This window comes from Populus alba, chromosome 1 (assembly GCF_005239225.2).
Source record: "Populus alba chromosome 1, ASM523922v2, whole genome shotgun sequence".
In the NCBI taxonomy this organism is placed as follows: domain Eukaryota; kingdom Viridiplantae; phylum Streptophyta; class Magnoliopsida; order Malpighiales; family Salicaceae; genus Populus; species Populus alba.
In genome coordinates, this window is record NC_133284.1 from 7,866,907 (window position 1) to 7,938,995 (window position 72,089).

General features: G+C 31.0%; 4 protein-coding genes across 4 annotated transcripts; 1 reads left to right on the forward strand and 3 right to left on the reverse strand.

The window, feature by feature from the left end:
- Positions 1 to 6,944: 6,944 nt before the first annotated feature.
- Positions 6,945 to 8,787, reverse strand: LOC118033956 (transcription factor MYC2). The gene has a single exon (XM_035039100.2). The coding sequence runs from the start codon at positions 8,667 to 8,669 to the stop codon at positions 7,596 to 7,598; it is 1,074 nt and encodes a 357-aa protein (XP_034894991.1). The 5' UTR covers positions 8,670 to 8,787; the 3' UTR covers positions 6,945 to 7,595.
- Positions 8,788 to 32,735: 23,948 nt separating this feature from the next.
- LOC118033955 (aldehyde oxidase GLOX1) lies at positions 32,736 to 34,600 on the reverse strand. The gene has a single exon (XM_035039099.2). It carries the CDS (start codon positions 34,479 to 34,481, stop codon positions 32,841 to 32,843), a length of 1,641 nt encoding a protein of 546 aa, XP_034894990.1. The 5' UTR covers positions 34,482 to 34,600; the 3' UTR covers positions 32,736 to 32,840.
- A 24,475-nt stretch (positions 34,601 to 59,075) lies between these two features.
- Positions 59,076 to 60,312, forward strand: LOC118033954 (homeobox-leucine zipper protein HOX24). The gene is made up of 2 exons (XM_035039098.2): positions 59,076 to 59,604; positions 59,721 to 60,312. Exons 1-2 carry the CDS (start codon positions 59,293 to 59,295, stop codon positions 59,997 to 59,999), a joined length of 591 nt encoding a protein of 196 aa, XP_034894989.1. The 5' UTR covers positions 59,076 to 59,292; the 3' UTR covers positions 60,000 to 60,312.
- Positions 60,313 to 61,296: 984 nt separating this feature from the next.
- LOC118033953 (mediator of RNA polymerase II transcription subunit 10b) lies at positions 61,297 to 63,287 on the reverse strand. The gene is made up of 6 exons (XM_035039097.2): positions 63,172 to 63,287; positions 62,456 to 62,696; positions 62,279 to 62,359; positions 62,082 to 62,184; positions 61,884 to 61,973; positions 61,297 to 61,507 (listed from the first exon to the last, which is right to left on the reverse strand). The coding sequence occupies exons 2-6, from the start codon at positions 62,680 to 62,682 to the stop codon at positions 61,436 to 61,438; spliced, it is 573 nt and encodes a 190-aa protein (XP_034894988.1). The 5' UTR covers positions 62,683 to 62,696; positions 63,172 to 63,287; the 3' UTR covers positions 61,297 to 61,435.
- Between the last annotated feature and the right edge of the window lie 8,802 nt (positions 63,288 to 72,089).

Below are 72,089 nucleotides of genomic sequence, written 5' to 3' on the forward strand. Positions count from 1 at the left end.
TCTCTTACCAATCAACTGCAAGGCTGCAAGTATTAGTCTTTCCATCAATAACACAAAAAAGCACGACAACTAGAATTCATGCAATCAAAAGTAATTATTCTTCATTCTTCTCTAGATAAATTTACATAAATAAAATTTATAAATATCCCGAGTAATCAAATAAACGATTCATTAACAACATGGAGCATAGAACTCCATTTAGAGCAACATAAGAAACTACACAAAGCCAAATTGCTCTCATCCTCCTCTCACTCCCCTTTGTATACATTTTATCCTACTCCTCACTTCATTCTCCTACTCGACATACTTGTCTCTCCTACATTTATGTTATGTGTGGCCCCGCACCATGTGATGGTGGGACCATCACATTAATTAAAAAGAGAGGCAGTTGGCTGCCTCTCTTAATTAAAAATATGGAGCTGTCACTGTAGATGTAAAAGATAGAAATAAAAGAGAGGAGAAGAGAAAAGGGGAGAAAGAAAGGAAGAAGAGGCAGCAGAGTAGCCTGTCTCATTTCTTCGATTCCTAGCTCGTTCATCGTTGGATCATGCTGAGATTTTGATAGCAGTTTCTAGACACGTTACTCTTCATTCTGGACGGTTGAATCGAAGATTAGTTGTGTGAAAGCTGGCCGTTTTGATAGAAAACATGGCTGTCAGTGTTGTGAGTTTTTCTCAAACACTTCTCTCTTTAATCTTGTTGTATTCCAAGAATATATTGTTCTTGATGATATGTATGTTGTAGCCCTTAGTTAAATCTAAGAAAGAACAGTTGTGAACCCATTATTTATTAATAGTGGAAGTTTTTAGGTGGACTACGGTCCCGTGGTTTTTCCCGCATCGGGTTTTCCATGTAAAAATCTTGGTGTTGATTTGTGTGATTGTTTGCATTATCTTATTCATTATTTGATTCTGATTTTGATTGCACAAAGAGGAAAAAGAATTGGAACTTGTGTTCCGCTGAATTGATCTGGGTAGATTGGTATCTGGTTATTTATTCCTAATTTTCTCAACAAAGTGGTATCAGAGCACTAGTTGTGTAAATTGAATTTCTTGTGCGGTTAAAATGGAAAAGAAAGATTTGGATTTTAAGCTACTAGCATGCATCACAACACAAAATGATCTTCTTTCAAGAAGAATCCTCTAGTGTAAATCTTTAGGATTTTAAGCTGTTAACATGAATCACAACACAAAGTGATGGATTTTTTGAAAGTTAATAGAACGGTACACTCTTCGTAACTTATGCATAAATTATCAACATTGTGTTCATTTTTCTTAATCAATGACTATTTCCCGTCAGCGTATCTTCTTAAAAGACATCTACCTCTTTTACCAATCACCTGCAAGTACTAGTCTTGCCATCAATAACACAACAAAGCACGACAACTAGAATTCATGCGATAAAAAGTAATTATTCTTCATTCTTCTCTAGATAAATTTACATAAATAAAATTTATAAATATCCCGAGTAAATGATTTATTAACAACTCGAAGCATAGAACTCCATTCAGAGTAGCAGAAGAAACTACAAAAAGCCAAATTGCTCTCATCCTCCTCTCGTTCCCCTCTGTATACATTTTATCCTACTCCTCGTTAGAGTATAGTGCACAAGATGATAATCAGTGCAAACTTGATTATTAAGTCTGTTAGTTAGTTAGTTAGTTAGCAAAGTTAGTTACATGCAGTTAAGTTGTTACAGCTGCATGTATATATAATTAACTAACTAAAGCTAAATAATCAACTTTTAAAGTACATAAAACAAAAGGAGAGATTAACAAGATTTTTCATTTTCTCTCGTCTATCACTCAATCTCTCTGCATATACAATAATAGATACATGTTAACATGGTATTAGAGCTCTTAGCTTACACTTAAAGATCCTCTCTGATTGCTTCCGCATACTCTCTACTTCTTCTTCTTCACATTCTACTCTCTCTAGTTGATAATCTGATAACCTTTCAATGGTGACTGCCGTACAACTTCAACTTCTGCAATCTCCAACACAGCTCTCATTTCTTATATTCCTACATTGGTTAATGTCAAGTTGGATGATTCAAACTACCTCAATTGGAATTCTCAAATGTAACTTTTGCTTGAAAGCAATGGCATTATGGGATATGTTGATGGATCAACTCACTGTCCACCTCAACTTAGCTCAACTTCATGCGAATCTGGCATTACTTCTTCTCAAAATGATGAATTCACAGTCTAGAAAATGCATGACCGAGCCATCATGCAATTGATCATTGCTACATTATCACCTATTGCTATGTCTTGCGCAATTGGTAGCACTAGCTCCAAGGATTTGTGGAATCGACTGAAGGAATAGTTTTCAACTGTATCCAGAACTAGCATTTTTTATATGAAATCTAATCTACAAACAATCAAGAAAAGAGTAGATTCGGTTTCACAATATCTTCATCGTATTAAGGAAGCTAGGGACTATCTCTCTGCTGCCGGTGTATACTTGGATGATAAAGATATAGTCATTCTGGTTTTAAATGGATTGCCTATTGAGTATAACACATTCAGATGTGTTATAAGGGGACGTGAGAGTGTGATCTCCCTACATAAGTTTCATTCATAATTACTTGTAGAGGAAGTAATTGTAAAAGCATCAGCTCATGCTCCTCTACTGACAGCAATGGCTGTAACTACAGGTTTTCCTGTGAATCATAGCTCATCTTCGACTGTTAACAGAGGATTTAAGCCTTATAGTGGGAACAAAAACATGGTAGAGGTCAGTTTATTCAAGGAACTAAACACTTTCACTCTAGACCAGTGTTTTCTTCTATGGCACATGAACGCCCACACTCTAATATTGGACTTCTTGGCTCTTCTCCTAATCAGCAGTTTAGCAGTCCTTATGCATCCATAATGCAAATCTGCCAATTATACAATATTGCGGGCCATACTGCCCCGTTTTGCGATGCTTCTCTTTATCAAAAACCCAAATGTCATATATGTGGCTGCCTTAATCACACTACTTGGTTTTGCTTCTGTAATGATAAAGGACCAAACTATATTGGCATGCATTCTACTGCTGCTTATCCTTCTCAATAGTCTTATCCCACACAATCACCAACTATGCAACATTCTTCATATCAAGCTTCTCGAACTCAACCCTCATTCTCATCTGCTCAGTTTCCAGACTCACGGCCTATTATGCAAGCCATGCACATTATGCTCCACTCTGCACCTACAACATCCAATTCTTCAGGATCATCTCAAGTATGGCTCACTAATTCTGGTGCAACCAATCATATGACAGTTGATTTAAATAATCTGACATTGGCCACACCATATTCAATAGCTGACACAATTCATACTGCCAATGGTGAAGGTTTGACAGTATCTCATATTGGTCAGTCTATCATCAATTCTTCTATGTCTTCACTCAAGCTAGATTTTGTGCTACTTGTTCCTCAATTAACTCAAAATATATTGTCAGTCCATCGTCTCTGCCTTGATAATAACTGCTAGCTTATTTTTTATGCATTTTGTTTTTGGATTTAGGACAAAGCCACAAGGAGGATTCTTTACAGAGGCTTGTGCAGTAATGACATGTATCCTATTCATGCCTCTTCATCCTCATCTTCCACTCAGCCTTTACCAGCTCAGGCATTTCTTGGCCAGCTTGTTCAATCTAATCTATGGCACTATAGGTTAGGACATCCCACAAATTCTGTCATCTCCCTCATGCTGAATAAAGCTCATATTCATGTTTCTAAAACTTCTTCCCCTATGATGTTCCATCCCTGTCTTACAGGGAAAGTTAGCAAACTACCATTTCCTCAGCATCCTCACAAATTCACTTCTCCCTTTGCTATTATCTATACTGACTTGTGGGGACCTGCACCATGTATCTCAGTGGATGATTATAGATATTATACTATCTTTGTTGATGACTGTACACGTTTTTGCTGGTTGTTTCTCCTAGTCAATAAGTTTGATTTGTTCTCTACATTTGTTGCATTCTATTCCTTTCTTGTTAAACAATATTCTTGTTACACTAACTAAATAAAGCTAAATAATCAACTTTTGAAGTACAAAAAATAAAAAGAGAAATTAACAAGATTTTTCATTTTCTCTCATCTCTCACTCAATCTCTCAGCATATACAACAATAGATACATGTTAACACTCCTCGCATCATTCTCCTACCCGGCATACTTCTGCCTCCTACATTTATTATCTTAACATGTGAGGGTCCATATTATTATAGAGAGTTTTTTTTTTAGCAGGTGAGTGTAGAAGTTACTGTGTCAATCCATTAACTAGTGGTCAAGACCAATTGCTCTCCTAGTCCAAGATGCAGTCATTAAAAACTCAACCTAGTTTGAAATTTTCACTGACAGTCTGATGGGAAGTTGGCTGTACACGATATGGATTCATGATTAAGGTTTTTTATATACGGCTTCGAATGAATTTTGAGCGCATGCAGTTCTTTTATTTGGATGCATGTTTAATGTTTTTTTATATATGTCCCCAAAACCAAAGTAAGAACAAAAAAAAAAACCCATCAATTACCTGCATGAAATTGTCATAAATTAATGTAATTAATTCAAGTTACTTTTGGAGTTTGGATTTAAAGAAATTAAAATAATTAAATTATAATTGGAAGTACAATAGAAAAATCAAATAATTAATAACACGATTATCTTGATAATGTACCATAATTCTGGCACGTCCCGAAATAAAAACGTAAACGAACTCTTTAAATGGATCGATTACTCTTTAAACAGTGCCTTTTCGATTCCCACGAGCTTGGCTCCGAGGGGAAAATGTTTATGCCGAAAATCGATAAATAGTGTTCCATCCTTGGTCTCTGCACCGTCCAAGGGACAAAAGGCGAGCTAGCTATAGAAGCAAAGAGACGGCGGAGAATTATTTCATGTGAAAACAGCTATATACCTTCTTGACCATCTTACCGCTTGTTTTCCATGTGTGAAACGAATCAATTAAGACATGGTAAAATAAATGGACGGAAGCCAATTAAGAAAAAAAGGTTGTTTTTCTCTATATTTTCCATGTATAGATTTTTTTCTATTTTGAGTTCTTGGGAATTAGTACCGTTCCGCTATAGAAGAAAGTTCATTTTCCACAACTTTCCACCCTAACCTCTGCTTTCTCCAAATGCCAAGCCGTCGAAAATATTACAAGAGTTTTGGCACGAAATATTGAGATCAAAATTCTGGTGGAATCCCATTTCCCGCATGACTCTTCAGTACTGCTTTCAAGAAAATCTAATTAGAACTAAGAAACTGGTACGGTAATTAAGTTGACACTTGAAATATCTGTAGTTTTCAACAGGACAAAAAAAAGTTTGGCTTATGACTTAAGTTTTATTACAAGTTAATTTCGGTGCATGCATGATTGTGTAAGGTTTTACCTGGTCCAAATTCAAATGCTCGTTGCTGTTTAGAGTGTGCAGGTGATCATTACGCAATTAGATTAGCAGAAATATTATAATATACTCCCTCGTACAAATTAACACCTCAAGAGTGAAGCAATTAATTGTTAATTTGTACTGCAATATATATACATATATATCACCTTTTTTTTATAGAGAAGTTCTTTTGTCATCCTTATTCTATATATGGTCTTCTGTGAATGCTATAAATTTCTTGTGAAATGAAAAAAAATATTTCCTTTGACTTGTATGGATTTTTCTTAAATGTATCCTGAAAGTATACATCCATAAGATAAACAACTTGTTTTAAATTATAATAGTGATTATGTTTTTAAATATTTTTTGTTTGAAAATATATTTAAATAATTTTTTTAAAATTTATTTTTGAAATTAATAAATATAAAAACAATTAAAATTTTTTTAAAAAAAATTAAACAAAAACTTTTCTAAAATTTATGAACACGTAATTACGAGCCGCGTTAACGTTCCAAACAAGCTTGAACTTGCGTGGCTTGTTGCATTTGTATTTTTTTTCAATTCTCGTGCATTTGCTTTTCAACTCCATTTTTGTTTTTGAGCATTGAAGATTCCATTTCCGAGTTTTTTTTCTCCTTTCGGAAGATATGTTTGAAAAATTAGCATTTGCTCAAAGTTGAACATTGACGAAATTGAAGATTCTAAATGACCGTACTGTTAATGTATTCATATTCATATTTAATTGAAAGCACGGATATAATTTCATCTGTTTTTCCTCTCTTGTTGTAGAGAATAATGAAAACATAAGTTTTATTGATTTGGTCCAAAATTCATGAATTGAGATTTTATTTGGGAAAGAAAAGCACAATAAATTCAAAATAACCAAATCGAATTAACCAAAATTCATATATTATTAATTTTGTAATGAGTTTCAACCGAAGTAATGTGGAGTCCTTAATTTAGTGGTACATATTAAGCTATCCCCATTTTCTTTTCTACAAAACTTTTCATCTAAGTTATTCAATTAGAACTTCCTATTCCTCCTTTTTACTCCTCTTCAGAGGGCAATTTTTCTTCTTAATTTCTTGTTACAGCTTGCTGGGATTTTCTTTTTCTTTTTTGAGACTAAGACAAAGGATATATTTAGGTGGGAATAAAATATTTGATTGCCGTTTTTGATATGTTAATTAGGTTAAAAATAAAACTTAATTTCCTTCCAAACATTTTTGCTAGAAAAAGCTCAAGAGAATATTCATCTACAAAGAAATTAGGAAAGAAATACTACAGGGTGATTTCTAGATTAGCGGTCACCTATGATGAATCAAAACTTCAATCAACATCCGTCAAGAGAACTCATGTTAACTGACCTAGTCCTTAATTTGACGTTCAACAATACAAAAACACATGATCATCACTCTGAAACATTTAACCACCACATATACTCTGATAGCTCTAGTTTCTTACAGACCTTAATTTGAAACTGAAAGAGAAAAATACCAAGCACATGAACAAAACTTAATTCAGTATCCATGCACTATTAAGGCTGGAGAATTGCAGATACATAACATTCATAAGATCAGTACTTACTTGATTTCAAAGCATTACAAGAGAGGAAATTAACAAGGGCTAGAGGAGTTGAGCAAGCAAGCAATTTCAAGTGCTTGCTTTTCAATAAACTCACAGCAGAACATTAACTTATTTTACAAGTGGGATAATGAAAAACGAGCCACATAATTCAAGTGCATATGCTAATATCATTTTATGTTGCTTACGACAGGAACTTCACCTTGGAGTTTGCTTGTCTCAACGATGAAATTAATTCGCATTTCTTACTTCTAATGCACCAACTTATTATTGTTTAGTTGACTTAGTTCTGCATTCTTTGAAAAATAGCAGCCCTCATAACTTCTTCAGTTACCAATCCATCAGGAATTATAATCACAACATCTTGAAGCACCAGCTCCTTGACCTTGGACACGCTCGCGTGATGAACTGAAAACTCCAGCTCTCTAAGTGCATCCATCAATCTTGCAGCTGGATAATTAACATCCGGGGATTGTACTCGGATCAGAGCTTCCGACCCCAAAATCTTCACATCCACTTCCATTGCATTATTGGACATATAATTTGGAGTGGGCCTTATGTGATTCGTCATGGTGCTGGTGCTGGTGCTTTGGTTGTCATAAATGTTTGCATTACCAGAGATTTTTTATTTCTTGGACACTGCTCGCAGCTTGCCTTCCAATTCATTAACTTTGCTCTTGAGCTCTTTAATATAAGTGGCTGCATCTGCGAGCAAAGATGCTTTGTCCATCTTTGACACATTCGGGACCACGGATCGAAGTGCATAGAATCGATGATTTAGCCTCTCTCTTCGCTGCCTTTCTGCTTCCACATGGTTTAGAGGCAATTCTTTTCCAACTGGCTTTCTTCCTCTCTTCTTGAACCCGATATTATTCTCTGTGAATCCAGCATCTGAATCAGAACGCCCGGAGTCCGAAGACGATCGGCCCTGGCCTGGGGTTTCTTTCCGTGTGTCGCTTTCTTTTTGATTCTGTAGAGAAGTTGTTCTCTCCTTTTGAGGACTTGAAAACATTCCAAAATCAAGGAAATTAGAAACAGTGCGGTTTGGAATTTGAGGTTGAGATTCCTGGGTGGCCTGCTTTGGAACTGAACCTGCATTGATGTCTGCACCAAAAATTGATTTGGCTAATTGCACTAGGCCCCAATCTTCACTGATCAAATCCGGGGAACCCAATTCAAGAACCCCGGATGGAGTTGAAACACAGACGAAAGTCTGAATTCCATGCATCCGAGCTTCTTTGACTCTCTCGCAGTCATAAATTTGCAGTTCATGATCACCTGTCAACCAAATGAAAGCGCCAGAGCTAAATGCCCTCCCAAGAATTCCATCTCCAACGGCAAATGCTCGCGTTACCGATACTGTGTAGTACCATTCAGCAACATCACCTTCAACCAATCTGTCCATGTCCATATCCTCATTGAAAAGAGACTTTCTTTCAAGATTGAAGCCGAATTTGGAATGGTTTTGCTTGTTGCTTTCCTTGCTTGCATACTTTTTATTCCCACGGAAATGGCCATCGCCCAATGATAAAACAAGGCGGCCGCTGGCATCTTTTGATGCCTGCCAGAAGATGGAGTAAACCCACCATTCTGGCCGGCTATGAAGGAAGAATTGGAGGCGTTGTTGAAGTGTTGAAGAGGTTTCTTGGGCAAATGACATGAGTGAAGATGAAGAAGAGGAGGACAGTATCTCTTCCATTGATTAATTTTGTTTTCTTTTTTGTTCTTTTTTGCCTAGCTTTTCAGCTCTACGACACTGTGTTTGATAGAGTGGGAGAGTGGGGGAGATTGTATAAGAGCCAAAACGTAATTGTAAATGAAAGAGAAGTGGGAGGTCATGTACAAGCGATTTCCGCTTATAAAAAGACTTCCTGAAGCATTGTGTTTGGTCATGTACTGTAGTTTCCACTGTTTGCCACCATTATCACGTGAAGTTATTACAAGATTATGATCCCTACACTTGGTAAAAATTATGTTCTGGTTTCATTGAATCTTGTCACATCAAGTGTAATAAGATTTTGAATGAGATGTTTTCTGACGTTTTAGGTACCATTGTTTCTGTTTATGATAAACACCTTTCAAAGGTAAGTTGTATTTGCGCTGCTTGATAAATTATCACCAAGAATTTTACTTCGATATGAGGGAAGATCCATGACCTGACCTTTTTGTAACAGAAATATAGATTCAAAATTAAATTTTCTCAAACTAATGGGGCTTAGCTCCAGTGCTAGCAAAACTCTTTCTATGAGAAGAGGTTCGTAGTTTCATTATGTAAATCATAGATTGTATGGGTAGCATTTCATCCTCTGCATCTAGCATACTTCTAAATCAGTTGTCCAAACTTTTTCATTTCATTTAGAATTGTCAATAATCATAGTTCTTGTTTTGTTTTTTTCATGTGATTCAATAACCACAATCTCCTCTCTATTTACAGTGATACTAGGATAAAAAAAAAAAAAAAAAATTAAAGCAACAAAATGACAAAAGATATCATGTCATGGTTTAACAGTGAAAGCGGCGATAAAATAAAAAAAATTCATGTCTTCATTTTTTACAATGTCAAATCCCCGGGATAATTTCATCGATAAATTTAAAAGGAAGTAAAACTAGATAGTCCCTCCATCTCATCTTCTTTTTTCAAAAGATGTTTAAGGATATAAAAGCGATTGTTTTTCAGAGTGTATTTTATTTAAAAATATATTAAAAAAAATTATTTTTAATATCAATATATCAAAATGATATGAAAACACCAAAAAATATTAATTTTTTTAAAAATAAAAATAAATTTTAATTTTTTTCAAAAACACTTTTGAAACGCAAAAACAAACAAGTCTTTAATTCATTGCAATAGCCCACTCTCTCCACATTTCTAAATTTGGAAAACCCTCCTTTAAAAATTTAGCCACCACAACCTACTAGCACTGAAGCACCATCTCTCCAAAAACCTAAGCTTTTCTCTCTTGATTTTATTTTTTATCAAGCTTCACTCGACCAAGTAAGTAAACATATTCATTTGTGTTTTTACACATTTACATCTTAAGATAATTTATTGAAATTTATTTTTAATATTTGTAATTTGCTTATATATTTAAGTGTTTTACTTGTTTTATAATTATAATTCTGTATGAATGTGATCTGTATAGTCTTAATGTATGATTTATATTTTAGGATTTAGGATTTGTTTAGGAAATGGATTTAATTTGTTACTTGATAAAATTGAGTGTGTTTTTGTAACTTAGGTGTTTTAAAATTGAAAAAATAATGGGTGATTCAATGGGTGCAAATTTTTTATGTCAATTTTATGGTTAAGTTTAAAAATTTTAAAAACATTGATTATGTGGTATTGATAATTATTACAGGTATTAATTTAAATTGAATAAATATGAGTCGAAGAAATGATGAATAGTTAATGGGGTCCCAAATAATTTTAGCTTAATTATAGGTTTTGTTGAAAATTTAGGGAAAATAAAATTATTGTATCATTGATAACAACTAAGGTATGAATTGATTTTACTTATTCTTGAATTGAACAAATAATGGGTAGTTAGTTGGGTAACAATAATTTTTTGTCAATTTTAAGATTTAGTTAAAAGTTTGGAAAAACAATGAATTTGTGTGGAACTAATAACAATTAGGGGCTAAATATGTTTCAACTTATAAAGTATTTGATAGTTATTGGAGTATGAATTATATTTTTCTAATTAGGGGAATTAAGTTACTTTGGAATTAAAAAAAAATGATGAGTTATTAGTTGGTTTGTGTAGGTTAATTGTGATTTGTTTTTAATAAATAATTGAATTTGTGTTTGATAAAATGTTTCAATTTTTGAATTGTGTTAATTGTTTCTTTTTATAATGCATTCAAGAAGATATTAATGTACCAAATTTAAATTTATTAATCTTATATTATTGTAAATTTGTATTATTTTATTATTTTATTTTCTTGCCTATTTATGTATAATAAAATTATGTACCAAATTGCGTGATTTTCGGTACAATGCTCATAAACAAGCAATTAAAAAGGTCGGGTTGAATGATATAAAGAGATGTAAAACTATAGAACGAAGTATGCCACGGACCATAATTAGGTGATGTATCTTGAATTGATGGTTTTAAAAGTTTTTCAAAGCACCCAAGATCCGGTACACAAAATAAAAATAAAGAAACTCAAGGTTCGATGAGCAAGAACACCGAAGAAACAATTATATTTATCCACCATGAAAAACACCTAGCAAGAGCTCATTGTTATATATATTTTATTATTTTTCTTAAAGTTTCAATTACGTGTTTATTAGTGAGACTTTTAATAAACTATTGATTTGCAGAAAAAATAGCTTGGACGAGAACCAACTCCAATAGAGTTATATAAGAAAAGTCACATAAAAAAGGGGGGTAAAGGAAAAAAGAGAAAAAGTTTGTCAAGAATAGAGCAAAAGTATTCATTGTAAGTATTTTGATAGTTATTATTGATCTAAGATGTTAAGATTGTTTATCTGCATCAATAAAATAAAATGTAATTAGATTTTGAGATTTAAACTTTTATTTTATTTTATGGAAGAGATATAACGCCAGCATGGTTGATAAATTAGTAAAGACACTTTCACTCATCCTCCTTACAATCTTTAAGTATGGTTGGAGGCTACTATATGTGATGAACTTAACAGAAATTAAGTTTATGGTTTTCCTATAGCATCAGCCCAAGAACTAAAGCTGGGCTACACAATTTTAACTTTAGACACACTACATTCCAGCTTAAGCTATTCATCACAAGAATTTAATGAGATTGTGTAAAAAATAGTTGAGGAACAAATGGTTGTTGAAATTTAGAAGATGAGTGCACAACTCCTAAAATAATATAAGATGTATTAGGCCCAACTAAATACATTTATTTAATTGGAACTTTAATGGTTTCTTACTAGTATCTCTTATTGCATTTCTATTTTTTTTTAATGTTTGTATATGGAACTTTGTCTATCTTATTGTTGTGCATTATTTATATAAATTTGCTATTTAAATCTTTCAACTATGAAAACTCATAGGTCTATATAATCCATTTAGCATTATTCATTATAAAATTTGTCTAAGTCAATTTTTGAAAATGCTTTTATTTTTTTTATTATGGTTATGGGTTTATTGTGAGTAAGAAATTATTGGTTCGGAGATCATAACAAATAAAATCTCTAATGAAAAAGAAATTTTGTCAGGGTTTCCACAACAAATTTCACATCCATTCTAAAACTTTTGGTAAAACTTATAGAATATATAGCAACTTATCTACGGAATTAGACAACAAAATATTATGTTAGAAATTAAATGGCGATGGAATTTCTGACAAAAAATGATAGGTAAAAGTGGAGTTTGAAACTTGATATTTGATCAATAATTTTATCGTTATTTAAAATTATTGACACGATAGAAAACCAACAAAATGTTTTTTGATGATGACATTTCATTGTTGTTATATTTCTTTTTTGTTTTTAATACTAACAAAATCTTTTTTATATGTTAATAGAATTTTCCGTAAACATTTTCTTAATTTTTTTGTTTATGAAAAAATGGGTCGCATCATAAGATTCAATTAATAGAAGAAACAAGGATTTAACAAGTGACTAATATGACAACTTTACAACCTAAAATCCACTTAAAACTGTAAATTTGTGCTCCAATCCGATCATTAGACAAAACAAAAACAGATAATCTCATAATTACTTGGACTATTAAAATCATTAGATCTAACAACTAGAAATGAAATTATTAAAAAGAAAAAAAAAAAACAAAACAAAACAGAAGGAATAGGAGAGAGGGGGACGAGGTTTAGATTGTTACTTAATTAGTCCAATTCACCGACTAGCAAATTTGAATGAAATACTATGAACCTTTATTTGATTTTGGTCTTAGCAAAAAAAATACCAGTTTTTTCCGTAATCAATTAACATGACCTGTAGGTTTCGCTAATGACCCACATAACGTTGCTATGTGTAGAACTTTGATTTGTTAACCTTCAACGTGATATATGTTTCTCAAATTCGAACATCTATATTGCTGGAGCAGATTGTACAAAATTAACAGGTGTAATTAAGAAATTAATGCCCATTGACTACTACTTGTTAAAAGGGTAGATATATCGCCGACATATCTTAATATATAGTTTAGGACTGATCTCTAGCTTAATCTAATGGATGTACTTTTTAGAAAATCAGAATAATTATGTTGCTCCGATTATAAGAAATTACCCTACATGCATCAAGTACTGAATAGAATTAAAAACATCCCATGCCTAGCTAAAATATTAATTCTTGTTGTTTACAGTACTATCACACAAGAAACTATAGTTGTCAAATACAATTCGATAATTGACTTCAAAAAGAATTTGGGTTATCAGATTATTGGACCTGTCTGCGGATCACCATGTTAACTCTATAGATCAATAACATATATTACATTAAAATAATTTTGCATGCTGAATTTAAACTTGCTTTAATTTTAACATAACTTCTAATCTTAATTTCAATAAATTATGGCATATACAAGCCCATGGAAATTGAGTCCAAGAGCTTAAAAAGATTGACGGTTTTCTTGCTTCTTTTTCAATAGTAAAATTGTAGATCGAAAATGTAAATTAATCCAGCATATTTCTTTCATCTCCATCTTCTACTAAAAAAACCTCTGGTTATCTTAAAAAAAAAAAAAAAAACATTCATCATCTCTCCAAACCTGTCCTCATCACCAGAAAAAAAATAATAATAAAAAAAAAATCGAGTCTTTCTTTCCTCTGTAAAAATTCTCAGCTTCAAATTCCACTTCCATTTCAAAGAACAAACAACCAACATCAAAGCCCTGCCATTATCAGATTTAATAGTTTTATTAACAGAAATTTCTATTAGTGTTTACACTAACATTTTGCATGTGTCTACTTTACTAAAAAAATCACAGACGGAAAACATCCATCAAAAAAACGATTGTCGGTAATTTTTGGTCTGTTGCTAAGTCTATCATTAATAAATTTATCAATTAGTTTACAGACAAACCAAGCACACCAAAAAAATTACTTGCTTCAACCCGTCGGTAATTTTATCGATACTATTTAGTGCCATAAAAATAACCAGCTTCATTCCATCAGGAATTCCCTCGGTAATATTTAAAATATCACCGGTAGATTAATCGTAGGTAATTCTGTTAGTGCATTGCAGTGGCATTTGAAGTAATTTTTTTCCAACTCTCTAGAATATATCGACGAAATAATTTCATTGGTGATTTAATAGTTGCAAGGGAATTTGCTATAAATCTTTTTCAACTCTCTGGAACATACCGACATAATTATTCTGTTGCTAACGTTGTCAGTAATAATTTAATTTTAAAAAAAATCTATTAAACAGAAATAGAAAATAATTAAAAAAAATTTAAGTTGATATAAAATTCAAGTATTTAAAAACCAATTATCTTAATATAAAAATAAAATATTTATTACAAATTTATACGTTCAAATACCATGAAATTATAATAAAGGTGGCATTAGAGGAGGAGGAGGAGGAGGTTGGTCGTACCCGAGACCATGGGGATAATAAGAGGGTGCATATGTACAACCTATCTATAATCCCATATCCATGACCATTCGATAGAATTCTTCATAATCTGCAGAGAATCGTTTATATTTTTTTATTGAAATGGGTCGTACGTTCTTGCATTACTTGATCTAACAAGGCTACGAATTCCAAAGAATGAGTGCTCAAGATCAATTGCGAGCACCCACTGGTAGAAACAATACGGGTAGTCCGTAAGTTCTTGATCGTAGTGTTAGAGAGTCCGTACACCCGATTTCTATTGAGTCCACCAGATGATCATGCCTCCAACCACAAATCCAAATCAAAATCCAGGTGGGCTAAAGGATCGTCCCTGTATCTCTCCTTCAACCAACTGTTATATGTCTCTTAGAAAAAAAATCATCAAATTCAAGTAAATAATAACTTAAGAAAAAATATGGTTGAAAACCAACGTACCACAAAGTATTAAACTCGACTGTCGATAAATTATTCCATCCCTTTTTGGTAGTCATCACTCTGCACACGCGTCTCCATAAAAATCTTCATTGGGCTTGGATCACGTCCAAGAGCCGTAGCTTGCAAGATAAAAATATTGTTAGTTAAATATATTTATAAATAATAACAAATTAAAGAAATAAATGTAATTCAAATACATTTTACCATCCGCTTCGCATGTGAAATGAAAGGAACAAAGCTGCCATTGTGGGTGGTAATGAAACCGTGAATTTACCGACTCTGGTTCCATGCACCAAACTATAACCGTTGTGTGAAATGTATTTTGTGTTGAATGTATTCCACCAATATAGTCTCCAGGATATATAGCGGCCTGAAATCCTTTCAAATTGTCAAGTTATTCCAGCCTGATAGAGCATTTTCTTTGGCACATTTTTTAGATATTTTGTGTGTTTCGTACCAAAAATCACACAATCTATATAGTACAAACAAATTATCTATGAGTAAATGAACAAAAAAAAAAAGTTATCCTGATTTTGATGTTACCTAATTACAATGTGATTCTCTCAAACCCTCCTTACAACATTATCATTTGCTCTATCCCACTTAAATTTAGCCTTACAGTATAAATTTATAAAAAGAAAAATTTCAGTAATTTTAATAAAGTAAATGAATTAACATAATAAATCGTAAAATTTTAAGTTAATACTAACTTTAAATATTGAAAACCATGCATCGACCTATAGTTTCCATTCAGGATGTTTGGAAACCTGACTTTATTGAAATAGTAGAATTTCCATTAATGATTTAAATGTTAATGTTATTATCCAAGCAACTTTAATGCTTGTGAACTTGAAATTGGATAAATTTAATGAAATATCATAATGTTTATAAATTGTTAAACATAAATCAACTCAAAGCAAAACAAATTTATATTGAAATATCGTCCTTTCGCTATGCATTCTTATCTAAGGCGAAGCTTGCTTTGGGCTTTATAACCCATGACCTAACATAAATCAATTTTATATTTTTACGATGAGAAAACAAAGTTATATCCAATCTTGCCTTAATGTTGTCCCTTGTCTTCCCCTTCACGTCCATAATCGTATTAAAAAATTTTCTAAAAAACATTCTTTTCTATGTGCATGACATCAAGGTTATGGCAGAAAATATTGGTCTTCCAATAAGAAAGCTCCTAGAAAATACTTCGCTTTACCCAATTATGTGTCAAACCAAAACCAGAAAACTTCTGCTTATCGAATTGAAAACCAAACACAATATCACTGTACTCTAACACCATGGTGTACAATTGTTCACCTGAAAGATGTGGTAGTGCAACATCCTTTTCAACTCTACCAACAAATAAGTCATTTATGTTCTTTCTATACTTGTGATCTGTTGACAGAATCGCTAGTGACTCTAAAAAAAAGATGTTTTACCGTTGTTTATTATTGTGAATGCCTTGTTTTTTTCCTTACAGTATGGATATGCTAGTTTTTCATGCGCGCTCCAACCAAAAATCATTTTATAAGCTAGAAAATCATTAATAATCCATGTCAAAACTGTTTTCATTTGAAAATGTTGTTTCATCAATACATCATAAATCAAAGCCCCGGATGAACACAACTGCATCAACTCATTAATCAATGGTTAAAGACAAACATCTATATTCAGACTAAGACTATTAATATCAGGTATGACCGTAGATAGAAACATAAACTTCAACCTCATACACATCCCCTGTGACAAGTTATAAATCGTGAGTATAATTGGTCAACATGAATAAGGAGTAGCAAATGAACCGAATGGATTGAATTCTTTTATACATAACCCAACACACACGCTCTTTGATTCTACTAAAAACTGAGGATGCACATTGTTATAGTGTTTCCATGCTTCACCATCAAAAAGGTGCACCATCACTCTATCCATTGCATCATGTGATTGATGCCTTGTCATGTGCTTATTAGTCTTTGATGAAATGAATAACCTCTACCTCTACAGTCTGTTTTACTTGTTTTCAGGTAAAATGCTTCTTGTTCATTTAATAATTATATCATAATCGGCTTCACTTAACCTATAATCCGACTTGATCATGAACACTTGTGTAACAACCAATAATTTAGTATGATTTGTGCAACCATCTCATAATGGTTCATCCGAATCTTTCAAAATATCAAAAAGCTTGGTCGTATCTATATTAAGTTCTTCATCTACGATTGAATATTGACTAGTATGACTCTAATTCATTCTCATCGCATACATAACCATAGTCCTATAAAAATTACTAGCACTAGAAGTTGACCCAACCATCCTTTCTATCATGGTCTCGTGAGGAACATATGGTTCTCTATCCACATACCAATACAGGTCTTGCTCTATGAACCCTTTTTATAGAAGATGTATCTTTACAACGTCTGTATCAAGAAATTTTTTATTCTTATACCTCTTGCATGGACATCTAATACCGCATTCAATAATATTTATTGGATTAGATATTACGAAATTAATAACACCCTGAACTTCATTACAATAATTCATCATCCGCAATCCTCAGGGTGAATCTCGATAGATCCATGAACAGTCATTAATCGCTTCTATCGAACCTATATACAATAATGATGACAACATATATTAATTAATTATGTTAACTAAAAAATTTTGTAAAAGTATTGGTTTAGCTCAAGATTATTCATTCTATTTTAATACTTCTCTTAATTCAATATCAATTATCTACATAAATGCAAATTTATACACATTTACCAGAAATTATAACTTGACAATAAAATTGACAAAACATAAAACAAACTCATTAAATAAGCAATTACTAATTTCATCACAAAAAAACCTAGTTTATAATTTGACATAAGTTTGAACAATTTTTTTAAAAAATATAATTTTATAAAATCTAAAACAAACCATAACATGTACAAATCATAAATCTATACAACAAGTTTGTTTGAGAAAAAACTATAAAACAAGTAAACAGCCAAAGAAAATACATATATTACAAAAATATGCAAAAAAATAACATTTTAAAATTATGTTCAAATTAAAAAAAAGGGGGGTAGATTTGCTTACTTAAGATGGAGAACCCTCAATAGAATTTGAATCAGAACACGGATGCTGACAAACTGAGTATTATGGTGGCTGGAAAAGTTGTGGGATGTTAAGTTGTGTTGAGATTAAGAGGGGTGGTTGTTTTATTGTAGAGAAAAATTTTACAAGGAAGAAGTAGACATGAGAAAGGGGGAAAAGAGGGTCGAGCACCCAATCATATTTTAAATATTATCGTCGGATTGACCGATGAAATTATTCTGATGATAACCCTGTTAGCAATTTTATCGATCTCAATTCCATGTCACTGTAAGATTTGTTGTTTTGAATCCCATTGTAATACCATTTGTAATGTTATCGATATATACCGATAGAATGTTTTTGTCGGTGTGTTCACAGACGAATTGTACCGACAGTGTCATTCCATCGGTAATTATGTTTGTAAAAACTTACACGTCATCGCATTGTTTAGCTTTTTTTTATTTCTTCTATTTTGACCACGTTTCTTTTGGCATATACCAATGACATATTTTAAAATTTGGTTGGTAACTATCACTGCAATATACTGACAGAAAAATTAGTTGGTGTTTCCATGTGTATATACCAGTTTTCTAGTAGTGCAGACACCATTCTTAGTTGAAACCAATTAGTGACCAATCTTTATACTAAAAACCATCTTAGTATCTCTAGTTTCATTCTTTTATATATATATATATATATATATATATATATATATATATATATATAAAGGGATATCCAATCTTGTTTGGCTAGGTCATCCTAATTATTAAAAACTCGATCGAATCAAACTAGTTTTGCCAATCTTGTTTGGCTATCCAATCTTGTTTGGCTAGGTCATCCTAATTATTAAAAACTCGATCGAATCAAACTAGTTTTGCCAAGTTAAATTCTTGGTTAACTTAACTTGCAACTGAAACCAAGTCAAGTTCTAGGTTTTAAATTTTCTAGGTCAACATATTGGACTAGACCAGGTTTTAAGTGTATTTGAGATTATGGTAGGAGTTGTTTTTGAATAAATTTTTTACTTATAAATATATTAAAATAATAATTTTTTATTTTTTAAAACTCATTGTAACACGAGCACATTAAAACACATAAAAATAATTTAAAAACATTAAAAAAAATAACTAAGTTTTAGCTAAAAAATTCAAAAAATCTTAAAAAACACTGTCAATTGCAAATTAAAAAACCTACATTTATAATCACTTATATAACATGGTCTGTAATTAGGGAAAAAATATCCGTGTTGATGACTACTAATATGTTTGTCAATGTAGTAGTGGTTGCTTTTTAACTAACTTTTTATACTGAAATGCATGCCAATGATATTTTTTTTTATTTTTTTAAAATTATTTTTGATATCAGTATTTTAAAACAATTCAAAACATACAAATCATATTAAATTTTAATAAATAAAAAATAAAATTTTTTTGAATTTTATAAAAACCAAGTTACCAAACGCTACCTCCAAATTTTCTAATGCATGCATTTGCTTTCTTTCTCTCTGTCTCACGCAGTCTGACACATGACAATGTACCTTGGTGATGAAGGAGCCTGCCAATGTCTCTTTCTTTACACTTCAGAAGTTTCGTTGAGAAACCTTTAATTTTTGGACACTAGTGACAAGAGGTATCGTACTATATTTAATGATTACAAAAAAACACTAAAAGCTGTTCTAAAATAACATTTCACTTTAAAATGCTTTTACTCTTGACGAAAATTGTTTTTGAAGAAACTTACAATTTGGAGTGAAATCACTTTTTCCAGTAGTTTCTTTAATTATAGCAAAATTAATTTGGGACAAACAGGTCAAGATACCATTTTTATCATAGTAAAATAATTATTATTCTTAAAAACAAAAAGAAAAATGTTAAGCTTATGGTTAGGAGCTCTTTTATCTTTTCAAGAAAAATGGCACAATAACGTTACAACATATCCTTAGAAAAAAAAAAAGTGAATATGCACATAAGGGTTTCGTTATCTTTTTTATTTTTTTAATAAGTTAAATGATATAATTATCTTTGAAATTTAAAAAAATAAGGACGTTTAAGGGCGTTTTAGTTTTTTAATTCTAGTTTTTTGTTTTTTTTTTTAGTTAGGGGTAGTTTGCTCATTTTAATTAACTTAATATTATTAAAATAATTGATGATACGTGCAATGTACGTGTTAGGGTGTGACACCCCCTGCATCTTTTAGGCAGCATACATATGAGGCCTTATAGTTACAAAAATCCTTTATTTATAACGGCATAGAGAGCGGTGAGTCATCCTCTTTCCAGCAGTGTGGTGTATGATAACAATAGAGATTCGGTTGGGCTGCAGTTGAGTTTTTTTTGTATCCCCTCTCTTTTTTTTCTTGTGCCCTGGAAATTTACGCTAGCTATTTCAAAAAACAATTGTGTCATCTCATTTGTAATTTTATCAATTTTGATCCTTGTTTTTTATTACTATTTATTTTGTTTTTGATGCATTTTGAAGTTTTTTTTTTTTTTTCAATTTCATCAAAGAATACTTTATTCTATTTTATTTTTGTATCCAACTTGGTCCTCCTATATTTGATTGCTTTTTTTGGGTTTTTATTTTTTTTCAATTTCATCCCTTATCATTTTATTATATTTTTTTAATTTAATTTTGGTGCTCATTCTTTTGATTGCTATTTTTTATTATTATTCTTTTCTTGATTTATATATTTTTTTTATCCCTCAAAATTTTATTTTATTTAGTTTTTTTAATCCAATTTTGGTCCTTATTCTTTCAATTTTTTTTTTTATCCTTTTCTTAATTTATTTTGTGTTCCAATTTAGCCCCTAATTATTTTCTTTTATTTTGTTTTTATACCATATTTGGTCCATATTAATTGGGTTTTAAATTGTTTTCCGGTTGGAAATTCTACCTTGTTATTTTTTCACAATTCCCTTCCTACACAGGGTAATACATAGCTCATGAACCATGCTAGATTTAAGTTCGGCCTTTTTTGAGATTTTTTTTTATTCAAAAATAGTTTTTTCTTTCAAATTCATCATTTGATATTTAGTTATTAGGCTTTTAGCTTTATTCTCTGGTCCACTTTTCTTTTGTTGAGTAATTCCAATCTCATATCTCGAGTAAACAGGTTAGTCGGGTTAACTTAAGTTGACTCGAATTTTTTTTTTCTCAATGTTTTTTTTATAATTTTTTTTTATTTTATCATTTGACATTAAATTATTAGCTCTTGAGTTTTATGATTTTTTAGCTTTTCTTTCTATTAGGTTTATTTTGAGTGCAAGTTAGTTAAGTTAGTCTGGGTTAGCTCGAGTTTTATTTTTTAATTTTTTTTTTGTTTAACTTTGGTTTTTTTGCTAGGTCCTTCTTTTGAAAGTCTATTTTTTTTTTTTTTATCTTGATCTCATGTCACGAGTGGCAGGTTAGTCAAGTGAATCTGAGTTTATTTGAGTTTTTTTTCCTTGACTTTTTTTTTATGAAATTAATATTTTTTATCATTTGACATCAAATTATTGGCCCTTGAATTTTGTCAATTTTTTGCTTTTCTTTCTGTTAAGTTATCCTGAGAGGATGTTAATAAAAAACATGAATTTTGTCATGTTTTTTACATTTTTTTTTATTGAACTTTGATCCTTTTTTTTTATTAGGTATTTCTTTTGAAATTCTAGTTTTCTTCTTCGACGTTATATTTTTTGAAATTATTTTTTTTATTTCATTATTTAACATTAGGTTATTAGACATTAAGCTTTGTAATTTGTTTTTTTTTTTTCTATGAGTTATTTCAATTTCATATTCTAGGTCACGTGTTAATATAGTTAACCCGAGCCTACTTTAATTATCTTCGCTTTGATATCTTTTTTTATATTAAAAAAATTAATGCAATTTGCGGTGGAGCACGAGCTTTCTATATAGTGAATACTAAATAATAATAATAATGATAATAAATATTTATGTTCATACTTATATCGAATCCAAAATTACTATGTATACACAATATATTATTTGAGGAGTATGAATATTGGATATCTAAAATCGATCTGAATAGATTTTTAATATTTATTTAATCATCCACTACCCGAACGTGCATTTAAATAGTTGATAAGAAGAATGTGGTTAAACTTTATTCTTTCAAATTTCACCCAAACCCAACTCAAGCAATAAGTAATAGTAAAATATTCAACTAATTCACATTGATTAGGATGGATATCTCTAGGTGCAGACGAATCGTCATCCCCATACTGAATAATTAGCCCACCAGATCCTGAAAAGGCAGATGGAAAACGGCGAAAAAGAACGATAAATCAGCATGTTGTTCGTTGTTATTTTGACTTTTGAATCATTAAGTACTGTGTCTCCTGTCGTGAACATCATGGTTGTCTTGTCTTCACGACTATTGGGACACGGTATTCCCTCATCAACCTTTGTAAAGTCCATGATGTGCTCAAAAATATGATTGCAATTTTTTCTCTCTCAGTTCCTTTCCCCTTCTTTTCGCTTATGGGAGGCCGTATAGTCAACAAGCCACTGCTAGTGTTAATTGCCATTCAAACATCCAACCATCTCGTAATCCGATCGAGAGGTTTGCTCTCATGATTATAAAGTGGCTACTTGTGTAACTTATTTGGCGACCAGGACACAAATTTTATTCCGATTGATCACTAATTCAGAAAATCAAGAGTAAAATTCTTATTATTCCTTTAATCTTAACATAAATAACAGGCTTTTAACGAGATTGAAGAATTGAACTTAAGAATCTTCAACTACTATATGGTTGCTACTTGAATCAGGTCAAATGATTTGTCCACTAATTTTTCACTTTTTTTTTTTTTTTTTTTCTCCTCCTGGTTGGAAGCCATACGTGCTCGTTGTGGCTAATGCTAATTGACACGAAACCTACATCACAATTTGCAATCCGATAGAGTGATCACATGGTTGAAGAGGCAAGTTTCTTGATTAGGCTTTGGGAGCACAGTTATATATCGATCTTGATATATAATTAATACCCCTAACTATTTAAACAATTTATATGATATATTGATAATGATCAATCTTTAAAGGCCGTAAATAATGCCACAAGTTGGAATTGACAGCGAGAAAACTTCTCAGAAATGTCTTGGATATGATAGGGAGATGGCACATGATTTAATGGGTGCTTGAGGCTGTTGTTATGATTTTTTTTTAAATGATTTTTACTAGGGTATATATTAAATTAATATTATTTTTTTTAAAAATATAAAAATAAACAAATTCTTAATAACAGCATCGAACGAAGTGAGGGGGGGTCTTCCAAGATGGGCCGGTAACAGTGGCTGCGATGGACCACAGTAATTGTACGGTTGTCGTTTAAGAAATGGCACGATAAAATCAGGTCTCTGTTTGCCATAGTAATAAAACCATGGTGTCTCTCCTCCAATCTGACCCCAACGTTACCATTTTCGAAAGGGGATCGATGTGAGACCCATTGAATCTGGCATTGGCCACAGCAGAAACAGCCTCATTAAACATGTTTGAAAGTGTGATTGTTGTTGTTTTTCAAAGTATTTTTTACTTAAAAAAACATGCCAATAATATTTTTTTTATTTTTTTAAAAATTATTTTTGAAATCAGCATATCAAAATGATTTAAAAATATTAAAAATATATTAATTTAAAGTAAAAACAAAAAAATTTAAATTTTTTAAAAATTATTTTTCCACTACAATACCAAACACTTTCTAAATACAATTATAGCCCTCCTCACAAACGCCTTGCTAAGCATGCCAACTTAGACTATGTTCTTCGTGTTCTTCTTCCTTGATTTCAATGATACTCGCTGCATGCATGGAGCTTCGAGATGTTAATTATGGCCGGTGGGCTCTTAATTGTTTTTAGGAGTCAAATTCAGTACTAGAGATGAAAAAATTATTGTTACGAATCTCGTCTTTCAACAAAGTTATAAACCAAATCAATAGGAGAAAGACAAGTGGATAAGTTTATCCTTTCTTTATAAAAGAACAAAGAAAAGAAGTTCAAACTATTCAACTTCATTGAAAGGTTGTCAAAATCATCTCGTGAAAATCGCATCCATTAAATCAAAGTGTCATTGTGGCTTTCAGAAAATTAATAATTAAGATTTTCACAGTCGTGATTTTATAAGATATTTTAACATCCATCCTTGTTTTTCTCAAATATTTTTTATATTAAAATATATTAAATAATATATTTTTTTTATTTTTAAAAAATTATTTGTAAGATCAACACATCAAAACGATTCAAAATATGTATTAAAAAATTATTTTTTTAAAAAATACAGGTATAACCGTGTTTCCAAACATTTTTTTTTTTAATTTGAATTTTTTTTAAATTAATATTTTTTAGTGTTTAAGATTATTTTGATGCGTTGGTTTCAAAAATAATTTTTAAAAAATAAAAAATATATCATTTTGATATATTTCTAAAAAAAAAAACACTTTAAAAAATAATTATATTTCTAAATAAATTAATAAAAAAAATCTCAATTTCGAGCTTCTTCTGTGAAACAAAAGCAAATCCAACAAAAACTTGCAAGTTTTTTGGGAAATGATAGCAAATCGCTCTGTTGAGAAAAAAGAAAAAAAAGTATTAAATTTTTGGATTCATGTCCTTAACACCCCCTGTTTTGAACCTTGAAGCTAGATAGTACGGTGATTTACTATATTTTCTTTGATAGTTGAAAGATGTGTTTTCGGCCTTGGGTGTTTGTCGGAATGAAATTTACTTGGTTTGTTTAAAAACTAGTAATTCATATGGAATTTGGGATAATAATTTCATTTAAAACTAGTAATTCAGATTGAATTTAATTTTTATTCTATCAAACTTTGATTATAAATATGTAAGACTCGATTTCGAATCAGAGATATGAACATTTAAAAATGTGATTATTACAGTATTTTTAAAAAGTTTTAATTGTTTTTTATTAAAAGTTAATTTTTTTATAAGTTTTGGATTGTTTTTATGTATTAATTTTAAAAATAATTTTTAAAAAATAAAAATATATATTATTTTAATATATTTTAATATAAAAAATATTTTAAAAAACAACTTTAAACACAATAATATTTTTCAATAGGCTAAAAAACGAATGAGAGGTTCACATAGCCCATAATTGAAATTTGACACGGCATAAAGGAAGAGAAAGAGTAGATTTTTTCACAACAATCCATTGCTGCATCCTCCACGTTTCGCCTTCTTATTATTTGAAAATGTTGAATATACAGTCAAATTGTTTATAATATATCTGGAATAAAATGCCTTTGTAGTTATCTCGTACAAACTTCAATATATATATATATATATATATATATATATATATATTAATTTGCTGTGATAAAATTACAAGCTTCCTAAAATAAACTCTATAATCTAGAATATTATACCGTCAATCTTTAGGACCTTAGATATTTTTGCATCTTGCAAACACTACCTTAAGATAACTTGGAATTTTCTTTAATCGAAAGTACATTCTCAACTCATACAACCATCTAATAATTTTTTATTCAAAAAAATCCCCATTAATAAAAAGGAATGTCATAGAAAGTAGGAATGTATCTTTGAAAAGATTGCGTGTGAACTAAGACTTTAGTGCTCTGTTTGCTGTAAATACCACTCTTCACATCCTCATGATGCCCGTATAGCTTTACAATAATAGATATGGGATTTGATTCTCCTTTGTCCATCTAATTGGTCAACATATTCTAATATTCATTGACGAATAATAAATTGAAAAATAAGAAAATAAGAGTTCCCTGAAATCATAACTTTAAACTATATAAAAAGAAACTAAGATTTTTCAATCCCTAAAATTACAGCTCCTAAACTATATAGAAAATTCTGAACCGTTAAAGTTCTAAATAAATGTATGAATAATCACATTTTGAAAATAAGCTACAAAGATATGTAAATTTTAGCTAAAGTGACAAAGTTAATTAAAACCAAATCAATTTAAAATTTGAAAATCTAACTAGCAAAGGAATCCAAAAATAAGAAGGGAAATAATGAAAAATATTGAACATCTTATTGGCCTATTTTGAACATGTTTCAGACCTAGCTTGTGCTAAAGAACTGGCCTCATAGGGAACACGCCTTGAATAATGCTTGGATAAAATTTTAGTCTAATCCGATAAACAAAAAAATTATATCCATTTTTATCAAGAATGTCCAAGCTTCTTCTTATACTTGAATTTTTTATACATGTCTGTCAAAATTGTTTAATAATTATAATTTCTATTGATACATAAGTATAAGTTTGTGTGTGTAAATTTGCGTTTTAGACATGTTCAATATTTTTTTTTTAATTTTTATTTAGGGATTTTATGTGATTTTTTAATTAATATTTATTTTTTAGAAACAAAAACTGGGATCAAATTAGAGAGTACAAAATGTGAGGGTTGACGATGTCATAGCTACTCGAAATCAGGTGTGGCTGTATTTAGAACCTCTTTCACTGCCACCTCTAGTTGTTTTTTTTTTTCCCCTTAAAAAATTTTGTCACCTCTAGTTGGATTTAAGATTTTCAAATAAAAAAAACATATTTTGCTTTTACAATCTGACGTAAAATTAATCATAGTAGAAAAAATAAAAGGTATGCCCGCTTGCCCATTAGACGAATGACCCTCAAGGTTTAACCTCTACATGTCATGATTGAGACTGAGGTTAATTACGATTACTTTTAAAATAATTTTTATGTTAAAAATATATTAAAATATTATTATTTTTTATTTTTAAAAAAATATTTTTGAAATTATTACATTAAAACAATTCAAAATATACAAACAAAAAATTTAACTTTTAACAAAAAAAAATTATTTTTTCATAAAATATAATTTATATTACGTTCCCAAACCGTGACTTACTGCAAAGGTTAATATTTGAAAATTGGAATCTATAGCTAGCGTTTCTAGAAGATGGGGCAAAAAATGATTACAAAACATGTTCAAAATAAACAAGGTTCGATTAAATGAAGACTTGCTTTAATTTTACTGCAATATAATTGAGTCTTAGGTTTAGTAAAGTTAGACTTTAGTCACCAAAGCATCTTAAACATATCAAGATGGGACGTGGAGTGCATTACTAAAAGTTATTTGAAAGGAGTAATTGTTTTTTTTTTTTAAAGTATTTTATTATTTTAAATTATATTAAATTTATAATTTTTTTTAAAAAAACTATTTTTAACATTAACTTATCAGAATAATTTACAAACATTAATTTTTTTTTTTATATATAAATACCATTAAAGTACCATTCCAATCATAACCTTAATTACCTCTATATATTTACCAATAGTTAGTTAGCTTTTTTTTTTTTTTTATGATTCTAAAGTCAGCTTTTTTAGAAGCTTAATTTTAAAGCTTTCAAAGCTTTTCTACTTTTATTATTTATTATTGGCAACCTAGTTTTTATTAATTCCTTTTATCAAAGATTTTTTAACCATCACTACAATTATAGCTGTAAATTAAAAATGAATTGTAACTGTATAGTTGCAGTGTTCATTAAATAAATAACGTTGGGTGGAAAGAAAAAAACTCATTGTTGAAATAAAGGTTGTAAATAATTTGAGAAAATAAAAGTAGAATAGTTAGAAAAGCCAAAAGGCTTCAAAATTAACCCTCTCGATTTAAAAAAAAAAAAAGTAGTTTTTGGGTTTTCTACTAGATTATTCCAAACACCCCCTTCCCTTTTTTCTTTTTTGTATCAAATGGGTTTTCAATTGTTTAAGTTATATAAAAACTAAATCATTGATCCGTGCTATATTACAAATAAAATTAAATTTTTATTTAATATAAAACAATATTTAAATGTTAATAATATTTTTTTAAAGAGAAAAAATTTTAAATCATATAAGAGTCGATTAGATATAATCCGTTTAATTTTGCATATTCATAAACAATTTATATAATTTTTAAATTAAATTAACCCGTTAAACCGAGTTAACCCGGTAAATTAACAATATGTGTGTCATGATAATATAATAACTTAATAAAAAATAAATTTAATATTAAAATATAAAATTAATAAAAAAATAATTCTAATATTAAAAAATAAAATTAAAAAATAAATAAATTATTCAAATAAATAATGATTTGTTCGGAGAAGTTAATAATAATAAAAACCAAAAAAATCTTTAAACAGTCAACTTCACTCTCATTACTAAAATGGACAGGAAACCAAACTGACAAGTCAATCACATGGAGAGTCTTTTTATTGGCCCCTAGGATGCCCAAATATAAAAAACATTTCAGCATAGATGGAGCCATGCTTTGATGCTGCTCCGGTCATATCAATGCCTTTCACTAATTTTTTACTTGCACAGGCAGCCTTTTAACATCAATAATGCAATATATAGCATCAATTCTAATTTCTTTTTATAAAAGTAAACAATTCCAAGCGCTCCCCTTTTTTCTTTTTTTTTCGTTTAATTACAATTACTTTTTCTTAGTGTTTTTTTGGGTTAATTATCACGAGGCTAAAGTAATTAATTTCTCTAAGGTTCCTTGTCTAATATTTCTTTTATTTCACATAAAACTTATTGAGGGGGTCACCAAATATGTTTTGGTTCTATATAATGATTATAGCATGAGTTTGACCCATAAAGTGCATTATCTTGCTTCGCCATTCATACTGAATAAGTGCTAGTGTCTCACCATGACATGAAAGATCAAGGGCTATTCTATAAATTTTATGTAGCTTGAGGACTAAAGCTTAATCTCACAAGAGTCATAGCTAGTGGACCACTTCCATTAGACATCTCGAATCCATTTCTTGCTCTCCCTCCATGAATCTCCTTATCTTAAAGTTTAAAATTTTATGTAAATAATTTTGAGGATGTAGTTTAACTGGTTATATTCTAGATTTGTTCTCTAAAAATTACCAATTCAAATCTCACAAATATCAGGGTCATTGAAGATTTACATTATCGTTAACTTCAGATTTTATAGAATTAGTTGAGATACGCACACAAACTGACATGGATACCAAGATTAATAGTAATAAAAAATCTTGCATGTAAAAATTCATCAACCTTTGGCTTGTTTAGTAGAGATGAAAGGGTGTTTCATTGAATCTTTTGGAGTGAACAAGCATTGATGAGGAATACAAAATAATAATAATAAAAAAAGGTTAGAGAAGGGAGATGAATGATATCTTGTGTCATTTTGCATGGTCAGTTTGTCCTATGCGTGTGCATACTTGATGGAGAGATGCCTACGAAACAAGCACCAGAAAACACATGACCAACGTGGGCTGCTGGGCGTGCTAAGATACAGTGAATAATGAAAATCCGTACACCCATCTAAATCGTCAGCTTTTCACTCGTTTGACATTCCATGTCCGCACCAGGAACACCCTGTTTACCCAGTAAATGGCTACCAACATATTGACAGTGATTTTGGACCTTATATAGTCGTGTTTTCAAAGCGATTTCGAGAGAGAAGATTAATATTATACAAACAAATAAGCTGTATGTAATTTCTCCAAATGAATCAACGCTTGCTCGACCGTTTATTTTCCATCATTTGCCCCTGTGGTTCGTGCATGTATGATGTCTCGTTTAGTTGCTATATTATATTGCAAGGAGGTTGTTTTCGACTCCTATAACTTGATAGCTAGCTAGATCACATTCAAGCTTTTCATAGACGTAAAAACACGTTGGTAAAGTTCATGCATCCTGGAGAGGTATCCTAATCAATCAAGTAAAGTATTAGCCCCATGTTCTTTCGGTGTGCCCTACGGAAAAGGGCTAGTTTGTCCATCTAGAACGAGATTGCTAAAAAGTGAAATGACTCTAGATACCTATATATGGCTGTGCCTTGCTTGTTATGCCACAATCCAAGTGACAAACTATACTGTAATTTTGTTGTCAGCGTCCAAAATGAGAGCTTAATGGTATAGCTCTGTGCACCTGCCATGTTTTAATGGATGACAACATAGAAAATGTACATTTTCCAAGCAAGCTGAACCTCCAAAAGTTTGACATATCGTAGCTATCATAACAAAAACAATGGTTTTTCACAAAAAAAAAAAAAGATTTAATTGAAAGAAAAGGAATAAAATCTACTCTCGTTTTATATATGTGTGTGTGTGTGTTAAATAGTTTGTCAACAGTCATATTTAATTTTTAGAGTAAATTAGAGGAGGATGATTTTGAGGTATGCTACTCCTTGGGTGTCTTTATCTCTAGCAAAGTAACATCTAACTAAAGGTGTCTGAAATGACCTTATGCAAGAAAACAAGAATGATGTGGGATCGAGGCACATTGAAAGTTCGAGTTAAAAAAAAAAAACCTATCAATATATCAAATGAGTTTTTTATTTATTTAATTTGATAAAATTTCTAGTTAAGTTTATTCCTAGTTATTTTCCAATTTCTAGTTAAGTTTCACACTTTTTATTTAATTTGATTTTTAATTAACTAGGTCCCTTTAATTACTATTATTTAAACAGTTTTATATGTCATTTTTCATAGAAGATTATTGAATTATTATTATTATTTTTATTATTGACATTCAAAATGATCAAATCAGAGTTTCTCCTCTGCATTTTAATTATAATTTTAGAACTTAATCAATTTTAATTTTTTTTCTCTGTTGTAATTCATAGAGTTTCAAAAAGTCTATCTTTCTGGCATTAAAGAATCTTTTAAAAATTATAAAAATTACAATATACTTTAAGGCGGGAATAAGATAATTAACCCATCACTAATCCCTCCAAAAAGGAATTTGATGTTTAATCACAAACAGCGGGGCATCATGTAAAATGCAAGACACGGCCATGGTGGTGACTATGATTTAACAATGCAATAGTGAAAATTAAACTAAAGCAATGATGTTGGAAATAATATGTATGTACACACACACACATATAAAATTTATAATTTATAATTCTCAAATAATTAATGGAGATTATAATAATTTCAGTATTTTGTGTTTTATGAAAAAAAAATTATTTGAATTTATTTTCCTTAATCATTATGAGTTTTTTATATTTAAAAAGTGATCAAGAAAATTTATTTATTCTAAAAATACCTTAAGGTCACTAAAGCGACACTATTTTCAATCTTAAATGTATATGAACTCAATTAAGCATATATGGTTATTTACTAACAAGCATCAATATTGATGTTGTGTGATGATTATCTTTTTTAGCTGTCAAAATGAAAGGAACAGCTTTCTATAAAAGACAATAGAAGGGTTTTCATTTAAAAAAAATCAAAGAAGGAAATAAAGTTATAAGAAATCGGGCCAAAAAGGCCCCAATTCAAGCATATGGGCCACACCTAGTAGGATCCCAAATACAAGAACATTGCAAGTGGGTCCTCAAGCTAAAGAAATGAAGGGGATTCTGTTCATCATTGCAAAGAAAAAACAAGCAATGATTGGTCCATCAAAGCCCAAGTAATGAATGGGCTTTCCTGGTAGGTTCACAAATACAAGGAAACTACTATTGGCTCCTAAAGCCTAAGTGTAAAATACCAGCCCGACAACATTATTACCAGTGGATCCAAGGTTATCAATTCTGCTCCTATTGCCGTTTTGTTTTTCCAGTATGTTTCGATTTCAAAGCGTTTTCACATGCTGTTTCAAAATTATATATATAATTCAAAATATTAATTTAATAAATATAATTTTAATTGAAATCTAAAAATTAACTCACATTTCAAACAAAAACACAAGTAAAAAAATAAGAGTTGAACCGATATGACGATCAACTTAAAGGATTCGAAAATAATCTGGATGAGTGATAAAAATATTGTTTAACTAAAACAAATTTAAAATATATATATATATATATTTTTAAAAAATATTGAGATGATAACATATTGTGTTGACCCAAGTTAACCTGAGTTAAAATTCTAAATCCGTTACATGGGTCATGAGAATATAATAACCCCAAATAAAGCAAATCAAAATAAATTATAAAACTCAATTACCAATAAACCTATTATTGAATGATGAAATTGAAAAAAAAAATCCAATCTAAAAACAAGATAAAATAAATATTTCTGAACAAAATTACGAATTTGAATAAAATTATAAAAATATCATTGACAATCTTACAAGGTCTTTCTAACTCCGATTACTCTAAAATCTTAACTTGAGATATAATAATATGTAAGGAGACTCTTCATGTAATTTTAGTACGATTCAATAATCAGATTGAAAGATATATTTAATGCTATAAAAGTAAATAATATATATTTTTTAAAAAATAAAATAAATTACATAAAAAAAACTATTTGACCAAAATAGAATGAGAGGACGAAATTGGAACGTTTTGGTTAGAATTTAAAAGGAATTTTTAGAATAAGCTGATATTCTGAAGGGGATGAAATTTTATTTTCTTTTTTTAAATTGAAACGAGATATAATCGCCATTCTTGACGGAACGAAATAGAATGGACAATCTTTAGTGAACAGTGAAAGGGAAGTCGGCACAAAAAGGTGAGGGTATCCGGCTTATTTTACCCATAGGAATGGGAAAATGACTAACCCAGATGGTACCGGACAAAACCGATTCAATTTGACGTGTCTAAATAATGAACATCAGTTTCAATAATTGCATCAAAAGGCTCCTGCTGCTACGGATGTTGATGTTGCATGTATGCTTTGGAATTATCCATTTGTATCAACACACACACCAAAAAAAAAAAAAAAAAAAAAGATTATGAAATGAATGCCGTAACTCAAATCATCAAAGTAACATCTCCAGAACAAATTGAACAAGACTGCAATAGATTACCCATTCTTTTCTTTAAGACCATCATAACATCATAAATTCTCAAATCAAAGAAGCACAGCTACTACAACTTCTACTTGATATGGACCCATGTTCCTTTACTGGGAACACCTTCATGGACCACAAATAACTGGTAATATCCTGGAGGTGCCAGTGTTGCCGTTGCCGGTGCATGGACATCAACAACATAGTTGCTGAAATCTACCTTTTGGGCTTCCCTGTCCAGAGCCAAAACCAGCAACCTTTGATTCATGGAATAGGAATGTGAAGTAAAAGATGGTGCCACCATTGTCACATAAATCTTTCCAAGCTCTTCATGCCACTGATGTATGTGAAAATGCATGGAGAATTTCTGCTTGTATTCAAGATTGGTCCCTGGATTTATCTTACTAATTAATGGTCTAGAAACGTTGGGTCTAAAATATGGTGGATAAAATACTTCAACACTCAGCTCAGTTGGATAAAGAGCAGTGAAGTTGTAGTTATTATTTGGATTGCTTCCACCCACCAAGACACGACCATCTGATAGCAAATGGGCTGTTGAATGATAAAGACGTGGAATTTTTGAGGGACTCATTATCTCAAACCTGCTGGTTTTAGCAGTGATAGGTGCATTAGGCCGGTAAAGAACTGGGTTCAGCACTGGTTCCCTAGCTGCATACCAGCCAGCTGATCCTTTTGCAGCACCATTAATGATAAGCACATCACCTGTAGGCAACAGTATCATGTCTCCCATCAATCTATTGAGAGGCATTTCTTCCATTTCCCAGCTTGGATTATTGGCAGTTATTACTAGTCGACCGCAGGATTTGGAAGCAGTAATGAAGACTCCTGCATTTGCCTTTTGGTTTGAGTCCGGTACTGCCCCACCACAGATAAAAACTGCAGCCTCCGGGTGGTTGTTGAAATTGCTGGAAAGGGTAAGAGGAAGCAGAACTGAGGAACCTGTACTAGGATAGCTGCGCGAAACGCCTCCGGGCATGACCGGATAGTTCTTAACCACCTTGTTGTTGACATAGTCTAGTAGGATTGCACGGTCATTAGCGAAAATGAATAACTTTCCACCAGGAGTGAGGTGTAGGAAAGGATAGAGATTGTTGGGAATGAGTGGGGAATATCTGGTTTCTTCCAGAAATGGAAGCCGGTACAGTGTTTGATCAGAAGTAGAAGTTTTCGGAATGAACTCATAATTGAATTGATTCATGCCCCCAACAACAATGATTTTCCCATTTGGTAAAATTTGATTTGATGCATACCATCTTGAAGCACTTAGACCATTTTTTTTCTCAACCCAATCACAATTTGCACACGGTGTGAGAAACCGAACCACTCGATCTCCAAGCCTGAATCCACCACTCTGGATTAGAATACCGTTCGGCAACAACGCACCTGAAGAGCACCATGTATCGGTTGTAATGGTAAGCGGTCGGATACTCCGGCTAGAGGGATCAAACTCTACAGAATGTGAATAGCAACCAGTCGTAGTTTCTGGATCAGCAGCGCACTTTCCTCCTGGTAGAGAAATGTTGGATGGACCGAAATTCCAGTCAAATGCGATGATTTTATCATTTGGTAACAATTGCATGTGCATTGCTGAAATTCCGATGCTTCTCTTCAATAACTTCCATTCTCCTCGGTGTTTTTGGCTGCCTAATGCTAATGTGAACAGTGAACTGGTTACCAGGATTAGACATACCAGGGATTTTGTTGTCATGGTAGAGCCCAGGTACCATTAGCAAGATGTGTTTTTTTTTTTTATGAACTGCCCAAATTATATAGACCTGAAACCAGCAAGCAGCAACTTTCAGTCTGGGACCGTCAAAAAATATCAGCAAAGCACTAGCATTTAAAACTTTGTAGAATTAGTTTCTGAAGTGAACAGTAACTCACACTCGAGCTAACTGTTATGTAGGCTTAATAGATAGCAACGTTAAAAACAAGTAGCAATCATTAATCAGTGAGAAGACAATAAAATGGTTTTAAGCCCTTAATTGATCGCTTAATACTAGTTGCAAGTGTTCTTGTTTTATTTTTGGTAGCTCTGGTAGGTGAGAAGGGCCTCATCATGCGTTGACCTTAGATGCATCATTGCCTTGTGTTTCAGAATCCGGACTTGTACACTGTTGAGGCTGTAAATGCCCTGAACAACCATCTTGTTTTGATAACTACGAGCATCAAGAATGCATTTAATTATGCTTAATTGTGTGCTCTGAAAACTTCATGGATTAAGTTTCATCCCAGTTTAAGTGTTTTCAAGGTCTTTTTACTCGCAGCTTAGACATTTGTGCGATAGCTAGTTGATTTTACATGGCATAAGTGGCTGGATCATACTTGACTGCGCACTGATTTGCAAATTTGATCGAGGGCTGTGAGATCGATGCTACCCCCGTAATGAAGCTCAGAGACCCTTTCGATGAACTTGTAAAGAAAAACTAGCCAAAAGAAACAGATAAATCTCTTTGAATTCAATTATTCATCTGGCACATACAGACTCAACATTCAATGGCATTAAATTAAAATTTTAAATTCTGCCTTGTAAGTTTATTGTGCCTGGTTCCCATTAAAAAGTTTGTGTGGATGAAAATGGTGCTGTATCGGTACAATCCCACGAGCCATGGTGATTTTATAATCTGGATATTTCTCTGCATAATCCATGGTTATTGCTGGTTACGCTAGTGCAAAATCTTTTGAGATGGGAGATGATCATAGCGAAGGCCAACAATTTTGGAACATGATTCATTGGAAGATATTAAATCAAGTTAAGCAAATCGGATATTCCAATATTCAAATTAATATCTAACTGGTTCACTTAACTCTATTTCTAATTTAAGTTTTTAATTAAATTGTATGAGAAGTAATTCGATTTAAATTAATTGATATCATAGGTTTAAATACAATTTTAATGGTCGAAAAAAACATGATATAGTTTTTAAAAAAACTTCAAGATAATATTTTTTTTAAAAAAAATTATTAAAACGATAATATATTAAATTCACATCCCACCTTATCGCAACCTGGATCATAAATTTTATTGAATTTAATAATTTTTTTATTTAATTATATAATAAAAATAAATACTTGTATTATTCTAAAAATAAATATATATAAAAACAAAACAAAAAATAAAGAAGCACTAAATTTTATTCTCCGTATATTTTAGCTTTTCCTGCAATAATACAAAATGAAGGTGTCGGTGACCATGGCTAGCTGGAGTCCTGGACCCACAGCCTCGTGGTCCTTGCTAGTCATTATCATGGTGAGGGCCATGGAATCTTCAATAAAATATATCAGCTAGCTTAAACTAAATGCACATAGTAGTAATTTTATTCAATATTTTATCTTTTTTATTGTTTTAATTTTTTTTTAATATATTTTTCCATTTTATTTCCAGCAAAAAATCACCATTGCCTCTTTACGTTCGAGTTTTAGTGATACCGAACCCTCTAATTCATTTTGAATAATGTAAACTCTTATGTATTTATTTTTATATTAACAGGCATGTTTAAAAATTGTTTAGATTTAAATTAGTTTTTTTATGAGTTTGAATGGTTTTAATTTGTTTATATTAAAATATATTTTAAAAATTTTAAAAATATATTATTTCGATACTTTTAAGTAAAAAATATTTAAATATTACTTTAAATTAATCAATAAAATACAAACACATAGGATGGCTAAAAATCATCAAATACCTCTATAGCAAGTTTGATCAAATTAAATCTTTCAAAATAAATTAGGCTTAATAAATAAATAAAAAAGATAATTAGAATATGAATTATTAAATAGTTGGAACTTGTTTTTACCTTTTTTGCTCAGTAATCTTTTAAACTGCAACCAAAACTTTTCTCTGTGATACACTCCCAAACATCCCCTATCGTTTCACTGGTCGCCCTCTGCGCCCCCGCACCCCCCGAGTTCCAGACAACATTGTGTTGGTGACTCATTAACCACTCTCACGGCTAATTAAATTTCGTCCATTTATTCTTCTTCACATGTGAATAGTGTGATAAAAACATTATTTAAAAAATTTTATTTTTATTTTTAAAAAATTAATTTAATTAATTTTATGTTTTTTTATTATTTTAATAAATTGATGTTAAAAATAAATTTTTTTAATATATTTTCAAAAAAAAAACTTTAAAACATAATAGTTACTACAGCCTCAAAAAATAATTAAATACATAATTTTGATTTAAGCTCTACTACATGGTTTAATCCTGAATGATATAGTTTAATTGATCAAGTTTTAGGTTTGATTACTAAATATTATTAGTTCGAGTCTCATAAATTTCAGGGTTTTTAGAGGCTTACATGATTATTAATTTCAGGACCCGTAAAATTAGTTAAGGTGCACGCAAGCTAACCTAAATACCCACATTAATTAAAATAATAATAATAATTAATGCTAATATAGGTGGTAGTTGCGGTCAGCAATATGAAAAACTTGCACAATTCAATTACTCAAAGGGATTTTCCCCTGCTTTTCTCTGTTTTTACCTAGTTTTTTTACTTGTTTCTCCATGGATGACCTACTTTCTTTTTCAGATATGCACATAGAAAAAGAAGATTAATTTTTTTATTTGATTTTAGGATTCAGATTTTGATCAAATAAAGAGAGACTAGAAATTTAAGGAGAGAAAGCGGATAAGTGTGTGATATGTTGTTTATCATAAGAGCAATTTTATTTTTTAAAAAAAATTATATTTGATCTAGAAAATAAATTGTTATTTCTAAAAGTATGGAAAGAAATTGAAAATGCTATCAAATTATAGCAACTTTTTTTTTTAATTATTCATAAATAAAAATAAAGTATAAAAATGAAGGAGTTGCTATTATTAGGTAAGGTTAACTAAGTATGAAAATTATTAAACTTGGCCTCGAAAATTTTCAAATGCAACCTAAAAATATTTATTCCTTTATGCTTTATTTTAAATTTTAAATGAAGCATAAATTGAAGGAGATAAACTATTTTTTACAATTTGCTTTATTTGTTTTAATCTTTTTATGATTTATTTTATTAGTTAATGTAACCAACGATAGTCAAGTCCTTTATTTTTTGTGTTATTTTACTATTTAATCCATTTTATTATAGAGAGCTTAATTTGACTAAATTCATATAGTGCACGGGTATTTAATGATTTTTAGCCATGACACGTGTTGACATCTCATTGAATAAGGATTAATCAACAAGTGATATTAGGTCAAACTACTTTGAGGGAGTGAATTGTTAAAAAGTCCAAAAACTGTAAGTAGAAGTGTTGGGATAAATCAAAGAAAGTGAATTTTTTTACCTTTTATTTCCTTCCCTTTTCACCTCTCCCAAGAAAGAGGAGACAGGATTTCTTTCCTTTGCCCTCATTTTCTTTCCTCTTCCATCGACTTGGGAAACTTATTTGTGTTTTGTGCTTTCGGAAACTCCATTGTTGTTTCTGTAGCTCCTGTCTTTTTGTTGCTGTCGCCGTTTTCCTAGCAATCTTTAAGGGAGGGCGGGCTTAGGTTTTGCTCCTGGGCTCTGTAGTGAGGGCTTGGAACTCCATTTGTTTGTTAGGCTAGCTCCTTGCGCAACCTCCTCTCTGTAAGCCTATGAATGCACTTGTAACTTCCTTGTGTAATATTATCATCACTCATTGACAAAATAAAAAATAAAAAAATTGTTAGTCCCTTTAAGATCTGAAGCTATAGAATGATGCGCAGTATTTTTCTTTCAAAGGAAAAAGAAATGCTCAGCATATTGGATTAATATGAGTTTATTTGTTAAACATATAACATAAATCATGTAACTATTTGCTTTTTAAAAATTATTATTTATTTAATTATATGATAATAAAAATAAATAATCATAATATTTAGAATTATAAAAATCTTTTTAAAAATATTAATAAGTATTTTTCTCTAGTTAAGATCTATTTAGTGGAAATAATCTTATCTCTAGTTAAGATCTATTTGATGGAAGTAAACTTGTTAAACAAGTTAATAAGAACCCTCCATCAAGTCGAGTAGTTATATATTTTACTGCTGAAATAACTTTCTAAGTGTTTTCTTTGTCCATTTTAATTCTGTAATCTTTTCTTAAGCTTCAAATGTTGCTCGGGTTTTTTTGTTATTTTGTTATTTTATTTATTATTGGCCTTTTATAACAAATTAAATTTGTCTTGCAACGCCTGAAAATCTTGTTGCTATTATTGTAACTGGGTCAATAAACCATCTTTTTCTCTTTTTACTACAACTAGAGTTTGTTCATGGACAACTAAATTAGACTCTGACTTTCTCCTCTTTACCCTAAGTTGTTCTAACTTTATATTCAAATTCTCAATATAGATCTCTTATTGAGCTCTCTTCTTGTATATCTTTCATGGTTTGACCTATAGGTCTTCAAAGACCCTCATGTGGTAGGTCCTATAGCATTTTACCTCTGGTTTTTTCCATATTGAGTAACTTAGAGCTGTTTCCCATAAACTATATTAGCAGATACCATTATACCAGGGTGCTTCCAGGCTTGCTTAATTATTTCGATCAATTTTTTAAAAGTCTTGAAGTCTCTATAGAACTCATTTAAACCAGTAGTCTAATATATGAATTGTTCGAGTCTCAATTATCATAGAGCCATATAAAAGCAGTAACTAATGCATAATGTGCTCCTATCAATGGGACCCACTAATAATCTCTACAATAAGCCAAATATATCAAAAAATAAGCATGTTAAGTCTTCTACTGAAAAGCAAACTCGCTCAAACTGTGAAATATAGATTCCCAGGTATTCTTTCCCAACTCCTTTAATGACTATTCTACGAATTTATCCAACTTCAAGTACAAGTGTCACAGAGTCCTAAGCAAACCAAAAATATTTCCTTTCACTTAATGACTAATTATCCAAACAAAAAACAATATTAAACAACATCTCAAATGCCCTTTTCTAGTTTTTTAACAATGGTTCAATGAACATAAATTTTTTGTTAAAACTACTACGACTAGATTGATTTGAGAGAAACCATACTGACACGACCAAAAGATTGATGTCTTCTCCCAAGTGCAGGAGTGTCGAAGTAATAAATAACCCGGCAAGACTGGGGTCAAACCACAGAGAGGTTAATTGTATAAATTATAAATAACAAGACAACAACAATAACAAGAACAATAATAATAACAATAATAGCAATAAAAGTAATAGTGATAGTAATAATAATAACAATAACAATAATAATAATAATAATAATAATAATAATAATAATAATAATAATAATAATAATAATACTCAGTACGTGGCGTTGTTATACCTGAGAATAATCTAAAAGATCGGGTCACAGGTTTCCAGCCTATATACTAAGTTTATGAAAAGATCAAAGAGATATAATAATAATAATAATAATAATAATAATAATAATAATAATAGCAGCAGCAGCAGCAGTAGTAATAATAATAACAATAAAAGATGAAGATGAAGAAATTAATGAGAACTTTGAGATGAAAGATTAATGTAAGGATTAAACAATGATAAAAATAAATGTCAAGGTTAGAGGATCCACCTATGGTATTTCAAACAAGTATAGTATAAACTCTTATTACTCAATTTGGAAACCACACACGAAGGAGGTTCCAATCGGATGATTTGTCATTAATAGCTCATTATAAATTATTAACATGATCATATTAATTATCTTATGTACATAACACCAAACTTTTAAATATTGTCAAGAATTCATGATGTTAACAACAAATCAAGTTCCTTTCATAGCCCAGGTGTAGGTAATACCATACGGTTGGGCTATGAGAGTGCCAAGCATTTGTTGTACCAAGTATTATACAACACAAATCTAGATTAACTATTTAACAAGCAAGGTATTAAGAATTAGTAAGATAAAAAGATAAGAAATGTTAATATTAAACATTAAAGTCCATGTTGAGTTTACACTATACTTGTTTTTACACCATTAGTGTAACCTTTTCACCTTGACATAATAAACTTAGCTAAACATAATGAAGAAGAGAAACATAAATAAACAAAACAAGAACATAAATAAGATACAAGTTAACTAAGAAAAGGAAAGGAAATGAAAAGCATAAACAAGAAATTAATGAAAGCAAAACTTAAGAATTACAAAAAAAATATAAAGAGAGAAATAAAGAGCATGAGCTTGATCTGAACAACCAAGCCCCTAAATAAATGGCAAATGCCTCCTTTTATAGGCCAAAATTCAGAATTATTGATTTGATGACTAATTATTGAGTGGGTGGCCAACTTTTGACTTTGTGAAAATTCTTATCTTCTTGTCTAAATAAAACGAAAAAACTAGCATCAGAAATGGGTTCACTTGAGGCATGAAAGTTGTAGGAAATTGACTCCGCTTTCTAGGAAAAAAAATGGAGGTGATTTGGACTTCTAAAACTCCAGATATAGGCCAAACACTGAACAGTGTTCGGGCTGCAGGACAGATTCGGACTTCTCTATTATTGCTATAATTTGGACTTGAAAACGGCCTTCTTAGATCTTGATAAAAACATGAAAGTTGTAGGCCTATGTCTTACTGAATCTGTGTAAAAATTTGAGGTCATTTGGACATCAAGAACTCGAGATATGACCCAAACACCGAACAATGTTCTAGTTTGGACTGCACCAACATCTCTTTTCTAAGTTTCACCCTCTCTTTATCTTCACAAATTTCAGTAGTTGAATTCATCAATCAATCCTTTGATTTATGTGATAGGCCTGCATTTAAGATGAGCATTTACCATATATTAAGGCATTTTATAGTATTAGACTTGTATATTATAAAACATGCTTTAGTTAAGGAGTTATTGATACTTTAAGTGCAAAATGATGATATAAAACCTTGATAAATATGCACTTTTAAGTACTAATCACACACTTTTAGAAATGTTCATGGTCTCAAAGTCAATCATCCCTTATGTCGATTGGAATAAGACCAAACCATAAATGCCTAATGTTAATATTTTCACATGGTCTTCATTTTCTTCATCATGGAGCTTCTTCTTAAATGTAACTTCTAAAAGATTTCAGTACCATCATTGACTATTTTCTCATATGATTGTTTGTTCTTCTACCTGTTTCTTGCCTATCTTATTAATCTAGGCATGGTTAGATAGGGCTTGTTTTCTTGGTGTGTAAAAGTACACTTTATCTAACCATAGATAACAAAGAGTCATATTCTTTGAAAGTGGGAGTCATATCTGTTATATCAAAGTAAAGTACCTATATTCTAGATCCTAAAACTTTATCATGGCCTCAAAACAAGAATATTATGTTTTGATCTTGAACATTCGAGTTATGTCCCTATATTGTTGTTGAAAATCAATTTGTTCATGTGAAGATAACATTTCCTAGTGGCCTAAAAGTTGACCAATGCAAGATAGTTTTTCATCAAGTTCCATTTATTCTAGCAATTGTGAGTTTGTGACTCAAACCCTATAAGCAAGAAATCTCCTTCATCTTTCTCGCCTTGCTCTGACCTAGTCCTCGTGTCCTCAATGGCATCGTGTTTTCTCATCTCTCACTTCCTATAAGGATCGGATGAGATAAAATAAGAACACAATAAAAAGATGAATTTGTATGTCAAAGCATATTATTATTTGTGTTTTATGAAGGGTCAATCTTAAAAGAAAAGATCTAACTTATAAAGATTTTAGGCTCAACAAGTCTAAACTTAAAGACTTTTCAGGCTCCTGGATTATTCAAATTACCAATAGGGTAACCTAGCCTCTTAACCTTATACACTAAAAACATGGGGAAAATTATATGATACCCGGTACATAGGGTGAGTTCCAATCTGAGTGGGAGTCTGAATAAGCATCAGTAGACATAAGTTACACTTACCATTGAATCTTAAACTCATCATCGAATCTACATATCTAATCTTAAATGGGTTGAGCTCGGATCCGAACCTTTCATCGGCTTTTTGTGAAGCATGTGACATTCATGATAAATAAACATGTGCATGCAATAATATTATGAATAAAAATGAATTATTCTAAGAATAAATAAAGAATAAAGAATAAAGAATATTTATCTCTAAAAAAAGAGGTTTTGCCAAGATTATTCCAAAAATAGGTGGTAAACCCATACAAATAATAAGAATTGGGCTTTGGATCTGGTTGTGGTAAAAATGGACTTTGGCTTTTTTGTTCAAAAATTTTGTAAATTGAGAATTTTTATTGATGTTAACTAGCATAATATTCGTTATTATATAATCTTGTTTCCATTTGCAGCATATAATTAGAGGTATTAGCTGTAATGTAATTTGCCACAAACATTCATTTTAAAAAAAAAATGTAATGTAATTTGCCTTAAAGATTCATTTCAAATAAAAAATATCATTTAAGCACACTTGATTTCATATGGGAGTATATATAGGACCTACAAGTCAAAACCTATTGTATCAAAAGTCTGTATCATTTGGGAAACTCATTAATTTGGGATGGATATTTCTATTGGATATTTTGGATCAATTCCATTACTAAAGGGCCTATGACAATGAAGACAATGTTTTCTTCATCCTCATGTTCAACCTCATGTGAAGGGGCCACAACCTTTACATTTAAGATTTATTTTATTGAGAAAAAACCTTCTGCGTTTTAAAATTATTTTTGAAAAAATTTAAAAATTTTTTAATTTTAAAGTAATATACTTTTAGTATTTTTTATATCATTTTGATGCCCTGATATCAAAAATGATTTTGAAAAAATAAAAAAAAAATTATTTTGATATATTTCTAAGTAAAAAAACATTTTGAAAAATAATCACAACCATATTTTCAAATAGGTTTAAATTAAAAATATTCTCGGGCCAAAATGAGCCAGTTCAAAGGGTAAAGCCTACAAAATATGGGCTGTAAAAGCCCCCACTACCACTACCTTAACATGTCCTCCCTTTTGAAGACATCCATATTTTTTCATGGGAAACATCTCATTAATGTTTGCAAGAAATTTCCTAGAACCCGTTGATGGAGAGATAGGTCCTACCTAAATGGCTACTTTGGGGGAGAAGCCTTCATTAATTAGAGTTTAGACAAATCAACCTTTTAAAAAGCTTGGTTCTAGGAAAAAACCATAATAAAAAGAAAGCTGAATGTGTCTCTAGTCCAAGATACTTCACTAAAGGGGTTTTAGACAAGGTTTATGTAATGCAGAAAACATCATACATTCCTCTAGCCTAGTGTCAAAGTGTGTGTGTCTTTCCTTATTTAGTTTTATTTTGAATACAGAGTTTTCTAATAAAAAAAATCAAGAAAATCTATGTTGTTAGCTAAATAATCAATTAAATCTTCTCATATCACTTAAAATTTACATGATTATTAATTTCAGACTTTATAAGATTAGTCGAGCACGTAAGTTACCCGCACACCCATGTTAATCAAAACTAATAATAATAATAATAATAATAATAATAATAATTAATTAGATAAAGACATAGCAGTATTATTGTTTCTTACTAGCTTTGTGTTAGGTTGGAGGAACTCATGATGTCTTGGGTAACATGAATTTTTTGTTCTATTTTAATTTATTTATTGTTGTTTTTTGGAGATGAAGAACTCACGTTTTGGGTAATGAACTCACCCTCTCCATCTCCCTCTTACTCTCTCAGCTAGACAAATACTTTGAGGGCTTAGAAAATCAAAACCAGAAAACACTAAGTGAACAAAAATAGATTCCAAGAAATGCAATTTATGTATCCACCAGGTCGAGGAAGCACAAATTGAAAACCTTCATTTTCTAATAATCGAAACACTTTCAAGGCAAAATACCAATTGCACATCAAAGTTGCTCTTTAAAGAATCTAGGTTTGTATTAAGCGAATGTGCAACTCAAAGAACAGTTCACAGAGTAACTCTGAGAGATGGAAAAGAGGGTTGCACCAATTAAGCTGACATAACTGTACTAGATTCTTAATATCTTCTTGAAATACAAAATTCAAACAATGCGATCTAATAGCACACAGTTTTGACTTCTTCCAAATAATAAATACATCATAGTCATCATATATCACAGTCAGGGTAAAGGAATCCATGGCATCAATGCTGATGTGACTAAACTGTTTAATAGTAAATAATGAGAGAGAGAGAGAGAGAGAGAGAGAGAGAGAGAGAGAGAGTCAGACCATTAAAGGCATTCAGTGTTACTTATGGCTCGGACTTAGAAATTGATGACAGAATAAGAGAAAATTGGAATGCACTACTCCACAACGCCAAGCAAATAAAAAAAGTCTAAGCTAAGCAAAACGCCTATCAAAGAAGACACATCAAGGTTGTCTTTTTGATGAGGCTTCTCTCATTCACCTTTTCGATCACCTGTTTCCTTTTCTACATATACATCTTTCTTTCATTTTTCTACGATTTTTATTCCCTTATGAATTCTACAAATAAAAAAACATAAAGAGTAACCACCTTCACTTAGTTTTGTGTTTGATTTCCTGTTAGTACATATATAATGAACTCTCTTTAACCTAATTAAATTAGAATCGTGTGCATGTGTAAATAATCAAAACCACACGGAGAGGATGTTTATGTCTTACATTTTCTTGTAATTCTTAACATTAATAACATAATCTAGCCAGTAAATTAAGACATAAATTATTGTTATTATTATTGTATATGAAATTGCGGCAAGAACTACACCACAACAATATGGTCACTATTCAACAAAAAAAAAATCTCAATATCTCTACATTTTAACATGAAAACAAAAATTTGCATATCAGTGTAAAACATATCAAAGTTTCCCCTTTGAATATTAGGAATTTAGATTTCTAGCTTTTTAGATAAAACAAGACCAAAAGCTTTAAGTCCAAAACTATAAGCTGCTGCTCATGTATAGCAGAAGAAGGTTGTATGGTTAAGCAAAATCAAAGGTCCAGTCCATCATATCATGTTCTCTTTTTTAAAGTGAAATGACAGAACCACAGTATAGTTTATGCATAAGCCACAGAGGTTATAACAGGGTTTCACTTCAAGAAATAGATGGATCAGCATATATAGCAAGTTGGAAGATTAATCATTCTTCCACCTCTCTCTAAGGTAATGGAAGAAGCTTTACACTAGCAAACGACTTATAGAAGAAAACTAAATTGTTTTAGCAAAGGATCAAATTATCTTACAAATATAAGCAACATTACATAAGAAAAAAGTTATGGAAATTCAAGGACGAAACCCTAGCTAGCTACTTTCCATACGTATGCAACAACTGGGTGTAACCTATGATCTCTTCAAGCATGCAAAGGACATGAGTTGACCAAACGGCACGGATCTAAGCTTTAACATAAAGGTAACCATAAGATAAAGAAAAAGCAGAAACAAAACAAAAAGGAGAGGAAAGGAGATTACCACCCATTACCACTTTCAAAAGTGGCACAGAAAGATGAAGAGACAAGTATACAACCATCTGATGCCAATTAAAGCAGTCATGACTTATTATACAAAAAAAAAAAAAAAAACTTTGTATAATACATATTTTGATCTTATTTTCAAGTCAAATGAAATAGCATAGGGGAAAGAAAAATGACAAAACATATATACATATTGAATAAGCAAGTAACTGTGGTCTAATAAGGTAAGCTCATTTTGATGAAACCCTAGAGGTTTGTGGTATTTGAAGTGGGAAAAAGAAGCCAATTAGAGTGTAGATCAGTAAGGACTAGAAACAGACAGATAAGATTCTTAGAGCCATCATGAGAAAAACTAGTTCAATGATGAAGATGGAAGAGTTAGTTAGATAGACTGACAAGGAAACATAAAACCCTGATCCATAAATTTAGGGATAAAATATAAAAGAGTAATGATGAAGATCCATCCTCCTTTTTTAGTCATAAAAGAAGGAGAAAAACAAATAAATAAAAAATAGTCAAAATCCCTCATCATTACACCAATCTGCGAGCTCATGCTCAAAAGAATTAGAGTTTTTCTATTGACCAAAAAACCCATGCACAAAAACATTTCAAAATCATTTTAAAACAAATAAACACACATGCGCACAGAAATATACATACATAAAATAACAAGATACAATTTACAAAATACTAAATCTCAACTTTTAGATCTAGACCAAAAATGGAGGGGGAATTAATTATAGTGATCAACGATTTGAAAGGAAGAAATAATTGGGGGGAATGAATCCTGGTCCAACATCATTAAATATAAGTTGATCATGATCTCTCAATTCAATTTACTAGAATTTAAAAGAAAATCAATCAATTGAGATAAAATCATAGATCCCGTTAGTGACCTCGAGCCAGACAACATTCCCCTCAAAAGAAATAGCTTCCATTTCTATTTCCCCCTTTCTTTCTCAATCAAAAAACTAATTAACCTAAGCAAACTCTAGACCACCCTTATTTATATCCTAAAGAAAAAGGACCTCTAAACCAAACAGATTGTGATAGAGGCAAAAGATATAAATAGTTAGGGGGAGAGAAAGAGAGCGATGGGTCTGTATGATCATGGTGAATGAGAAACGAGCAAGGAAAACAAGGAGATAAAAAGGACAGGAAGAGAGATTAAAGGTGAAAAGGACAAAGAAAGCAATAAAAGCAGTAGACCCACTGACCCTACAAATGGGTCTCGGGCACCAGAGAAATGACCACGACCCCTATCTCTAACTCACCCCGTCTCTCTTCCTTTCATCACTCTCATCAATCTCGCCGTTCTCTACCATGCAATGCAATGTGTGTGAGCGCGCGCGCATGTATATATAGATTTTAGCCCACTCCTTTTGCTCTCTTTCTCTCTTTACATGGTATCAAATTAAATCCCATGTGTGCCGCAATATATCATCATGACCTAATCACACCATCATATTTTTATGCTTGAAATAAATTATCAAGTACTATCTCTGTTTTGTTAATAATAACATCTTAATTATACCCTTTATATATATATATATATATATATATATATATATATATATATATATATATATATATATATATATAAAGTGAGACGGTGTTAAGAGGTTACTGGTTAGCTTACAGCTTTGCATTCAACTGCTCTCATCTCCACCATGACACATGGTCCTCGCCATTCAGATTCATTTACATGCTTCAGGGCCCACACGTGTTAAGGGCACAAACCCTTTTTTTTCTTTTTTCTTTTTAAATTTTAATGGAAAAGAAAAACTATACAAACACTTGAAAAAAATATGTGAAGAAACGACACCACATAACAAGGATAGAAGAAAGGGTAAAATCTCTAGCACTATTTTGTGGCATTTGCAATAGTAAAAAAGAAAAAAGAAAGATAATGTGTTTGATTATTGTAGATATAATTAGAGTATCAGGATTTCTTGATATTCTTGTATATACAGCAAAGTGTTTTTTTTTTTTAACCCAAAGCACTGCTACTGAGGAGAAATTAACGAGATGGAAGAAGTGTTTGGATGATTAAATCAAAGTGAAATTAAGGTGCAATAAATATTTCACCAGAGAATTTGATTCCTTCAAGGGAAAGATAACACCGGTCTTGCAAAAATGGAAAACGATGTTAAAAGCAAAAGCATGTTAAAAGTAAAATCTCAATAAATATAAGCACATGTCTACGAGGCTGTTCAATGGCTTTGCTTAGGCCACCAAGAATTTGAATGTCGAGATCGTTTGAGATTTAGAAAAAGACTCGATCAAATCAATTAAATCTGTGATAGCAAGTCATTGCTGCTCAATATAATCTCTAGTTGGCATTTACATTGGAATTATAAAGATTTTATATATAGATGATTTGTTCACTAATCACCAAAATTTATTTTCTTTGATAACTGACAACCAAATTTCTGTTCTTTATACAAGACAACCAATTTTAATTTCTCTTGGTATGATGGGTTGCAATCTTCTTGTTTTTTTTTTTCCCTTGAGCAAAATTTTCCCCAACATACGTCACCATCGTCCCGGCAAAGTCAAAATTCCATGTCTTAATCGATCATGTGCATTGCCGGAGCTAATAAAGTTCACCCTTTGAACTTCTTGCTTCTGTTCTCGTTTCCCTTCACAATCAAGTAGTTTGGGGGATGGAAAATAACACTTACAAGATTTCAATCATGTAAAATCGTTTTTTTTTTTTTTTTTTGGTTTGTGTGTGCTGCCCTAAGAGACTCGGATTTTGGATGTATTATTAAAAGAAAAGTAGGGGTGCCACTAATTACATGATCAAAGTAATTAGCCTTTGTTATCTAGCTACCTTAATATATATAAAGGTTCTTCTTGACATAATAATTGGATACTTGAAGATCATAGTCCAGCAAATGTGAAAGCAACATTGACTACTTGCACAACAATCTCATAAAAAAATAAAAGCATTTCATTTTTTTTCTCTTCTGGAAGTCTTAATTTCATGGTGATTGATCTAACCCCTCCTCTAGCTTTACCTAGATCTTTGTTCTTTCCCAATTCCCATCGAAGGCACTGTCTCCACTCTCCTCTTTTTCTACTAAACAAATATTTGTAAAATAAATCCACGGCAACAAATTAATAGATTACAGCTTTTGTGCTGCAGTCGTCCCTCTTGCCATCCTTGATGATCAATAAGATTTAATGGATTCCAACTGTCATCCATCGTTTTCAATCTGAGCATGGATCGCGTATGCTAGCTTGATCATTGTTTTTTACAGTAACCAATTCCATTACCAATTGTTTAATCTGAACCATGCATGTAGTATTACATGTAATCGTCACATGCTTAAGACCACGCATTAGTTCAGCAGCGCGTGCAGCGCAGTGTTGGAAAGTGGTGTGCTCTAATGATCTTGTTTTCAAGTACGTAGCAGATTAATAATAATCAAACCCTAAATCCACTATCGAAAAAAAAGAGAGAGAGGTTGTGCTACACAAATAACCTTTTTTATTTTTTTTAATCCACGTGGTTCACATTTGTTAAGAAAGGATCAATGAATATCCCAAAGTTTACGTAATGGTTCAGGAAAGAAATTGTAGAGCTGATTTTGCCAACTGTATTATTAGTTTACGTAATGGTTTAGGAAAGAAATTCAACTGTATTATTCCTATTGTAACTCATATAGCGTAGCACAATTATAGGGAAAAACTTGTATATAAGCTGCAGAGTATCGTTGAATAATAAGAAAGCAAATATTTTCTCTTCTCTGTTTTACATGGTATCAGAGCTTGTAACTTAGCTTTCTACCTTTTTTTTTTTTTCTTGCTCCAATTTTCCCTGCTAATTGTCCAGTATTATGGAACATGAACAATCTTCTAAAGAAGGCAAGAACAATGCCTTCGATCCTTTTTTTCTCTACCATTCTGATCACCCAGGATTGGTGCTGGTCTCCAAGCCTCTCAATGGTGACAATTATTCCACCTGGTGCAGGTCTATGACAATTTCTTTGAATGCTAAAAACAAGTTGGGATTTATAGATGGAACTGTACAGATACCATCTGCAAAGAGCCAACCAAACGATTATGCTTTATGGAAGAGATGCAATGACATGATTCTGTCATGGATTCTCAATTCAATCTCGCCAGAACTTGCAGACAGTGTTATTTATTCAACTACAGCACAGGAGGTTTGGGAGGACCTTCGTGATCGGTTTTCTCAGAGCAATGCCCCACGTATTTTTCAGATTGAGAGGGACATTGCTTGTACTTCTCAGGCACAGATGACTGTTGCAACTTACTACACAAAGCTGAAGGGATTGTGGGATGAATTGGGTTCCTATAGCAGCACTGTTTGCTCATGCGGAGCAGACCATAAGAGAAGACAGCTGATGCAGTTCCTCATGGGACTTAATGACTCCTACAAGGCCATTAGAGGACAAATCTTATTGCTGAATCCTCTCCCTGATGTTCGCCAAGCATATTCCTCTATCATTCAGGAAGAGAAGCAACGTAGCTTAAATGACACACAGGAGACAATAGAAACTGCAGTCATGGCAGTCCAACGAGATGCCCACACAGCTCTAGCAGTTCGGTCAGGACAAGGAGCTTCCTCTCGCTCCAACACTTTTAACCGTAAGCCACTGCATTGCTCATATTGTGATAATGATCATCACGTAAGAGATACATGTTGGAAACTGCATGGTTACCCGCCAGGCCATCCAAAACATAAAACCAGCCGTTTCCATCGTCAAGGCAGTCGTCCTCCTTACAACAAGTCTGCTCATCCTTCAGCTCATTACGTCAAGGAAGGTCCCACAAGGCAAGAGATGCAGTCGGTCATGAATGGCTTCTCTGATTTACAGCTTCAACAGATATTGTCCATTATGAACAACAATGGGACAGAACAATCCCCTCAACCTCAGGCCAATACTGCTGTTAATTCTCCAGGTTTGTTGCAACCATACAGCCTACCTCAGTTGATTCTTGACAGTGGCGCAACCGATCACATTACTTCTTCTCCAAATCTGCTTGTCAATAGTCGTCAGAATTCCATTTTGCCACCGGTTACTATGCCTAGTGGAGAACAGGCTCCAATTACTTCTACGGGAAATTTGCCTTTAAATTCTGTTATTTCTCTCAACAATGTGCTTGGTGTTCCGTCATTTAAAGTGAATTTGATGTCTATAAGTCGAGTTACAAGAGGCCTAAATTGTTCAGTAACATTTTTTCCCTATTGGTGTATTTTGCAGGACTTGGCGACGAAGACGACGATTGGTTTGGGTAAACAACGAGGCGGACTTTATTACTTGGTTGCCTTAACATCACCAACACCGACACCAAAATTCCAATCCTCAGCAGCTATTGCTACCAAATCATTTTGTTCTCATGTCATCTCCTCCACCGAATTGTGGCATCGCCGATTAGGGCATTTATCTTCCTCTCGATTACATTTTATGGCAAAAAATTTACTCAATTTCTCTTTCAAACTCCACGATGCATGTGATATTTGTGCTCTTTCAAAACAATGTCGACTTCCTTTTTCCGCTAGTTCAATTTCATCTATTCGACCATTTGAATTAATTCATTGTGATATTTGGGGCCCTTATAAAATTCCTTCCCTGTCTGGTGCTAAATATTTTTTAACAATTGTGGATGATTATTCTAGATTTACGTGGGTATTCTTTATGCATCACAAACATGAAACACAAAAATTACTCACAATTTTTTTTCTTTTGTCAAAACACAATTCAATGCATCCATCGCAAATATTCGAGTTGACAATGGAGGTGAATTTTTTTCCATGCAGAATTTTTTTCGTCAAAATGGCACTACTTATCAACACTCTTGCGTTTATACACCTCAACAAAATGGGGTTGTAGAGCGTAAACATCGTCATATTCTTGAGTCTGCACGTGCTCTTCGCTTTCAAGCTCATCTTCCTTTGCATTTTTGGGCAGAATGTGTTCTTACCGCTGTGCATTTAATTAATCGCTTACCTACACCACTTCTTTCTCACCAAACCCCTTTTGAGAAACTTTATGGCAAGGTCCCCACTTACTCACATCTTAAAATTTTTGGTTGCCTTGCATACGCCACTGAAGTGCATGCCACACACAAATTTGCTCCTAGAGCCACACGTTGTGTTTTTCTCGGTTACCCAGTCGGCCAAAAAGCTTACAAGCTATACAACCTTACCACCCATAAATTTTTCACTAGTCGTGATGTTGTCTTCCACGAACACATTTTCCCTTACAAATCATCTCCACCCATTCCTGCACCTCATGCATCAACCCCTGATTATGCAGCTACCTCCCCTGTTTTGCCCCTTTCCATACCTAATACTCCTGCCACAGATTTCCCTGTCTCCAATCCTGCTCCTCCCTCGGTTCCCAACAATATCACTCAGTCATCTCCTCCTCTGATCCCTATGCAACCCTTGCGTCGTTCCCAGCGCCATCACAGCCCTCCACCTGCTTTACGTGATTACATCTGCCACCAAGTAACGTCTCCTAAACCATCGTTGGCTTCCTCGTCTGGTTCATCAAAAGGTACACGCTATCCTCTTTGTAATTTTCTTTCTTACCATCGCTACTCTCCACAGCTTTGCTCCTATACTGCCATCATCAGCCAGGACATTGAACCTTGTTCTTACACCGAAGCTGCTTCCCTTCCCCAGTGGCAAGCTGCCATGCAATCTGAATTATCAGCATTGGAAGCTAATAACACTTGGTCCCTCACTTCTCTCCCTCCTGGAAAAACACCTATTGGATGCCGTTGGATCTACAAAATCAAACGCCATTCAGATGGTACCATTGAACGTCACAAAGCTCGATTGGTGGCAAAGGGTTACACACAGCTTGAAGGTATCGACTTCCATGACACTTTCTCTCCTACAGCTAAAATGATCACCGTCCGTTGTTTGTTAGCTCTGGCAGCAGCACAGAATTGGTCCCTTCACCAGCTAGATGTGCAAAATGCTTTCCTTCATGGTGATCTTCATGAAGAAATTTATATGTGTCCACCTCCTGGTCTTCGGCGACAGGGGGAGAATTTGGTGTGTCGCCTCCACAAGTCATTGTATGGATTAAAGCAAGCTTCTCGTCAATGGTTTGCTAAATTCTCTGCAGCTATTCAAGTTGCCGGATATGTTCAATCTAAAGCGGATTATTCATTATTCACCTGTCGCAATGGTAAATCCTTTACTGCATTGTTGATATATGTTGATGATATTCTGATCACAGGTAATGACCTTAAGGCTATATACACACTCAAGAGATTTCTACATAGTCGTTTCCGAATTAAAGATTTGGGGAACTTGAAATATTTTCTGGGAATTGAGGTCTCTCGATCACAAAAGGGTATTGCTATCTCACAACGGAAGTACACTTTGGAAATTCTGAAAGATGGTGGGATTTTGGGTGCTAAACCTGTGAATTTTCCTATGGAACAAAATACAAAACTCTCAGATGCAGGTGATTTACTTAAGGATCCATCTCAGTATAGGCGACTTGTGGGTCGTCTAATTTACTTGACTATTACCCGACCAGATATCATGTATTCTGTACATGTGCTAAGTCGATTTATGCATGCACCACGCAAACCACACATGGAAGGTGCCTTGCGTGTGTTGCGTTATCTAAAAGGTGCACCAGGACAGGGTTTGTTCTTCTCTTCTCAAAATGATTTATCTCTGCGGGCTTTTTGTGATTCAGATTGGGCTGGTTGTCCAATGACTCGGAGATCCACTACAGGTTATTGTGTTTTCTTAGGATCTTCACTTGTTTCTTGGCGAACGAAAAGACAGAAAACAGTATCACTCTCCTCAGCAGAAGCCGAATATCGAGCTATGGCAGGTACATGCTGTGAGTTGTCATGGTTACGTTCATTATTAAAAGATTTACGGATATTGCATCCTAAACCAGCAATGCTACACTGTGACAACAAAGCAGCTTTGCATATAGCGGCTAATCCAGTTTTTCATGAGAGAACCAGACATATAGAAATGGATTGTCATTTTATTCGGGATAAAATACAGGATGGATCCATCATAACCAAATTCGTTATTTCGGCAGATCAACTTGCGGATGTCTTCACTAAGCCATTGGGAAAGGAAATTTTCTCTACCATGATTCGCAAGTTGGGAGTTCTCGACATTCACTCTCCAACTTGAGGGGGAGTGTTAAGAAAGGATCAATGAATATCCCAAAGTTTACGTAATGGTTCAGGAAAGAAATTGTAGAGCTGATTTTGCCAACTGTATTATTAGTTTACGTAATGGTTTAGGAAAGAAATTCAACTGTATTATTCCTATTGTAACTCATATAGCGTAGCACAATTATAGGGAAAAACTTGTATATAAGCTGCAGAGTATCGTTGAATAATAAGAAAGCAAATATTTTCTCTTCTCTGTTTTACAACATTGATCTGATCAATTAATAACTCTCCAAATATCACATGAAAGTGAAAGAAATGAATAATATATGCAACGCATCAGAGCACTTACATCTAATCAGGGACATATTACTAATTTAATTACTACTAGTTAATCAAGGAAAAATGCTAGTCTTAATATCACTTTCGGACCTAATTTGCTGTGTATGCATATTAAACATGTATGTATTAATTACTCAACAACTGGTTACATATCACACCGATTGAAGTTCATTGAAACATTGGTTTTATCGAAACTCTAGATGCTAACGTACGAGAGCAAGCTCACTGTGATTCTTTGCAATTTTATTATCTCAAGTTATATTATTACCAAGATTTTATGTATTGAATTTGTTTTTCACTTTCTATGCATTTACAATATATGAAAGTGTCAGCGAATATTTAGAGATTATATTAGAGTTTGATATTATAAAATAAAATTTTAGATTATAATAATAAATAAAAAAAGCTGAAAAGAAAAAAGATAATTTTTTTTAAAAAAAACCCTTTTATTAAATTTTACTATCAAAAAGAACAAAAACCTTTAATTTAATCAACGGAGTTTTCAATTTATATATATTTGGTCCTTGTTGTGATGTAATTGGACTTGAGATAACATGTGATTTTGAGCAATCATGAGTGGATCTACCATAACTATATGATGATCTACTTTAGATAGATTACGTGAATGACATAATAGATACATTTATGAATTAGTGGAACAAATCTAGGACCAAGAGAAGGTCTCATCGCACCATACTAGAATAATAACTCAAATAAGCCATAACTTTTTATTCGACCATTGCATTAGACTAAAAGTTTTACAAAAGTTTCTGAAAGCTATTTTTCTTGTAGCCACCACTATATCGGTACGTAAAATGTTGGATTTGTAGATATCAAGAATTTTTCCAAGGCCCCTGGTTTTGATAATTTTGTTAATTTTGAATTTTATGCATTGTTTCATATTTTAGTTCTTTTTTTAATTAAGGTAGGGTTTTTAGTCTATTTAAAGTTTTGTAAATCTTTTAAGAAGACAAGCATTATTATCATTAGTTTTTAGTGAATAAAGCTATGAATATGGGATTTCTATCTGCAGCCCTTTTCACTCATAATTGTTTTTTATGCTTTGAGTGTGTTATTTTTCTTTAGTTTGCACTTGCCATTATATTATTTTAAATTTTTTATATTTATATTCAAATTTTATTTTTCTCACATTTTAGTTTTTATATATTAATAAAGAAGAGAGAAAATCGCTAAGAAAAGTTAAGATAAAAAACATTTGGTTGGTGACATTGTAGTCACATAAAGGTCGATCTAGCTAAAGTGAGTCTGGCTCATGATGTTCTTCCAAATCCAGATCAAGGGTTGGTTCGACTTTTGCCCTTCAAAAATTTTGGCGAAACAACGTTGGGAGTCTTGACTGAGGACCCCTTCATCATCGTCCTGGATAGTCCTTTGTGTATCTCTTTGTTCTCGGGCCATGCTTTTTTTGGATTCTTGCACCTTGTCGATCTCCACTACGAAGAAACAATGATCAAACCTTGAAAAGCTTGTGCACTCAGACATGGCGAGCACTTTTTCAGAGTCTCCACCACGAAGTAACAGTGGATCAAACTAATAATATTTGTAATTCTTTTTAAAGTGCTTTTTATTTTAAAAAATATATTGATAATTATTTTTTTTTATTTTTTAAAAAATATTTTTTAATATCAATTTATCAAAATAATTTAAAAATATTAAAAAACATATTAATTTAAAATTAAAAAAATTAATTTTTTTTTAAAAAACTTTTAAAAAGCATTCCCAACCAGGCTTGAGCGCTCAGCCTCGGCAAAGATGCACAACGTTCCTGGAATCTGATCAGAATTGCTTTTTGATGGCCAAATTTACGAATCCAAGGAGTGCAAGGTCACATCGTTCCTAGCTTTCTGGTGCTCTGTAAGATCCTGATGGCAACTATTCAGAGCTTTTGCTTTGGCAAGCCATGACAATGGCACACCATACAATGTGCAACAAAGAACTGGGGTAACTATTTTATGATTTTTTTTTGAAAATTGACAAAGTTTGATAAAAGTTTCTAAGAATAATATATTGGATCTATAGATATCAAGAATTTTGCCAAGGATCCCTGATTTTGATAATTTTATTATTTTTCTTGTTATTTTTAAATTTATATATTGTTTTAGAATTTTATGATTGTTTCCTTGTTATTTTTATATTTTAGTTTTTTTTCTAATTAAGATAGGGCTTTTAATCTATTTAAAGTTTTATAAACCTTTTAAAAAGATAGGTATTATCATTATTATTTTTTTAGCAAATAAAGCTGTGAATATGGGTTTCTAGCTGCAGCTCTTTTCACTCATAATTGTTTTATGCTTTGAGTGTGTTTTTTTGTATTTAGCTTCCACTTGTATCATGTTGTTTTAAATTTTTCATGTTTATATTTAAATTTTATTTTTCTCACATTTTGGTCTTTATATGTTAATAAAAGAGAGAGAAATCGCTAAGAAAAAGTTAAGATAAAAAACATTTGATTGGCGACATTCTAGTCACATAAAGGTCGATCTTGGGTTTTTCTTTCTGGGCCAAGCATGCCATACCTTTCTATTAAACTAGCGCTTAACCTCTTTTTATTATTTTTTTTAATTTTTCAAATAAAATTATCTTTAAATAAATTTACTAAAATAATATTTAAATAATCATCCAATTATTTTGTAGTTTCTAGAAAGATTAGAAATTTTTATGATAATATTAACAACTAATTTATGAATATTTATACATTGAACTAATATTCAGGATTTCAAAAAACAATTCTCATTAATTTTCAATAAAAATATAATACATTATTTATTTTATTTTAATTTTTAAATGTTTTTCTTAGATTTATTTATCCTTAACTTTATTTATATAAATGCACCAAAAATAATCAATCCATAAAGTTTTTTCTTTCACGATCATAATAAAATTTTATTTTAAAAAAATATTTCTAATAAAAAAATGAATAGTAAAATTTATTTTTAATTAGAATCTTAATAAATACGTTTTTTTTAAATTATCATTAGTTTTTATTGAGAAAAATCAAGTTGTTAATAAAAAAAAAAACTTGTTATTTTTAAAAAAAAAAAAATACATGAATGAGAAAAGATAATTTTCACTGAAAAGGTACATTCTCCCTCTAAAATCATAATTAATTATTTTTTTTAATATTTATTTAAATTATCAGATAATAAAATAAAAATAAATTTTAAAAATTACTGGGAAAACACACGGCCACGATGCTAGTTTGCTAGCTAAACCAACACGAGGGTATTGACATTAATAGATGATACTGAAAGCTATGGATGTCAGATGTTGTGGGCTTTACAACCAGGCCTTTTGCTGGTCGCTTTCAGCTATGATTGACAACAAGCAACTTTGGGCTTGGCACTGATGAAAAATCCAAAACCTTTTTTTATCATCAGCCCAGACTTCAAACCTGCGGATCCGACTTTTCTACTGCCCAAGGTCTTCCAGATTGGGTCTTGATCTCCTTCTGATGCTTGCTAGCGCCGAACTGCTAGACTTCGTCTCTCCAATTCTCTTGTAATGTTGAGGTCAAGCAACTACTCACTCCCTGCCATTCCATACACTGAGTTTAACAAGGACACAGATTCTTACGCCCTGATCAAATTACCAAGAGTCAAGAACAAGGACTCGATGTGATCAATTCTTTCAAGATTCTCAAAAAAAATAAATTTTCGTATTGTCCTTTTGGTAATGCATCATGAGAACTGAATTTATAAGCGGTATCCCTTTTTTTTATAGAAAAAACAAAACAAAAACAGTACGATTAGATGCTTTTGGAGCTTTCTAGAGAGTAAATAGAAAGAGTTACTAACATGCTTTCAACAGCAGCATGATATCTGGACTGGAGAAATTATATATCGGGACGGTGGCGCAGCACGAGTTGAAGGTGACAGACAGAATTGAAGGGTGAACAGCGAATCTGGAAGAATCAGATATGATGTCGTTAGTACTAGGGGATCGGTCATGCACAATATTTCAACACGAAGCTAACATGTTTCCTATTTATGCACTCTCTCGTGTCCAAAAATCCAAATAATTGATTGATGATGATAAAACCCACAACTTGTCAGTGGCCACGTTAATCCGGCAACTTTCCAAAAGAAAAAGGATCATGCTGTGGGGCACCCCTTCTTTTGATCCCTCCCGCTGTGTTGCGAAACCATTGGTTCTTGATGGACACAAGGACAGCTTTAGAGTAAACTTTGTCTTCCGGCAATTGATCCAAAGCTGCCATTTTTTTCAAAAGAAAAATGGCTTTGTATCAACGTGGCAACCTAAGACTCTAAAACCCATGATGTTTTTTCCACGAGAAATGGACCTTCCCTGTCCCTGTAAATTTAAAGACTATAATAAAGGGATGATGATCTTAAGGCTCATGATCATTGAGCCGTTGAAGAGGGAGTTCAAAATCACATACACGGTAGATCAAGGATGGTGTCTAGGCCATATCGCCTTGTCAGCTTGAATGAAAGGAGTACAAAAATGTCGTCACCGCCACTAGCACAAAAATAGAGTAACAAGATGCTCATCTTCAAAGAGTACACGTACTATCGTATCAGGCCCACCTTATGGGATGCGTGTATAGACATGATCAGTTGCCTGACCATTTATTAGTTCACTAACCTTTTGCAAACAAAGGCTCACCAAAGCAATGTTAACAGAGAGATGAGACACCCCCAACAACAGCAGTAGAAAAAGTTATCAGGTAATGGATCCAGGCACGCACCCTTTATCAAGCATTCAAAAGAATGCATACAAGAGAAGGTTTACTGATGAACAAATCAAGTTCCTGGAATTCATGTTCGAGTCAGAATCAAGACCGGAGTCTCGGGTTAAACAGCAGCTGGCTAGTGAGCTTGGGCTAGAGCCTCGACAGGTTGCTATATGGTTTCAGAACAGGAGAGCTAGACTGAAGACTAAACAGATTGAGAAAGAGTACGGTGTACTGAAAGCAAGTTATGATGTTCTAGCATCTAGCTTTGAGTCCTTGAAAAGAGAGAAGCAGTCATTGATAATCCAGGTATCTTTCTTTCGTTGGACTATAGGCAGTTTTTTAAGTGTAGGGGTACCCTTGTGACTGAGCTTAAAATGTCTGGGATGCATTCCGACTCTAACAAGAGCTTTAATTTTCAACAGCTGCAGAAACTGAAAAACATGCATGTAAAGCAACATGGGAGCAGAAGTTGTGGAAACCAGCTCGGAAGCAGCCGTGATGGCAGATTTGAGAACAAGGATAGTGGCTCAGAATCAAAAGAGAAACCCAGCTCTCCATTGGATGGTAATGACAATGAAGAAAACAGGCCTTCGAGTGATAATAACAGCAGAAATACTGTGAACATGAGGGAGGAAATTGACATTTTGAACCACTCAGAACAAACAGACAACTCATCACAGTGGTGGGAGTTCTGGTCGTGATCACTAGAAGCACACTACCTCAAATGAATGAAGTATGAATAAGCACACGAGCATCTACATCGCGTAGCAAAAGTCCACTCGTATCCGATACCACCAGTTGTCTCTTAATCCAATCTTGATAAATTTTGTAATTCCAGGAGGAAGTTTGGTCAAGCGTCAAATGTATCCACTTTCTTAGTGTAATCAAATTGAGGACATGTACTCTTCGTAGGTACTAATGGGAAAAACAAATGAAGAAATACTTGAAGCAGAATCAAGTGCTTGTTAAAAAGAATTTATGTTATTAGCTAGAGATAAATAAATATTTTTTTTTCTTAATTGTATAGTGAAAATACCTAAATATACTTGATATTAAAAAAACTTAAACCTTCATCTTTTCAAATGGTTTTTTTTTTTTTTTTTACTATGATGTAAACTAAGGGGAAATTTGATATTTACTTAACTATAAAAAATAAAAATAAAAATTATAAGGCAAACTGAAACAGCAAAAATACCTTTGAAAAAAAAAAGCACAAGGGGGTGTTTTTGGTTTTTTACAATGTTTTTTTTTATATATATAATTATCATATCAGCTTAAGGCAATTTTGTATTTGATTAAAAAAAAAAAAAGCTGGACATGCATAATATAGGACACCAACAGATCATGGGAGGCAACTCCCGGCATCCAAAAAAACATTTCCACCATATCATGGGAAGCGACGGAAGTGGCATCGTGTCCCCAGCCTATTGGTGCGACATTTATTATTGGTGGTGGTCTTATATAGTATCAGTGGATTTCTTTTTTTTTCTTTTTCTTTTTCTTTTTCTCTTTACTCCCTTAAAACTTTTATTTGTTGACATTTGAACTTTACTCCTTATTCTTTTTATTTTTATTTTTTTTTGACTTGTCTCTTTTATAGAAATTTTATTTATTTATAATTTTATCCTTCAATCTTAATTTACTAAACATCATATTTTTCAATATAAACCTTATTCTTTGTATTGGTAATATGTTTTCTAATTTAATCCCCATTGTTTTTATTTTTAATTTTTTTCTTAATTTTTTTATAAAAATTATTATTCTTTTCAATTTCATCTTTAATTATAATACTATTTTTATTTTTATATTAATTTTCATCCTCATTCTTCTTAAATTTTTTATCCTCTGTTCTTTTTTTATCCCATTTCAGCATTTAAACATCATTTTTTACACACATGACAAAGCTCGGGCATCGAAGCTAATTAACTCTATATATCATGACAATCTACAAATCAAAGCATGGATTCGCAGTTGATGGCATATGTCAGACGTCAAAAATAGATCATAAATAGTCACATTCTTGCATTTAAGAAAATGGGCTAATACAACGTAATTTTGCACAGACTGCCTCCTATTGTTACATGGTGAAGTCAAGTTGGTCCAAAACAAAGAGTTTGAATCACAGTCGTGTGGCCCCTTAAAGCTCAGCTTTAACCTTCACATCTCCATTGGGTAATGAGCTTTGTGCTTGAGCAAGCCGTTTTGCTTCCTGCAAGATGTTAAGCTAAGTTCATATACAGGCTTAAAATGTGTTGTTTTAAGATTTTAATGCCAATGTAAGTAACTGATAGGTTAATAAACACTAGCAGGTTCAATAATCTCACTGTTCATCATAACTGAAAACATTACGGTTCTCTGTTACCCACCACAAAACATCTCATGCTTATGAATTTCTATTATCAAGCATCATTACTTGTCAGCAATCTAACCTTGAGAAACAAATTAAATGGAGATCTTTGCATGACAAATTTTAGTCTAGGCAGTCCCTTCTAACAAGAGAATATGGCTTTTGTTTCACATTAGAAGCAGAAAAATAGGCAAATTCAACTGAGAGATCCATCCAACATGCAGTAAATATAACTCACAGCAGCAGACATTGCACGTATCTCCCTGTATGATTCGACTTCATCTGGAAAAGTCTGCTCAAGTTCCTCCAGAAGATGCTTGCGTAAACTCTGCAAAATCAATGGATATATAATGAAGGCATAAATATCTAGTGGAATACATATTGCATGAATACATCCAGAGAAAACAACATATCATAATGGGAACCACAGAAATACCTTGAAGGCATCAGTTTTGCCTTTAGTGACTTGATTTTTCGCAATGCAGCTGTTTATAACATCCCTTGTGAATTCATCTGGATTCTTTCCATCATCAATCAAACTAAGCACAAAGCAATAAACTTGCTATCAGTTTGCAAAAGATGATAAGCTGAATTTGGCTCATCTCAAATAACAAATTACAAAGTTACACTCACTTCAGGACCTCCATGGGAACCTGAATGTTGCACTTTTCAGACAATTTAACCATATTGTCCAGCTCAGTAACAAGACCATTGCTGCAAAATCACATCTTTATATCATAAACCCTCTATCCACCAAAACACGATGCTATCAAATAACAACCTAAAACAAACAAATTGATAGAAAAGTACAGTCGTTGGAGAAGAGGAAGCTGTGAAGCAGTGTTGAATGAAGAGACCGTGAGGTAAAGCTGGTGAAGTAAACCAAGAGTCTTCTGGATGGAATTGATAACTTGGTTCAAATTCTGCTTTGGATCATCTACTGCCGTCGCTGCTGCTGTGTCATTCACTGCAGCAGCCAACATCCCATTTCCTCCACTCCCTCCAGTCCCCAGAGCAGTATTCTGCGACAAATCCATCTCAAACGACGCTCCTGTCGAAACAAAAACAAGAAATGGACCATAAAAACTACAGTCAAGAAATTAACAGAATTAAGCAAACAAATGATCAAACATGGCCTGTAAAAAATATAGGGTCACCTCAATTATTTTCAAAGCTTGAGAATTTCTCAGACAACCTTAATTAAAGTTCCAAACTTTACAAAAGAAACAAATCAATGAAAACAAACATGTGTGTTTAGAACATTGAACAACACAAAAGTTCCCTTAATTCGATATTTCAAATGCACCCAAAATCCAAACTAAACAACCCTCCAGCAAAAAGACAAAAAACTAATAATCTAGCTCCCTAATTAACTTATTATATTAGAACTAACCCAGATCATAAATTTTTAAAAAATAAACAATATAGTAAAAATTAAATAATTCCAAGCGAACCCAGATTGTGAAAGAAAACAGATAATCAAAAATTAACTTTAAAAAACAAATATTAAACTAAGATTGCTTTACCTGTTGAAAGTGGTAATGGGTCTCTGTCGCTTTTGGGTTTCTGCAGAGAGCGCGTTCTGCCGAGAAGGAAATAAGAGTTAATTTACTTTCATGTGTTTTATATGCCTGGATTACACCTGTCTTTAATGAACGACACGTTGCTCGTATGACTAGGTTTTCTACTTCTCTTTATGATCTATGTTTGGGCCTAATTATAATAATGGGCTTAAATTATAATAAGCTAATTTCATTCATTAAAAAAAGTGATAATAATTATTTTTAAATTATTTTTATTTTAAAATAATATTTTTTTATTTTTTAACAATTACTTTTAACATCAGTGCATTAAATAATCTAAAAATATTAAAAAATATATTAATTTGATATAAAAAAATAATAAATTCTTTCAAAAACATATTTCAAACACAAAAATAAACAGAGTCTTAGAAAATAACCTTATATAAAATCCAGCAATTACATTGATATGTAATCATGCTATTTTCCACAAAACTTTTGTATAAATTGAGTTCACTTATATTTTCTTAAGAGTTTTTAAAAATTATTTTTATATATATATTTTTTATAATTTTAATATATTAATATTAAAAAAAATATCATTTTAATATATTTTCAATTAAAAAAATTTAAAAAAAAATCACCCATCACAATAATAAACATCCTAAATACTAAGAGGGTGTGTGGGACTGTAATTATTGTTGTTTTTTAAATATTTTTTTCTTGTCTAAATATATTAAAATGATATTTTTTTTATTTTTTAAAAATTATTTTTGAAATCAATACGTCAAAACGATTTAAAACATACAAAAAAATAAATTTTTTACATAAAAAAATAAATTTTTTTTAAAACATGGTTTACACCGTGTTTTCAAATGGACACTGAGTATTGAGTGAGTAAAATTACCTTGATAGGTTATGATAATTTCTCATGTTTGATGTTTACATTGGACGGGGCAAATTAAAGTTTTTTCTTTCATTTCATATCTCCATTTATTTGCTCTTTCATAATGCAATCATATCTCAACCATTTCATTTTCATTTGATTATATAGACTTTATTGGTTCGATGATAAAAATATTCTTTTTATTTCTTTAATTTCTAAATTCGAATCTTAAAACCAATATTGAGAACTCAAGAGGATTTATTCTATTGAATACATTGACTCAACGTGAGAAATCTACTTTTTAAAATTATTTAGAAAGAAGATTTAATTCCAATTAATTAACTATTAAGCTGAGATGAAAATATCTTTTATTTTCAAATAAAAAGTGGTACTTCGTTAATTAAAAATATTAGAAAGGCTACAAAATCCCACTGGTCTATCATATATATATATATATATATATATATATATAGACACATACACATACAAACTACATGCTTGCTTAGTGAAAAATTACAAAAAAAAAAAAAAAAAAAAATATCCTGTGGATCATAAAAATTTAATTAATTGGTGCAATCAACTAAAACATTAAATCTAAGTTCTAATTGGCACACGATTGTTTTGTTGAATGAAAATTTTAATTCATCACATGAAACTATTTTAAAAATTTAGTAATGAACTAGTTATTTATCAGCGCTGAGGTAGTTTTTGAAATTTATTTTTATTTAGTTTTATTGTAATTAAAATAAGTATTTATATGAAAGATTACAATTTAATTTTTTAAATAAATTTTCTTTCTTATTCATGCCTTTTTTTTTACCAAAATAATATTTTACTAGTAGCATATTTTTTCAATTAGAACTAAAAAACATTAAAATAAATATTTTTCAAATTTTGAATAATTTAAAATAAGCAGGGAAAAAATGTATCACTTTAATTAAAACTACACTTTCCTATTAATGCATTTATTTATTTATTTATTTTTAAAAAAATTATTTTTTATTATAAACATTATTTTTTAAAATTAAAAAATTTATCATCTGAAAAGAAAGTTATACGAAACCAATATTAAAAATCATGTCTCGATATTTTATATGCAATTGAAGGGAAAATAATTAATTTAATAAAAAAATTTCACAAATTTAAAATAAAATAAAATTTTATTTTTATTAAATACTCATGATCACAATTTTTTTTAAAAATTACATATTTAATTCATATATAATAATTAATGAAATGATTGATAATATTATAAAACAAATGCTATAATATTATTTAAAAAGACAAAATTGAATGATATTCAATATAATAATATTTTCAATACAATTTGAAGTATCTTATTTATAAAAAAGTTTAATTAAAATTTAAAAAATCATTTAAAAAAAGAGTTGTATAAAACTAGGTCACACCCCTTGGTCTAGATGGATGGGTCCACCCAGATAGCCTAATACAAAAAAGCCCAGGCATATGTGTCTAGCCTTCTTTCTTTTTTTTAGTTGATTGGGCAAAGAACATGTCACCTATTTAATTTAAATAAATGATGTGTTGTCTATAATACAAATGACATATTGTTTACCACTAAAAAATTTGTTATTGAATGTATTGGAACAGTTAGGGTTTGAGTTTTTGAACCCAAAAAACCCATTCTTTAACCATTTTTTTTTTCCTAAAAACACTTTAAACATCTAAATAAAACCTTCTTTCAATATCAAAATACATTTAAATCAATCAAAAACTTAAAACTAAACTAAATCAAAAACTATTTCTCAAGCCTCAAGTAGTTTTTTCTGATAATATGAGAGTTTAAAAGCACCTTAATAATACTTCTCTCTAGTACCACCAAGATTAAGTTTTTTTTATGTTGATATAGTCAACCTCTCAAAACTTTTGAGACGAAACATATAACAAATAAAGATAAGTATCTAAACATAAAATTCTAAAATTAAAGGTATAAAAAATAACTAAATGAAAAGGTTTTTTTACTAAAGTGAACTATTTTTGTGCAAATATGGAGGGGGGGGGGAAGGAATGGTTAGTTTTTTTTTCCTTTTTTTTAATCTTTTTGACACCACAAACTTAAATCTTATTTCATGAAATTGACCTCTAATTCAAATCTCAAATTCTACCAAAATCATTGAATTGTCAAGGAAATGCAAGGAAAATAAAATATCAACACATAAAAAAATCATAAACATCACATAAAAAGGATGAAAATGAAAATAAAAAAGTTTAATGAGCAAAATAAAAAATATTTTATTTAATAAACAATGTCGTTCATGATAAAATGAAAAACAATGCAAGTAATGCATCATTAAATACCAAACTCTTTTAGTATATTAGTGTTAATAATGATAAATTTTTTTTATCATGTTATTCAAAATTTAACGAATGATAAGTTCAATATGAGAATAAAAATATAATGACAAGAATGATGTTTTGGCTAGAAACAAGAATATTTTGTTCTTTTAGGAAATGCACACAAAAATATACATCTAAAATATGTTGTCCACCCTCCTTTCCTTATTTCTTTATTATTAGACTTATATAGGAAAAAGACATTTAATAATTCACATGTTAAGGCATCTCTAACGGGAGAGTTAAAGAAAAGCCAAAAAAGAAAAAAAAAAAAAACTATTTTTTATTTAGTTTTTCTTTGTGATTCTACAGCTTCAAGGAATAGTCAAATGAAGAGTTAAAATAAACTTTTTTGTCAAAAAGACAAATCATTCCTACATATCTATAAAAAGAGTCAAAAGCATTAAAATAAATTATTTAAAGATTTCTTCAATCTTCACAACTTTTCTTAATGTTTTTCTCAAAAAACAAAAAAAATATTAATATTAAATATATTAAAATACAAATGGGTTATTAAAATATATTTTTTTCATTGGAGTAGACATAATACATAAATATATATATATTTATATTATTCAAAAAAGTTATATCAACAATTTGACTCTTCTAAATAGCCTTTTTCATTGAATATGTTCTTAGTACATGACTAGTTTACACACCCACACTACACTGCAACTTATATCAAACTTTTTATTAAACCAACAAAAAAGGTATGAATCATAAAATAATATTTGATATTTTTATTAAACCTAGCTTTACGATGACACATTGACACCTACTAATTAGATTTTATTTCCTAACTTGGATTTAAAATTAAACTGTATGAGAGTTGTTCCAACTTGACCGGTTCAAAATGATCTTAATTTTCTGGTAAAAAGAATTTGAGGATGAAATTAAGAAACAAAAATGAAGTTATTGACATAAAAAATTCTCCTAATCCAACTTCTTATCTAGTTCGGGTTTAAAATTAAACCATGTAAAAATTGTTTTAATATAACTCAGTTGACTTGGCCGATCCAAAAACAACTTAATTGACTTGTAAAAGAGTACAAGGAAGATATTGAAAAAAATATAAAATTGATAGAAAAAACCTCATGACTTGCCTTATTGCATAGCCCAGGTTTTAAATGAAACTATTTAGGAGTTGTCTTGAAGTGATCCGTTTAACTTAATCGGTTTAAAAATATTGCAAACAATTGTTAAAAAAAATTTTTTTTGAGAATGCAGTTAAGATAAATATAAATAAAATGAATTTATAAAAAAAAGGAAATGGAAAAAAGTAGTAGCTGAATTGAAAAAAGAAAGAAAGAAAGAAAAAAGAAAGAGAAGTTTCGCTATTTATATAAATAATTTTAAAAAAATCAATCATATTAGTTTGCTTTTTTACATAGTTTTCAAGGCTTCATCCAACTTGCCATTGAACTTCACACAAACAATGTCAAACAACTTGCATTGTTCGGATAATTATAAAAACTTTAATAGATTATATTAAAATTTAAACATAATGGTATTAAGTTGAGAAAATACTAAAGGATAAAGTGCATTAAGGATTTGACATTGTTTATGTTGAAAAACATTAATCACTAAGAGTATTAATCACTGTGCTCTAAATACATGGTCATATATTCGTATATTTATAGTGAGATTATAAGATTAAACTCAAACTATCATATTACTACAAATCTGAATACTATTTTAATAAGAATTCTAATTAACTAGTTAAACAAGTATTATAAATACAAATTCTTTTTTATACAAGAAACCCTTTTCTATCTCAACAATCATTCCCTTAAATTAATATTCTTAAACACACATGTTAGCAACGTGTAACTTTCATTTAAACAAGGTTTTTTAAGTACAAATACCAAGTAATTTTGTGAGTTCCACAAACAACTCCAACTTTAGATTTTTTTTTTCTTCTATATTTCTTATATGAATGATACACAAGTTTTCAATATTTTAAAACTATGAGAATATATTTATAAATTCATCTTAATCCAATGATCTATAGATTACCGGAACCAAATCTTATAAGATAAGTTTTCCTTTACCAAACATATTTTATTTTTAATATATTTTTAAGTGTAAAGCATTTTGAACTGCAACCGCTACCACAATTTTAAACAAACTCTTAAGTATTTAACCTCTTAAACTTTATTGATAAATTTAAATTATTCTATTCAAATAATAATTGTAATTAACTAGGTTCATCAATATTCTGATTAATTATTTAAATAAAGATTATAAATACAAATCAATTTTCATCTAATAAAACTTTTTTTATCTTAATAGTTTGAGATTATTATTTAGGTATTTGTAATGATGTTTTTAAAAACTCGAATATTTTTTATTCATTTTGATACGATAAGAATGCTAAGACCATAAAAAATAGAAATAAAAAACTTATAAATACATTAATTTCTTTAAAAAAAAAAAAAAAAAAAAAAAGAACGGAACACTTACAGCAGCATTACGTCATAAATAATAAGGATAAATTTTTTGCTATGCGATTCAAAACTTAACACGTGTATCATACAACTTGCAATTAACAGGAGCATTTAACAAATGATAAAGTTGAATGTGAGGATGGAAGCCAACTGTCATGATCAGAGGAAGCCAACTGTAACAAATATTTTTTTTCAGGAAATGCACTATCTAAAAGTTTATTGACCCCTCAAGATTTCCTAATGTTTCATTAGGCTTTTATAGCGGAAACGACAATAATAATTCACTTGCTATTTTTTTCCTTACTCAGTTTTCTTTTATTCAACTTGCAATCTAGTTCCACGTAAGTCTTGGAATCCTTATGTTGAATTTTGAAAGTGTTTTTTTTTTTAAAAAAAATAGATTTTTTTTCTTGTTTTAAATTATTTGTTTAATATTTTTAGATTATTTTAATATGATAATATTAAAAATAAATTTAAAAAAAATAAAATAATTTCAATATATTTTTAAATAAAAATTATTTTAAAAAAATAACTTTTACCAAGAATAAAATCTTAATCAGCTTTATATGCACTCTAGTACAAAATCAAAAAGCGAATTCAGTGTAATCTTTAGCTGAACATTCAACAAAATAACAAATCTTTGCATTTGTTGAAAAGATCCGGTCGTGTTTCTCTACCACTGTGGATGACAACATTATATATTATACCATGAAATAAAAGCTTATAAGAAGGGTTTTTTTTTCTTATGAATTTTGGAATTAGCATGAGAATTTATTTTTTTTGGAATGAAATAAGAGACCCATTAAGATGATTTAAATAAAAATAATTTTTTTTATTAATGTAGTGTCCGAGTCAGCTTGCACGTATCTCGATTAATTTTATAAATCCTGAAATTAATAATTATTTAAGTCTCTAATGACTATCATATTAGCAATAACAAGATTTGAATTTAAAATTATAAAAAAAATAAATTTTTTAATTCTAAAGATTTTATTATTGAATCACTAGTAGATGGTTATAAAAACAAATAGGAATTGATACAAAAGTTAGTTTGAGAAGACTCCAAGTTAAAAAAAAGAAAGAAAAGAAAAGCTTCAAAGCAACTGTTCCATCAAAGATACGACGAGGGCGATATGAATGTTTAGGGTCCCTCGCTCGTGGTTTTGCACATATGTACAGTTCACTTTCTGTCCTCGAATGACACTTGAAGATGACAATGACATCATCTAATAACCCTAATCATGATTGTTTTAATCAAACTAGTACAATTCAACAAAAATAAATTATAGTACAACACAGAAAAATATTTGAAAAATAACGGCTCCATAAATTAAGAGACAAAACAAATATTTTACCTTGATTTTGTTGGTGCCTAGGTGATAATTTCACCTATTGGCTGTCAAGGAAAGTCGGCGGTTTGCAATAAAAAAAAACTATATAAAGACTCGTGGAGACACGAGAATGATTTTAGTATTTTGGAGAAGAATTGAATGATGTTTTCTGCTATTGAAGGCTGATTTTTTTTTTCAATTTTTTGTTTCTAGGGTTTTCTTCTTTTCAGAAGCCGGGACCAAGAAGAAAATCGGGGGAGATTATATACTCGTTATAACCGTGATTTAAAATGATAATTTTATTATATAATTGTTATTATAAATAACAGTTATATTAAAATCATGATTTAAAATCATAATTTTTATTCAAATCATTATTTTAAATAGTAAATTTTTAACGACAATTTAAAATTATATTATGTTTTTTAAAAAAATTTTCAAAACTATATTTACCTAATCATTACGTAAAATCACCTAATCATTAAGTAAATCTCAGTGAAGCACTCTTTTTAATTAAGATAAATAAACATCATAGATATTTATTTACCTTGCAATTAAAAGTAGATTCATCGAGCCCATTCTGGTAGGTATTTTAAATTTTATCATGATATAAATAGAGTCGAAAATCCCTACCCGATACGATGATATTTTATTGAAGTTCGACTAGTACTTTAAGTTATGATTACAATAATACAATCCAAGTAGTAAGAAAGAAGGAATAATAGTAGAGCACAAGTAAGTGTACTCGATGGATTAGTATTTTCTTGTCCTGCCATTGGGAGCCAATCTTTGGTTTGATGCCTTTTGTCTTAAATAGGATGTACCAGGAAACATGATAATGATAGTGCAAGATGATCATGGCTACGATTCCTGCTTTAAGCGATTCTTTTGCCAGGATGCCATGGTAATACTCGTAATCTGATCCTCACGAGAATCTTTGATTTAGAAAGCTAGTGCCCATTAATTAACAGAAGCTATTTGGGGGAACAGACATCTCTTTTCTTTTCTTTGTTTATTTTTTTTTAATTTTTAATCTCATTATCTATTAACATTTAACTTTATAATTTGTTTAAATTTTTTTATTGGATTATTTCAATATCATAACCCAGATCAAAAGGTTTTTAGATTAACCAGTTTAACTTGAGTTTTTCTTTATCTTTTTTTTTTTAATTGAATTTTTTCATGTTTTATATTCTAATGTTTGGTTCATTAAGAATTAGACTTCTTAATTTATTTTGGTTTGATTGCTATGAAGTTATTCCAATCTCATAACTCGGGTTGTAGATTTGGTGGGTTAACCCAGTTAACTCGATTCATTTTTTTAGTATTTTTTTAATTTTATCATTTAGCATTTGGTTGATTGAAAATTAGACTTCATAATTTGTTTTCTTTTACTTTCTATGAAGGTTATCATATTCTAATGACCTAGGTCATAAGTTTGACTAGTAACCCAAGTTGAATCAAGTCATTTTTTCTGTCTTTTTTAATTGAGTTTTTTTTTTTTCAACTTCATCATTAAATATTGGGTTGATTGGGAATTGAGATTCACAATTTGGTTCGACATACTTTGTATAGGGTTATCTTAGTCTCATGATCTAGGGTTACAAATTTGATATGTTAACTCAGGTTGACCCGGATCAATTTAATATGTTATCATCTTAATTTTTTTTTAAAAGATATCATCTTAAAATTTTTTAGTCAAACTATGTTTTTATCATTCGTCTAAGTTGTTTTTGGATCCGCAAAGTTGATCAGGTTACATCAGATTAACTCCTACACGGTTTTAAAAAAATTATACAAGAAAACATATTAGCAATGCCAGAATTTATTTTTTACCTAAAAAAATTGATTTAATCCGTAGCGTAGCATAAGTGAATAATCTACCTAAAAAAAGATGTTCAGCCG

Bases quoted from the DNA above. Each gene is read 5' to 3' on its own strand.
- LOC118033956 (XM_035039100.2), bottom strand. From the start codon at position 8,669: ATGGAAGAGATACTGTCCTCCTCTTCTTCATCTTCACTCATGTCATTT.
- LOC118033955 (XM_035039099.2), bottom strand. From the start codon at position 34,481: ATGACAACAAAATCCCTGGTATGTCTAATCCTGGTAACCAGTTCACTG.
- LOC118033954 (XM_035039098.2), top strand. From the start codon at position 59,293: ATGGATCCAGGCACGCACCCTTTATCAAGCATTCAAAAGAATGCATAC. The intron at 59,605-59,720 runs GTATCTTTCTTT...AATTTTCAACAG, and splicing joins AGCAGTCATTGATAATCCAG to CTGCAGAAACTGAAAAACAT.
- LOC118033953 (XM_035039097.2), bottom strand. From the start codon at position 62,682: ATGGATTTGTCGCAGAATACTGCTCTGGGGACTGGAGGGAGTGGAGGA. The intron at 61,974-62,081 runs GTATTTCTGTGG...TTGATTTTGCAG, and splicing joins GCAAAACTGATGCCTTCAAG to AGTTTACGCAAGCATCTTCT. The intron at 61,508-61,883 runs GTGAGTTATATT...AACATCTTGCAG, and splicing joins TACGTGCAATGTCTGCTGCT to GAAGCAAAACGGCTTGCTCA.